The sequence below is a fragment of the Zea mays genome, chromosome 8 (assembly GCF_902167145.1).
Source record: "Zea mays cultivar B73 chromosome 8, Zm-B73-REFERENCE-NAM-5.0, whole genome shotgun sequence".
NCBI lineage: Eukaryota > Viridiplantae > Streptophyta > Magnoliopsida > Poales > Poaceae > Zea > Zea mays.
This window is the reverse complement of record NC_050103.1, coordinates 123,322,012-123,394,100: the sequence shown is the minus strand read 5'-3', so window position 1 is coordinate 123,394,100 and position 72,089 is coordinate 123,322,012. Positions and strand designations below refer to the sequence as shown.

General features: G+C 47.3%; 1 protein-coding gene and 1 pseudogene across 2 annotated transcripts; both read left to right on the top strand.

The window, feature by feature from the left end:
- The first annotated feature begins 23,153 nt into the window (after nt 1-23,153).
- On the top strand, nt 23,154-34,586 carry LOC100191786 (uncharacterized). Of its 2 annotated transcripts, none has more exons than XM_020541848.1 (2): nt 23,154-26,588; nt 26,679-34,586. In XM_020541848.1, the coding sequence occupies exon 2, from the start codon at nt 33,568-33,570 to the stop codon at nt 34,273-34,275; it is 708 nt and encodes a 235-aa protein (XP_020397437.1). In that variant the 5' UTR covers nt 23,154-26,588; nt 26,679-33,567; the 3' UTR covers nt 34,276-34,586. The 2 variants fall into 2 exon arrangements, with proteins under 2 accessions (XP_020397437.1, NP_001130683.1); NM_001137211.1 differs by lacking the exon at nt 23,154-26,588 and having other exon boundaries at nt 32,850-34,195; nt 34,279-34,582.
- A 12,968-nt stretch (nt 34,587-47,554) lies between these two features.
- LOC109941860 (phosphatidylinositol 4-kinase beta 1-like) lies at nt 47,555-50,945 on the top strand (annotated as a pseudogene).
- Nucleotides 50,946-72,089: the final 21,144 nt, after the last annotated feature.

Sequence of the window (72,089 nt, the reverse complement as noted above, 5' to 3'; positions counted from 1 at the left end):
TCACTGACCTTGAAACGACATTCAAGTGTCTAAGAGCGAAGGGCGTGAAACTCAATCCCGAGAAGTGTGTCTTTGGAGTCCCTCGAGGCATGCTCCTGGGGTTCATCGTCTTCGAGCAGGGCATCGAGGCCAACCCGGAGAAAATCGCGGCCATCACCAACATGGGGCCTATCAAGGACTTGAAAGGAGTACAGATGGTCATGGGATGCCTTGCGGCTCTGAGCCGCTTCATCTCGCGCCTCGGCGAAAGAGGCCTACCCTTGTACCACCTCTTAAGGAAGACCGAACGCTTCACTTGGACCCCAAGGCCGAGGAAGCCCTCGGGAACTTAAAGGCGCTCCTTACAAGCGCGCCCATCTTGGTGCCCCCCGCTGCCGGAGAAGCCCTCTTGATCTACGTAGCCGCAACCACTCAGGTGGTCAGCGCCGCGATCGTGGTCGAGAGACGAGAAGAAGGGCATGCATTGCTCGTCCAGAGGCCGGTCTACTTCATCAGTGAAGTACTGTCCGAGACCAAAATCCGCTACCCGCAAATCCAGAAGCTACTGTACGCGGTAATTCTGACGCGGCGAAAGTTGTGACACTACTTCGAGTCTCATCCGGTGACTGTGGCGTCATCCTTCCCCCTAGGGGAGATCATCCAGTGCCGAGAGACCTCGGGTAGGATTGCAAAATGGGCGGTGGAGATCATGGGCGAGACGATCTCGTTCGCTCCTCAGAAGGCCATCAAGTCCCAAGTCTTGGCGGACTTTGTGGCTGAATGGGTCGACACCCAGCTTCCAGCAGCTCCGATCCAACCGGAACTCTGGACCATGTTTTTCGACGGGCCGCTGATGAAAACAGGAGCGGGTGCAGGCGTGCTCTTCATCTCACCCCTCGGGAAGCACCTCCGCTACGTGTTGCACCTCCATTTCCCGGTGTCAAACAACATGGCCGAGTACGAGGCTCTGGTTAACGGGTTGCGCATCGCCATCGAGCTAGGGGTTCGGCGCCTCGACGCTCGTGGCGACTCGCAGCTTGTCATCGACTAGGTCATGAAGAACTCCCACTGCCGCGATCCAAAGATGGAGGCCTACTGCGACGAGGTTCGGCGCCTAGAAGACAAGTTCTACGGGCTCGAGCTCAACCACGTCGCTTGACGCTACAACGAGACCGCGGACGAGCTAGCTAAGATAGCCTCGGGACGGACAACGGTTCCCCCGGATGTCTTCTCCTGAGACCTACATCAACCCTCCGTCAAGACCGACGACACGCCCGAGCCCGGGGAGGCCTCGGCCCCCGAGGGTGAGGCACTGCGCGTCGAGGAAGAGCGGAATGGGGTCACGCCTAATCGAAACTGGCAGACCCCGTACCTGCAATATCTCCACCGAGGAGAGCTACCCCTCGACAGAGCCGAAGCTCGGCGACTGGCGCGGCGCGCCAAGTCGTTCGTCTTGCTGGGTGACGAGAAGGAGCTCTACCACCGCAGCCCCTCAGGCATCCTTCAGCGATGCATATCCATCGCCGAAGGTCAGGAGCTATTGCAAGAAACACACTCGGGGGCTTGCGGTCATCACGCAGCACCTCGAGCCCTCATTGGAAACGCCTTCCGACAAGGTTTCTACTGGCCAACCGCAGTGACCGACGCTACTAGGATTGTATGCACCTGCCAAGGGTGTCAATTCTACGCAAGGCAGACGCACCTGCCCGCTCAGGCCCTACAAACAATACCCATCACCTGGCCATTCGCTGTGTGGGGTTTGGACCTCGTCAGTCCCTTGCAGAAGGCACCCGGGGGCTTCACGCACCTGCTGGTCGCCATCGACAAGTTCTCCAAGTGGATCGAGGTCCGACCCCTAAACAGCATCAGGTACGAGCAGGCGGTGGCGTTCTTCACCAACATCATCCATCGCTTTGGGGTCCCGAACTCCATCATCACCGACAACGGCACCCAGTTTACTGGCAAGAAGTTCCTGGACTTCTGCGAGGACCACCACATCCGGGTGGACTGGGCCGCCGTAGCTCACCCCATGACGAATGGGCAGGTAGAGCGTGCTAACGGCATGATTCTGCAGGAACTTAAGTCGAGGATCTACAACGACCTCAACAAGTTCGCCAGGCGATGGATGAAGGAACTCCCCTCGGTGGTCTGGAGTCTGAGGACGACGCCAAGCCGGGCCACGGGCTTCACGCTGTTCTTTCTAGTCTATGGGGCCGAGGCTATCTTGCCCACAGACTTAGAATACGGTTCCCCGAGGACAAGGGCGTACGACGACCAAAGCAACCAGACCAGCCGAGAGGACTCACTGGACCAACTAGAAGAGGCTCGAGACATGGCCTTACTACACTCGGCACGGTATCAGCAGTCTCTGCGACGCTACCACGCCCGAGGGGTTCGGTCCCGAGACCTCCGGGTGGGCGACTTGGTGCTTCGGCTACGACAAGACGCCCGGGGGCGCCACAAGCTCACACCTCCATGGGAAGGGCCATTCATCATCGCCAAGATTTTGAAGCCCGGAACATACAAGCTGGCCAATAGTCAAGGCGAGGTCTACAATAACGCTTGGAACATACGACAGCTACGTCGCTTTTACCTTTAAGATGTTTTCAAGTCGTTCATATACCTCGTTCTCTTTACATACACAAATAGAGTCTAACCTTCAAGGAAGGGTCAGCCTTGCCTCGGCAAAGCCCGACCCTCCCTCGGGGGCTAGAAGGGGGGAACTCCCTATGCGTTAAAATTTTCCTCGGAAAAAGTCTTTCTACCAGAACATCTTTCGCGCTTTTCGACTGCTTCGATAGCGGGATCCTAAAAACGACGGAGTACACGTAAGTGGCAAGAACGACCGAGCCGAGGGACTCCTACGCCTCCGGGATACGGATACCTCACTCATCACCTTCTGCGATAAGTAACTCACGCTCGGATAAGCGATTCCGCTGACCGAACGAGTCTTAACGCTCGAAAACTTTTCTGCCGAAACAATTTTTCGTGCCTTCTCGACTATATCGATAACAGAATCCTGTGGACGAGTAACAGTACACGTAAGCGGTGAGGCCGACCGAGCTGAGGGACTCCTACGCCTCCAGGATACAGATACCTCACTCATCACCTTCTGCGATAAGTAACTCTCGCTCGGATAAACGATTCTGCTACCGACAAACAAGTCCTGATACTCGAAACAAGAGGAAAAGAAACGCAGCTTTATAACGCGACAATGATATGTTTGGGCCTCGGCGGCCGCAAAAAACATACGCGTACTACAGACAAACTGTTCCTGCAGGTTCAGACATCAATAGGGGAAGCATCAGCACCCTCGGCATCGTCTCCACCTTCAGCGGAATCTGGCCCGGCCTCGGACGGCGACACGAGCGGAGGATCTCCACCTCGAAGGAAGATGTCAGCACCACGCCCGGGCCATCGCCGCCAGGGTCTCCTCCAGGAACCTGGCCCGAGCAGACGGCTTGACCGGCCGCCTCGTAGCCTCAGCCAGCTGCCCCTCGAGGACATCAGCCCGGCTCATGGCCTCGGCAGCCCGACTCCGGGTCGGTCCCGCCAGTAGACGACCTGGCTAGGTTCCAGCCGCCGCTGCTATGCCTCCTCGGCCTAGGAAGTCACCTGCTCCTGGGCCGACGAAGCTTCTTCTCGAGCCGACTCCGCCTCTGTCCATGCTGACACCGCTGCCTCTGGCTCTGGCTCATCGCAGAGCAGCCGGGGGTTCCTTAACTGAGCAAGAGAAGCCTTGAGTGGCAAGGCCGACCGAGCCGAGGGACTCCTACGCCTCCGGGATACGGATACCTCACTCGTCACCTTCCGCACAGGGCAACTCACGCTCGGTTAAGCGGTTCAGCTAGCCGACAGGCGAGTCCTGGTGCTCAAAATGAGGAAGAAACATGGTATTGCACTCAAATACCTAGATGTTCAGGCCCCGACAGCCACAATGAACAAACACCGGCACTCAAGGTGCCATTACAAACGGAACTCTGGTTCCACTCCCGCAGGTACGAACAACCCCCCACATCGGAGGTCCTACGGGACAACAAATTCTAGGTGGCTCGCCGCCGCCCGCTCCGTCAGCAGCGACAACGACCTCCGCTCTGGGCGGCTAAACAGCAGCAGCGATGACCTCAGGGCAGACGCTGCTGCGACAAGGCCCTCGCCCGCGTCCCCGCTCGAGGGGCGAGGACAAGCTATCAAAGCCAAAGAGCCAGAGGTCGGTCCGCGGGCGGCGCCGACGGTCTCGTCGGCAGAGAAGCCTTCTCCAGCTGCCACCACCTCAGCACATACCCCGGCGGCGGAGTCGGGGCGGCCCCACTCGGAAGGACCATCCACTCCGGCTGCGGGTCACCAGAGAGGGGATGGAGCAAGCCATCGGCGACAAGGGCTTTCAGATCGTCCTTCGTGACGGTGGAGAAAGGCCACGGGTCGCGCGGCGGAACAACGGTTACCCGTTCGGCCATCACCAAGCGAAGGGGGTGGCGGCGGAGCGGACAAGGTGCGCGGTTTTCTTTCTTTGGCTATTCCCTCAGGTTGCGGAAACCAAAGCAGGAGGCGAGCAGCAGAGTAAAGAACCACCACAGGTCCCTCTTCCAGATATATAAAGGCCCGGGCAAGACCCGTTCAACACTTCGCCCGAACCCGCCGCGAAATTCAAACTCAAAGGAGAAACGCCCATTCCTCGAACGACTCGCGCACGCACAACGGCTGCCCCACGAACCACCCGTCCTGTCGCATTAACTTCGCGGCAGGGCAAGCGACACCTTTGGCAGGCGAAGCGGGCGACGCTTCACCTCCGCCATAATGACCGCGTCAAAAAAAGGTGCGCCACATCGTTTAAATTCGTATCCTTTTCTCCTTCCCCTTTCTCTCTCTTGCTACAGGGACCGGGAAAGGGGATACTCCGAAAGGGATCCTCCTCCGCGAAGGAAGCGGGCCCTGAGCCCCCTACTGATCATGGGTTCAAAGGCTGGCCCCTCGGAAGGGTTCGACAGCCACCCCAGAGCACTCGGGCTCCGCGCCCACTACTGGTCAGAGGTTCAAAGGCTGACCCCTCGGAAGGGTTCGACAGCCGCCTCAGGCCACTCGGGCTCCGCGCCCACTAGTGATCAGGGGTTCGAAGGCTGGCCCCCCCCCGAAGGGTTCGACAGCCGCCCCAGAACACGCAGAGCGAGGGATGACTCTGGGTACGTCTGATACATGGCCGAGGCTCGGGCTACGCTCCCGAGGTACCCTATGACATTTCCGAGACCACCAGGAGCGATTCTGTAACGGAATCCCATCAGAGGGAGGCATCGAGCCCTCGGACCCTATCAAACGAGACCGGGTCCGGCAAATCACCTGCAGGTACTTTTGGAGTGCACCTCTGGGCCACTAGCCGACCCTTATCGAACGGGGCACGGGCGTCCACTCGGATCACCCGTTAGCAACTCACTGAAGACACCATGTTCGGCGCCCTCCGAGGGCAACATGGCGCTTTCCCCCTCCTCCTTGCGGAAAGGCGACGAAGGGGCGTATGATAAAATCCGAGTCAGTCCTTGACCGTCCTCTCGCTCTGTGTAGAGGCTCGGGGCTGCTCTCGCAAACCCGGCTCCGGCCAAACCGTTGACAGCGTCAACATACCAGCCCGAGGACTCGGAACCTGACCATGCACCCGGGCTACGATCAAATCGCATGAGGGAACTACCAGACCGGCCGAGGCGTCACGAAAGGCACTAAGACCTCGGAGGAGTCAAACCACTCCTCCGAGGCCTCGGGGCTACACCCGGCGGGTGCGCTCGCGCGCACCCACCGAAACAAAATGTAACCGAGAAAGGCCGGTCCCCTTGCAAAAAAGTGCGACAAAGCCTCCAAGCGAGTACCAACACTCCCTTTGAGGCTCGGGGGCTACTGTCGGGGACCATAATTAGGGGTACCCCCAAGAATCCTAAACTCGGCTAGTAACCACCATCAGCACAAGCTACAAAGGCCTAATGGGCGCAATACAGGTCAAAGCTCCGTCCACTCAAGGGACACGATCTCGCCTCGCCCGAGCCCAGCCTCGGGCAGGAACAGTAGACCCATGTGGATTCACGCCTCGCCCGAGGGCCTCCTCAAGCAATGGGCACACCTTCAACTCGCCCGAGGCCCAGCTCGGGCAGGCTTCATAGTGAAGCAACCTTGGCCAGATCGCCTCGCCAACCGATCATATCGTAGGAGCATTCAATGCAAGGATCGCCTGACACCTTATCCTGACGCGCATTCCTCAGTCGGCAGGGCCGAAACCGCAGTCACTTCGCCCCTCCACTGACTGACCTGACAGGAAAACAGCGCCGCCTGCCCTGCTCTGACTGCTGTGCCACCCGCCAGGGTGAGGCTGACAGCAGCCGAGTCCAGCCTCAGGCGCCATAGGAAGCTCCGCCTCGCTCGACCCTGGGGCTCGGCCCCCGCCTTGACCTCGGAAGACGGTCTCCGCCTCGCCCGACCCGAGGGCTTGGACTCAACCTCGACCTCGGAAGACGGTCTCCGCCTCGCCCGACCCCAGGGCTCAGACTCAACCTCGACCTCAGAAGACGGTCTCCGCCTCGCCCGACCCCAGGGCTCGGACTCAACCTCAACCTCAGAAGACGGTCTCCGCCTCGCCCGACCCCAGGGCTCGGACTCAGCCTCGACCTCGGAGGAGTCACCGCCTCGCCCGACCTTGGGCTCGGACCGACCACATTGCAGGGGGGCGCATCATAACCCTACCCCTAGCTAGCTCAGGCTACGGGAAACAAGACTGGCGTCCCATCTGGCTCGCCCCGGTAAACAAGTAATGATGGCACCCCGCGTGCTCCCATGACGACGGTGGTTCTCAGCCCCCTACGGAAGCAAGGAGACGTCAGCAAGGACCCAACAACCCCGACAACTGTGCTTCTACAGGGCTCAAGCGCTCCTCCGACGGCCACGACATCACTTGAACAGGGCACTAACACCTCTCCGACAGCCACGTCGGCATGTACATAGGGCTCTGGCTCCTCTCTGTCAGACACGTTAGCACGTTGCTACACCCCCTATTGTACACCTGGACCCTCTCCTTACATCTATAAAAGGAAGGTCCAAGGCCCTTGTACGAAGAGGTGGCCGCGCGGGAGGATGGGCTGACGGACAGTCTCTCTCTCTCTCCCTCTCCCTCGCGAGCGCTTGTAACCCCCTACTGCAAGCGCATCCGCCCTGGGCGCAGGATAACACGAGCCACGGTTCCCTCTTTATTTCCCCCTTGTGTTCCATCTCGCGCCGACCCATCTGGGCTGGGACACACAGCGACAATTTACTCATCGGTCCAGGGACCCCCCGGTGTCGAAACACCGACAAATAGTAACGATGAATAGTAACGATGGTGAATAGTCATAAGAATGAACGATGACTGATGAATAGGAACTATGAATGAACGATGAACAATGAATAGGAACTATGAATGAACGGACGAACGATCGAATAATCGGACGAACGAACGATGGAATTTCGGCATCATAACGGCAGGACAAAGATTATCTGGACGAACGATGAATAGGGACTATGAACAAACGATGAACGATGAATAGGAACTATGAACGAACGATGAACGATCGAACGAACGAACGATCGGAATTTCGGCAGCATAACGGCAGGACAAAGATTATCTGGAAGAACGATGAATATCGGAATTTCGGCAGCATAACGACAGGATAAAGATTATCTGGATGAACGATGAATAGGGACTATGAACGAACGATGAATGATGAATAAGAACTATGAACAAATGATGAACGATCGAATGATCGAACGAACGAACGATCGAAATTTCGACAGCATAACAATAGGAAAAAGATTATTTTGGACGAACGAACGGACGAACGATCGAACGATCGGACAAACGGACAAACGAACCATGAACGATCGAACGAACGGTCGAACGAGCGAACGAACGAACAAACTAAGAACAGGGGGACGAACGATCGAAGAATGACCGAACGATCCTTGTGCTAGTGTGTGCTTGTGTGGGAGGTGGAGTGCGCGTGTGTGGGGGGAGGAGAGTTGCCATGAAATGGCTTAGGGTGGGATGAGACGAGGCCCTTACCCACTATTTATAGACATGGTGGGGGGATTAGGGGAGGGATGAGAGGATTAGTGGGAGGATGAGAGGATTAGTGGGAGATTAGCATGTATTATCTTATATGAGTGTAATTAGCTTGTAGAGCTCACCGTATGACACCGGAGGCATACGTATACGTATGAGCATGAGAAAAGTTATGAAGAAAATATTTGTAGGGACTTGAAAATTGATTCTGAAGGTATTTCTTAGGAAGAAAATACTTGGAGATATATCGGTAGAATATTTGGGCAGTATTTCTGGAAAGAACTTGAAGGGGATTACTGGGGAAATATTTGGGCAGTATTTCTGGAAAGAATTTGAGGGGGATCAATGGGGAAATATTTGAAGGGTATTTTGAGGAGGATTTTGGAGAGAATATAGACCACTATATTTTATTTGCTGATATCAACTCGCAAACAAACATTTTGAAATGAAATTTAAAATTCATTTTGAATTTAGAGCGAGTTTGAGAAAATTTCAAGATTTGAATTTTTGGGATGCTACAAATCTACCCCACTTAAAAGGAATCTCGTCCTCGAGATTCGGCTTAGAAGGGTTATGGGTATAACTTTACTTCAGCTACATATCTTCACTTTGCAGACTCTTCGAGGAGATGGAACTTCAACAAAATCTGGCCTTTCAGGAGCATCCGGTTGCTGATTGCAAACGCTGATTCTGGCTACTCAAAGATCATCTTCAGACTTCTAGGTTTCGCTTGGCAGCTAGCTTATTAAGGAAGCATTGATGCCAACACGCAAACCTTTCTCTTGCGAACTCGCACATGTATTCCTTCCTTGATTGGTCTTCTAGTGCTTCATCAACGAAACTTGGGTGACCACTTCTCATCCAAAAACTTATAAGCTTCGATGATCTAGTCCTCCACAAGCTTGCTACAGGCCTTCTTCTTTTTCTCCATAGCAGGAACCTCACTGGAACACTACCCCACTTAAAAAGAATGAGGGTAGATCTCTTGAATCTTGGGGATTTGAACTCCTTGAAGTACCTCATAACAAGGGTGTTACGGGGCCTTCTTCTGATGTTGCTGCTTGAGCAGGCTGCGGAGAAATGACTGGCACAAGGTTGATTTTGGGAGAACCTTCTTATCATCTTCTCTTCACTATCTTCTTTTCTCTTCTCACTTTTCACTGTCTCTTTCTTTCTCTTTGCTCTTCCCACTCGAGGATTCTATCAAAGAGTATTACCATCATACAGAGGAGGAAACCAAAGACTATGAACCATGTACAACAGTCTTCAACCCAAGAATCACCAAGCATTGTGATCTTAGGGGCAAGGGAGTGGAAAATGGAGTTGCTTGCGATTTGGCAGAGGGGATTTTATCAGGTGTGTTTTGCTTGGGATGGGAACTGAGGGAGCCGGTGCGGAAGTTTTATAGGCGAGCAGTATGCAAGGTGGTGCTCGAGGTGCGGAATGGTGGTGATGGAGTAGGTGACACGAGGCAACAGGTGCGATGGGGGGGGTGTTGCTAGCGGTAATGGCAGTGGGTGCGCTGCAAAGGGGACATGGGGTGGTGGTAGTGCGCATGGAGGCAGGCACGCGTGCGGGGGCACGGATGAGTGGTGGGGTCGATGACCCTGATGTTTGTGGTCTCTGGTTCCAAGAATCTTTTCCTCTCTGTATGGTAATAACTTCTTTTGTCCTGTTTTTCTGTTTACTTTGACTCAGGGGCAGTGCTTTGATTCTCACGATCGGTCCTTTTGACTGAGCGTCTGGACTGGTTTCTTCTGTAGCTTATTCCAGGCTTCAAGGGTAAGCTTCCTGGACTCTTCTTGGGTAAGGTGCTTTTCTCTTGATATGGGTTAAGATGAGAATGGAAGCATAAGGTGAGGATTAGCTCTAATTTGCGATCTATGTTTTTAGAGAAAACCTTTCTTAAAAAGAAAGAAAACACACAAGCTCAGCAATGATAAGCACAAACAAATCAAATGTTTTGAATAGGGGAAGAATAGAGTTTTTCAAAGCACGGACTACTCAGATTCGGGGGCTAAGCATAACTACTGTTGCTTGGCTCCTGAATTGAGAACTATGCAACTTATGAGCACTAATGTTAAAGCATCACATATGCACTCAAAAGGGGAGAAAACATCAAGCGAAATTCATTTTGAAATGCCCTAGGGGGCCACACAAATAGAGTTTTTCAAAACACGGGCTACACGATTACCTCTCATACATGCAGGGCTCTGGTCAAAGTGAAGAAAAACTTCACTACCCAATGCATGCAGAGGACTGGGCATAACTAACTTCAGACCAGGCAGCTTCTCTTCTGGCTAAGCTGGCACACAACTTCAATCTGCGACATCTCCTGGATGGGTCAAGAGGGAGCTGATGTTGATGACTTCTCCTGGCGGCGACTGAGGTGGCAAGATGGGGTCAAACTCTTCTTCAAGCTGGACTGGCTCTTGTAGCTCCTCAGAGGGTGGTGGTGTTGGTGGGGTGCTTGCAGCTTCTTCTTTGATCTCACGGGACGGTGCTGGAATCTTCTTCATGGTGAGGGGCTCAAACAACTCTGGCGGGGGATCTTGGGAGGACTCAGGGTGCTCTTGCTTATTCATAGCCTGAGGGAAGACTGGAATTCCTTCCAAGACTATGGCTCCTTCCGAGAGTTCTCAAGCCTTCTTTTCTCCTCTAGTAGAGACTGGGTGACCTTCAAGAATCTGGGGATCTTCAGCTCTCCTGGGTTGAACTGGGTTGGATGGAGCGGGCTCTTGGATCCGCAGGGCTCTACATTGGTTATGGGTTACCAAGTAGGCCTCCATCAACTTCTGGACATTGCTCATCCTTGGCTTACTTCAGGGCTTCAATAGCGATGACTTCACGACCTTCCAAGGCAGCTACACGGGCTTGAGCTGTGGTGAGATCCACATGGAGCTGATGGTTGCGCTTCTCTGCATCTTCTGCTCGGGCAATCATCTGACGGTGGTGCCGAGCCAAGAAATCATACTGTGCATCTAGAGTGAGCAGGTATGCAGTGAGGTACACGACTGTGGGGTCATCCTCAAGCAGTTGTTGCCCTTCCAATGCACGCATCCTGGCCATCTAAATGGGACGGTCTCTCTGAAAGGGCAGAAAGAATCTGAGCAAGGTGTCGGCCACTTCTTCTTCATAGATCTGACACAGGGCCCTCAATGCCTTGCGAGCGACGACTTGGCAGGTGTCTTTGAATCTGTGCCCCGCAGCAGTGACACTCCATTCCACATGGTGCGGACTGGGTCCAATGTATACAGTCACGACACACTTCTCTGTGCCATGCTCGACGAATTCACGACCATCATACTCTGGCTGACTTTTGATTCTGAGGCGAACTGTGCATGCTCTCATCAACTTGGGGAAACCATCTTCATTCTGGCAAAAGCTGGTTTAACAACGAACCTCCATCTGACTTCTGAGAGAAGGAAAGAGGGAAAGCATTTTTGAAATGAAGGGATGAGAGCAAGATGTTTTTTAAGAAAATAGTTTTGACTCAAAAAACTTTTGGATCAGGCTAAGGGTTACGTCCTGCGACCAACCTAACAGCTCTGATACCACCTGAAGCGCCCCAGATCCTCTGGGACTCAAATGTGATACAATTACTAGTCCCAGGAGGCTAGTAAACACATTTATACATCAGATGATTACAGATCTGCTTAAACGAGACAAACCTATAAAGGTGGCGAACAACTTTAAGAGTTGGTCCACAACTCGGGACATATCATTAGAGTGGGGCTGAAGCAGCCCGATATACGCAGCGAAGCAAATCAGCGGTCCAACAGCCACATGCAAGGTTGGGAACAGTCGTAACTCTTACCCGATCTCCTTTTTCTGCAAAACAACAAATAAGCAAGGGTGAGTACAAACGTACTCAGCAGCCCACCTTCACCCGTGGAATGGGGAAATCAGATATAATGCATGGAGTATGTGGAGCTCAGGATATTTTGCAGAAACAACAATATTTTATACAGGGTTGTTTTGTAAAACATTTTGTATTTTTCAAAGCGCATCCTCTCCCAAAGGAGCAGGAAGTTTTTTTCAGTATATAGAACAAAATCCCCTGGACTAAACCATCCAGGTATCTCAGCAGTTCCCACTGGTTTTCATTTTCAAAAACAGCTACTGGACTTCCCGCCCACCATAGCTCACGGCTCAACCACCGGACCTTTTAAAAACCACTTTTCTCAAACACACCCTTTTTTGAAAACAAAACACTAATTGTCATACCACACCAGACTCGTCTATTCCTGTGGACACAGACTATTCGAATAGGTTTGAACTCTGCGCAGAGGGGTACACTTTACCGACATGTCCAAACCGGACAAAACATACCCCCTCCTTATCCTCCCGGTGCTTCCCAGCCTTCATAACCCTGGGGTTTGGACCGTACGAGTTCAGATTGAGTGACTGCCCATACAGTCTCGAGTGGTTGTACTTATCATGAGTACAGGTAGTGCAGGATGACAAACCGGTCCTTATGTGAGGGGACAATCCATCTGCTCACACCTAAACCAGCTGAGCCATCACCTTAGGCCCTCCCCTAAACTAGGGAGTCCCTGATCATCCCTACTCAAAGGTGATAAGGGTGAAAACCCTTCATCATACACATTTTGAAAAGCATTTTCTTTTGAAAACCCACACCTTTTCTCAAATCATTTGTAACAAATATATCAAGGATTGATTGTGGCAAGCGGCTAGGTGGCCATAATAACTTGTCTCAAAATCATATCATGCATAAAGTAATAGGCTAAGGGTTGTGGTTGAAAAATCATAGGTAATTTATGCATCAAAGGGATCCAGTGAGCTTGTCGTGCTTATGTGGCGAAGGGGGAAGGGGAGCTCGCGGAACTGGCTTCTAGCTCCACTGCCTGGCGTAGACTTGCAGATCTGGCCTCCACGAGACGGCACGAACGCTCCGATAACTATGCATCATGAACAAGCAATCATACAAACCAGCAAGTATATCAACAAATATTTAGTATAGTGGTCAGAATAGTGATATATGGATGGGTAGAGTCTTGAGTAGAATCTGTGTCATGTGGTGTTGAGATACTACTAGTGGTGGAGCGGAGGTGCTTACCAGGAGGGTGGACTGGAGGCGAAGCGACACTATGCGTGTAGCCGGCAGAGCAGAGTAACTGAGTGGGTGGGGTGTTTGCCTTGGCTGAGGGTGTTGAGTGTGTGTGGAGAGGGAGAGGGTAGCTGGGTGTATTTATAGCTGGGTGTATGTGGTGTAGCACAGTGAAGTTCACTGTTGGTGAGAATGGTGACTAACGAATCGTCTGACTTAGTATGAACATGAGAGTTATAGGCAGAATATGGGACAAAAGTATTTTGGGAGTTTTTTGGAACATGAACCATGCTTAAGGGATGACATGGTTGGATAGGGAATAATTCGATAAGAATTTAGAAACAAGAATTATTGGAATCAGAGTTTGGAAGCTTGGTTCGAAGGAATCTCAAAGTTAAGCGTGCTCAACTTGGAGAAACCTGGGATGGCTGACCAGATGGGAAGTTCCCTACTGGAAGAAAAATCACACTCACTGGAGTTCGTATGACTGGAATATGGGTCTGGCTGGTCTTAGGTGGACTGAACAGCATGATGGATGAGTAGTTGAAATTTGGGGTGATCGGATGATCGATGAATAGCAATGATGAATAGTAACGATGAATAGTAACGACGAAAAAGTTACCATAGATATCATCGATGATTAGTAACGATGATAAATAGTGTCGGTGAATAGTAACGATGGTGAATAGTCGTAAGAATGAACGATGACCGATGAATAGGAACTATGAACGAACGATGAACGATGAATAGGAACTATGAACGAACGGACGAACGATTGAATGATCAGACGAACGAACGATCGGAATTTCGGCAGCATAACGGCAGGACAAAGATTATCTGAATGAACGATGAATAGGGACTATGAACGAACGATGAACGATGAATAGGAACTATGAACGAACGATGAATGATCAAATGATCAAACGAACGAACGATCGGAATTTCGGCAGCATAACGGTAGGACAAAGATTATCTGGAAGAACGATGAATATCGGAATTTCGGCAGCATAACGGCAGGACAAAGATTATCTGGATGAACGATGAATAGGGACTATGAACGAACGATAAATAGGAACTATGAACGAATGATGAACGATCGAATAATCGAACGAATGAACGATCGGAATTTCGGCAGCATAATGATAGGAAAAAGATTATTTGGACGAACGAACGAACGAACGAACGATCGAACGATCGGACGAACGGACGAACCATGAACGATCGGACGAACGAACAAACAAACTAAGAACAGGGGGACGAACGATCGAAGAACGACCGAACGATCCTTGTGGTAGTGTGTGCTTGTGTGGGAGGTGGAGTGGGCGTGTGTGGGGGGGGGAGGAGAGTTGCCATGAAATGGCTTGGGGTGGGATGAGAGGAGGCCCTTGCCCCTCTATTTATAGCCATGGTGGGGGGATTAGGGGGAGGTATGAGAGGATTAGTGGGAGATTATCATGGATTGTCTTATATGAGTGTAATTAGCTTGTAGAGCTCACCGTATGACACTGGAGGCATACGTATACGTATGAGCATGAGAAAAGTTATGAAGAAAATATTTGTAGGGACTTGAAAATTGATTCTGAAGGTATTTCTTAGGAAGAAAATACTTGGAGATATATCGGTGGAATATTTGGACAGTATTTCTGGAAAGAACTTGAAGGAGATTACTGGGGAAATATTTGGGCAACATTTCTGGAAAGAATTTGAGGGGGGTCACTAGGGAAATATTTGAAGGATATTTTGAGGAGGATTTTGGAGAGAATATAGACCACTATATTTTATTTGCTGATATCAACTCGCAAACAAACATTTTGAAATGAAATTTAAAATTCATTTTGAATTTAGAGCGAGTTTGAGAAAATTTCAAGATTTGAATTTTTGGGACGCTACAGAGTGGGAGGTGTTTCTCAGGTTAGAAATGGAGGTCCAGTCGTGCTCTTATGTGGGGGAGAGAGGTAGGAGTGAGTATATATAGGTGGGGCTCCAAAACTAGCCATTTTTTTACTTTTCTGCACAAAAACCGGTTGAACCGGTCCCAAAACCGGCTGAGCCGGTTTTCAAAAAGCTGCGCACAACTTTTTGGCTGACACAACAGACTGGCAGAAAAAGTGAACAGAACAAAAAATGGTTGAACCGGTTTTAAAACCGGCTGAATCAGTTTCCACCAGACTGAAAACCGGTTGAGTGTCCGGCTGAACGAGTATTTGAATACCAGGTGAACCAGCCTAAAAACCAGCTGAACCAGTATTTTCCAGAGAGCAATTTTGGCCAAGATAGACTTAAAAAGGTTGTACTACATACTTTCACTAAGGATTAACAAGGGTAAAATAGAAGTTTAGGATCAAGGATTTTGAGCTTTAGTACCAACATCAACCTTCTTTTTGGATCCCCTTGATAGTATGACGATTCCTATACTCAAGTTAAATAAAATATAATTAAGTAAACTCCTTGAGTCATTAGTGTCTCATGAGTGATTTCTCCAAGGTGTTGCTTCATAAGGATCACAAACATCTTTGTCTCACCTTTTGAAGCAAACACAAATCGAGCCTGTGACTTGTACCATTTCGCCATATATGAGTTCAAATCATGGCTTCAAGTCACCTTACTGATGCATCAACATATTATAACTCTTCATAGTTGATTAGTTCATCGACTTAGTGCAAGTACTCTCTTCTTCACCTTAGCCATGGTACCTCGGTCCACAAGCCGTCGCTTGGCCTTCACCTTCGCTTAGTTTCTCGAAGCCCTTTCCTTGCTATCTTCACCCTATCAAGCCATTCTTGAGTCACATCACATTGAGCATCCATTGAGAGAATCATTTCTTCGATATTATGAACCTTGCTTGAATGCCATCTAGATATAAATGCTAAGATCAATCAAGCTCTAGTTTGATTCTCATAGATTCATATATGGACTAATAGTAATATGGTCAAGCCAATTCATGATTCCTCATATCTCATTCACTTTGGCTTGACCAATCCTCTTAATCACTTCAACCTCTATTCTGATCATATTTATGCATAGTAATTTCTCAGGTCTTGTCCATATATTCAAACCAATATAGAGACAACATTATACCCATTTGCATTGTCTCACTGGTTATTTAACCTTGTGTTGAACCTTTGTTCACTGATCATTATACACTATTCAAGTATGTTCATCATACTAAACTAGCTGAATGTCTGTGTGTTGCAACGGGAATATATAATACCAGTATACTACGATAACTTATATACAAAATGTCTGTTATATCGTTATGAGAAAATGTTTCATAATCAATTTGTGATTCTGGTCATACATAAATTTTGTTATTTTAATCTTTTTGTTTCACCACTACATCGCAACCATCAGTATCATGCAGACTTCGATATATGTCACGATTTGCATGGTCTCATCATTGGAGAGCACGTTCCACACATGCTAGAAGAAATTCCCTCGTACATCGTTAGTCATCAGACACGTACCACCATACGCTTTTGCTTAAACAAAAAGGCAAGTGTGTGTTTGCGAAGAGAATTAAAGGCAAGCCTGCACAAAACCTACCCCAACGGTGGTGAGGATGACGAACTGGTCATTATTGTCGGTCCTCCTCTGCATCACCTCTGGCGCCAAGATGATGCCACAGTCCTCGATATAGTAGTTGTCGAACGTGCGCGACATACCGAGTACTGATGTCTCTTGGCTGGGCTGTAAAACGAAGTGCACCCCGGGCTCATCAACAAGGTAGTACCCCTGGCCGTTGCACCACCGAATGCGCTACTCCTCTACATACATCGAGGACACTCACACAACGTCAGCAATGGCCATCGTCCTAGCGCACAAGAATTCATGGCCGCTAAGTAGCGACTTAAGTGGCAGGTTGGGCTTCAGGTGGACGATGAGCTGGACGACGTGATGGTGTCGTCGTCGAATGTGGTGCCTAGAACAACCCGAGAGTCGCCGACGTTGGCGACGACCATGAGGTCCCCCTGCTTGACGATGGACAGCGCGGAGCAGCCGCTCTGCACCGCGTCCAAGCGGTGGCTGCGCCAGAGCTTGTCGTACATAGCGGCACATGCGGCCACGTAGGACTGTTTCTATAGGTTTAACTGGCAGTCGCCAAGTTTCTTCTTGTCATTGATGAGCGACCCCAACGCGAGTGCCTCCTGCTAATGGTGTTTGTTCGGGGTTTTCAAGTAAGAAACATGGATTCATGTTTGGCGTTGGTTTATAAAAATGACTCACAAGTCAGATCTATGGAAAAAATATTACGAAGAATAAATGTCACACATGCAAAAAAGAAATTTAAGTCGAAAACATTATTCAAACAAAAGAAATTGCATGCAAGACTCTTCTTTAAATACTACTCCCTCCATCCAAAAATATAATTCAAGAATCTCGGTGATACTTATCTACTACTACGCATTGTGCAAGGGTAGCAGGTGGGCTTGGGGAGAGATGTAGTAGATGTGTTTTCTGTTATAGATGTAGACATAAACACACATGTGGTGTAGCGGTAGCTACTACTAGCATTTGCTTGAGAGGTTGTGGGTTCGAATCCTCTTGGGACCATGTGTATTTTTTTAATTTTAGCTAGACGTCGGTTGTACGGGGGGAATAGGAATATGAATGGGCTTTACGGGGAGGAGGAATGAGAATGATAGATATAGAATGGTGGCAGAATATGGGAATGGACTGTGCGCGGGGAGGAGGGAATCGAAAAGGCAAAACACGGAATGAGCAGAACACGGAATGGTGGCAGAACACGGAATGGCAGACTACTATTGCAGCCTTAATAAGTAGTAGAGATTTCCTGTTCAACACTTAGCAAACTTGTTAAGCCTTTAAATGTGTTGTTATCCAAATCACCAAAACTCACAAAAGGGATGAATGCACTTTCAGGACATCTAATCACCAAAACATTTATAGAAATGGCCCAGAGGCACATTTCCCTTTCACTTGGTAGCTCATGATGAACTGCGACGGGTCAGACTACCCATTGTATTTTGGACAGATTTCGGGCATGTAATTGTTTGGCCAAGGCGTTGCTTGCAGTCTGGCAGAGAGTGGGAACCTATTGTCGGTGAAGTTGAAGGTCTGGGAAGCATAATCCTGCAGGGGCTGTCTGACTTCGTCAAAGCTGCTCAACCTTACGCGACCTTGCGAAGGCTGAGCGAGGATGAGGAGACATACCCTGGCTTGGGCCTCGCTACGCTGCTGCTTGGTTGCGAGGACATCTCTTTGCTTTTTGAGGTTTGAGCTGTGCATGCATAGGCTTTTTATTAAAAGTTGTTCCTTGGTGTTTATGCCGAGGTCCTGGCTGTCTTGGAGGTATGTGATGCCTTCTGTAGGCATCCCTAATGGGGTGAACTTGGTTTCATGCCGCGACGTCAAAGCCTAGAGAGGTCGAGTGTAGATTCCTCATCAAGTTCGACCATATTTTTGCTTGATAGGGTAGACTTTTTGGGTTTGGCGAAGGGTCCTGCGAGTTCTCTGAGATTGTGGTGTGGACTTCGCCTTCTTCTTCAGTGTTTACTGCCTTTTGCTTTTGCTTTGCAGTAAGGGCTTCGCCATGCAGGTCGGTGGAGGCCTTCGGGTTAGGTGGTGGAGAGTGGTCAGAGGCAAGGGTGACCTGACCTTTCTTAGCGGCCTCGCCCTTGCCTTTCTTAGCGGCGAGGGCAACCCTGACGTCTTCGTCGTTTGATGGTGAGCTGAGGCGAGTGTTTTTCTTGGGAGGCATCGTGGGTGTTGTCTTCGTCACACGAATGGTGGACGCCAAATGTTAGGCACTGACGAGCTGTCAGGTGGACCCAAACACTCAGTGACAAGAAAGGGCAGAGCACGAGAGGGCGGCAAGACGATTGGTGTGAACTGTAGCTTCTCGTTATGTGTGTCACATCCGACTACAGGACAAGCATATTTATAGGCCCGTTCAGGGGTAGGTGGTCCAAAGTACAACCCTACCCCATCTACCAACTATATTAGAGAATATTCTATGTAATAGAGTAATCATAGCGACACCCGTACAATAGACAACGCACACTAATCTACACACCCGCGTGTTACTTTGACAGGTGGCCTGTGGAGCATAATTGCTAGCGATGTCGTCGTAAGACTTCGCGCCAGGTTCCCCTCAACCACCCGCTAGACGCGAGGGTAGGGAAAGTCGCCTCTAGAGTATGGTGAGGCCGACAGGTGCCCTTCGTCCGGTTAAGGCGCATGGAGGTTTGGCATGGGCTCTGCCTTCGGTGCGCTGTGAAGGGTGACAGAGAATTCACTCCCATTTAGTGCGGCCCCTCAATGCTGGGTCACTTGATCGGAGTCTCCACATCAGCGAACCTACAAAAACAATAAATGGGGAAGGATGATTTTCGTTAGTTTGCAAGCAGGGCGAGTTTAGACTCCGCTCAACATAGTCTCCGCTCTATGATCGAGGTTATGTTCGGTATCTTCCCTAATAGTGGCTTGGTTATGGGGAGGGAAGGGACGAGAGACGTTATGTCTTGGTATAATTTTTTTTGGTGGTTTTAGTGAAGGTTACGAGTGTGAGAGCGATTTAGTTGGATTTGTTTTGTTCTCTACTATACTTAAAGAACCAGTTTCAACGGTCGTCCTACGTCATATTTTTACAAATAACCCCTCACATCTATCTCAAATTAACCATGCATCCCTCCATGCACACAACCTCAACGTCCGGCCCGTTAGCTAGTCGGGTGTACTATACTTAAAATACCAGTTTCAACGGTTATCCTACGTCATATTTTTACAAATAACCCCTCACATCTATCTCAAATTAACCCTGCATCCCTCCATGCACACGACCTCAAGGTCTGGCCCGTTAGCCAGTCGGGTGTACTATACTTAAAGCATCAGTTTCAACGGTCGTCCTACGTCATATTTTTACAAATAACCACTCACATCTATCTCAAATTAACCCTGCATCCCTCCATGCACACAACCTCCACGTCCGGCCCGTTAGCCAGTCAGGTGGTTAACTTAGCGTAAAATATTTTTAAAAAAGTGGTACCTCCACGTCCGGCCCGTTAGCCAGTCAGGTGGTTAACTTAGCGTAAAATATTTTTAAAAAAGTGGTGCAGGACGTGAGGTTCGAACCTAAGCCCTAATGGAAGAAGGGCGAGAGATACTAAATGAAGTCGTCTAACCAGTAGAACTTCATGGTCAATTGTTTTTAATATTAAATATAAATTGTAATATGTATATACGAGTTTTGTAAAATAAAAAATATAATCATGTCGGGTCGGATGAGCACTATGGGTCGAGGCTACGGTCCAAACACGACACGTCGATCGTGTCGGGCTGGGCAAGGCACTATTAAATGGGCTGTGCCCCAGATCAGCCCGCCAGACATGACCCATTTGGCCATCTATACCTTCGCACGATAATAATGGTCCTCGTCTCAGTTACCGCCACCTCGTTTGTCATCCTGCTTATTTTCTCTCTCCCCTCATGCCTCCGCCTCCGCTCCACACATTCTCGGCAGAGGGCATGGGAGTAGGCGCATCCTCTCCATATTCGTCCGACATCAGCCCCGACACCGACCCGCGCAGTGGCTATTGTACGTCCACGAGGGTGTTTCACAACATGCACACACCATCGTTTTCGCCGTCGTCGGACGTCATATTCGTCTTCCTGACCTTCGCCCTGTTCTTCCTCCCCAACCTGCTGCCCCTGCCCACGGTCGCAGCCGCGAGCCGACCGACGCTCGTCGACGCGGGTACGGGTGAGTCGGTCTTGCTCCTGGTTTTTCTTCGTTCGTGTCGCCGAGGAGGACACGATGATGCCTGCCATGCTTAGGTTATCTTGGCGATGACAAGTCTAGATCAGAGATATTGGACAACCAAAGCCTGTAGCGCGTCAGCAGTCGACATATGTTACAGAGTTGGTGGTGGTGTTGTGTCGCCTCGGCGGGTCCAGTGCTGGAAGGCACTCACATTCTCTCGCCCTTTTCGGACTGACGCCTGGTGCGGGTGTCTCTCGGTTTGGAGCTGCTCTAGTTGGGCTTCTTTCTCCGCTTGCGTGCTCTCTCCTTATATGTATCTAGCGGTATACTACCTATGTCGCCTCCAGATGTCCATGTCTTCGTCTTGTCCTTCTTCGACAACGAACAAGTATGATTGCCTCTCCCCTTCCCTTCCTGGTCTACGAAACCTTGGAAGTATAGGTGTACATTCGGGCCACCGGGCCCGGCTCGGCCCAAGCCCGAAAAGGCCCATATTGTTTGAATTTCGGCCCGGACCATTTGAATTTCGGGCCGTGCCGGGCCGGCCCACGGGCCTAGACCTCGGCCCGGCCCGTAATTGCTTAAACGTGCCAGGCTTATTTCGGGCGGCCCAAAATTATAAAAGCCCGAAATTCACATTAGGGCCCGAAATTCAAATTTTGGCCCGAAATTCACATTAGGGCCCGAAATTCACATCAGAGCCCGAAATTCAAAACAAATTTAATAAAACAAATAGAAGATAAGACACATAAATTTGATCAAAAGCAAACTTAATATTTGTATTAAGTTACAAGAGCTATGCAATGACTACCTCGTTTACAAATCATTTTATTAGAAAGAAAAAAGTATAATCAGCTCTATATAAAGTTCGTAAGTTCAGTTCATTATCTAATGTTCATAACAAAAATAAAATTACATCACATACTCTAATTCAAAGCTACATAAAACATCTAACTAACATTATCTCTATCTTTGTGTTCTTTATCAAGTAAATGAAAGTGTCGAATGAAGTGTAATTTTAATAAATATATGAGCATTTTCGTGGCTCTATATGGGCCATTTCGTGCCTGCCTTAAACGGGCCGTACTCGTGCCCGCCCATGGGCCGCGACCTCGGCCCAAACCCGGCCCGATATATCGTGCCGTGCCGGTCCGGCACTAAAATATTTCGTGCGGTGTCGTGCCTGGACCGTGTTTTTTTTTCCGTGCTTCGGGCCGACCCATTAGGCCCGACCCAAATGTACACCTATACTTGGAAGTGGCGGAGACGAGAGATGGAGTCCCTGATTTGCTGACTATGGTACCCATTCGATGGCTCGGCATCGCCTGTCTATATGACCTTTCCTTTACCACGATGTCGACTCGCTTAGTCAAATTAAAAAAATTTATGCGGAGAATAAAGACAATCTTTAGATCTTTTTGGTAGATAGTTTATGTGGGTTGTTATGAACCGTCGTAAGTCGTAACGCACGGACAACCGACTAGTATAGTTTAAATTGGTAGATTGTATATATGTATATAGATACATATGTATAAAGAGATAGATAATAGGTAACAATATACCGAAACTAACAGACTCTTATTACGCTCAGGATTAGGCCAACGATCGGCAATCAGCGTTGTTGACATCGCAGATTCGCACACGTAAGAGCAACTCCAGTAGTTCTCTAAAAGACTTCCTAAATCAATAATTTAGGTAGTTAACATGAAAACTATTCTCCAACAGTTCTCTAAATGAACTTTCTAAATTTAACAACTTGTCATCTAACCTCATTTTCTCTCTACATTTGGCAACCATTTAATAACTCCCTAAACAAAAATGTTGACTGCATTATATAGTTTTTGTGACTTATTTTTTATGTGGATAAATACAAAACAAAATTACAACCTATATTTAGAGAACTATTGGAGAACTCACATTTTTTTACTCTAAAAGTCATTTAGCAACTTCTTAAATCTGTGATTTAGAGAGCTAAAATTTACATAACTATGGGAGTTGCTCTAAATACGTAATCCACCCACGGAACTCCCGAGGCGCCTGGAAATTTCCAGGTCCGTGCCGACCTCCCACCAGGCCACCACCACGTGAACGGTGAACCGCCCGAAAATATCGCCGCGTTGCCGAGACGCCAACCACGACCACGAACGAACTATCCGGAACCAACCGACCGATTCAACCCCTTTTGCTGCCATCCGCTCGTTCGTACGAGTGCGAGCGCGGCCTTTGCCCTTGCTTTGCCGGGCGGCCAACGTCCCCGCGCACGCCAGCGCAGCGCCAAAATAAACACCCGCCCGTCCCGTGTCCGCCAGGGATTCGACCTGCTCCTCCACCGCCTCTCCTCGCCCATAAATAGGGCCTACCCGACTACTCCTTCCCCTCGCGCTCTGCCCTTTGCGCCTTCGTCACCGCGACGCGCTTGCGTTTTCCAATCCTTGTCTTATACTCCGTTTCGACTTCGAGCTGGGTCGATTTCTTCTTCAGCTGATTCCTTGTTCTCGCAGATCTCCATCGGGCGTTCCGCTTTCGTGCGACGCGGGGAGCGAGCCTGTGTTCGGTGGCGGGGTTATTGAGTTTGCCGTTTATTTTTTTCCTGCAATTCGTCTAGTTATCGTGTGCAATTCGTCTAGTCATCGTGTCGATCTTGTTTCGTCTCGCCTCCTCAGCGTGTGGGTTGCAGGATTGGATCCGATCTGGTGTGGGGAGTTCGTCATGTTCGCCTGGACTCGGAGGCAGGTCAGTATTCTGTCAGATCCAACGGTTCATTGGTTGTCACTTGGACATGGATTCGGTGGTTTCAGGCCCAATCATCTCCCGGTGGGGTACCACCAGAAATTGTCACTTGGACATGGATTTGAAGATTTCAGGCTTAATCGTCTCCCGGTGCGGTAGCATCAGAAACCGATAATGCAGTTATAGCCTGCACACCAGGTGGATTTGGAGAACCTTCGGTCCGTTCTTATGTTAACGGCTGATCTCGCTTCTGGTCTTTTGGTTGTTTGTCCTCCTTAAACTTCAGATGCATGAAGGGTCCTTGCTGGTTATGGAGAGATCATTTGAAGGGTGGAGGTTTGCTATTATGGTTCATTCGCCGTTTCTCATTCCTATTCATCATATTGTCGGAAGATTAGCACCGAACTTACTCTAAGCTTCGTTGGAAATGCTGCCTCTAGATCTGCAGAGGCAACCTAATATTGGAAATAGATTGGGGCGTTGATTGGACTGCAATTCGTAGTATTGGCGAGAAGATCGTTTGGATATATTTACCTATCGCCCATCATATTATTAAATTTCTATCCGTTGCAGTTTTAATTTCTTACATTGGGGTGATGGTTTTCTCCAGCAACTCGATTAAATGGATGGATTGGTGGAGGCGAGTTTGATCCTGCTTCTGCTTGTGTAATCAGTAGTTCGGAATTGTTCAGAGTTCCTTGTGTTTGTTCACTAACCATCCTTCTGTCAATGTTCTTCGAAAACTAACTTCACACATAGGCTCCCTTTAATGTTTCGTTAGTGTATCTGCAGTTTTGGGAGACATCACTACAGAGTTCATCCCCCTAAATGCATAATGGAAGTCCTTGCTGGTATTGTCCTCCTAGATGCAAAAGGAAAGATCCCTTGGTTATGAATAGATCGGTTGAAGGGTGGAGGTTTGCTTATGTTCCTTGGTTTTGATCTGCTATATGGCTATTTTTATGTTAGCAAGTTTGATCCAGCTTCTGCTTGTGCAATCAGAACTTCTGAATTGTTTAGAGTTCCTTGTGTTTGTTCACTAACCATCCTCCTGTCGATGTTCTTTGAAAATTAACTTCACACATAGGCTCCCTTAATGCTTCGTTAGTGTCTGCAGTTTTGGGAGATGCCACTCCAGAGTTGGTCCCCCTAGATGCAAAATGGAAGGTCCTTGCTGGTTTGTCCTAGATGCAAAAGGAAGATCCCTTGGTTATGGATAGATCGGTTGAAGGGTGGAGGTTTGCTTACGTTCCTTGGTTTTGGTCTGATATATGGCTATTTTTATGTCAATCACGGTGGCGTGAAGATCGCCACCGGACTAATTAGAAGCTTGGTTGTCCTTAATTGGAATAATGTAGAGGCAACTGAGGTGATGTTTTGGACGTAGATTGAAGCTTTGACCGGACTAAGTTCATGTCATGCAGATAACATCGTTGGGATATATGTATCTCTCACTCTTCTATTGGCACTCTTAAATTTCTTATTTCTTATATTTCGGCTGATGTTTTTCTCCAGCAACTGGATTACAACATCTGGATTGTATATGGATGGATTGGAGCCTGAGTTTGGTTCTGCTTCTGCATGAGCAATAATAAGTTCTGAACTATTCAGGGGTCCCTTTTTGTTCAAAGAACAATTCTATCCTGTCAAATGTTAGTTCACTCAGGCTACCTAATGATCGGACTTTATCCTATCCCACATTATTTGATGAACGTTCATGCTGTTTGAGTGTTCTAAGTTCTCACTACCAAATAGATAGTTACCAGAGGGTGGTCCTGCTGATTGCAGATCTCTAGGTGGGATATTTGCATGGGCACAGAAGGAACCAGATCTATTCAAACCTACAACGAACTTTAACTCTCATTGTGTTTGTTCAGTGGTTCTACCTTGAAGTAGATAAACTTATCCAATTTACAAAATGCTAGTATATGAACCATGATGAAAATTTGGATACTTCTATTTTAATCTGCACTTCTGCAGTGGTAGAAGGCACTGGATATGTTTGGGACGTAGGAGATTCAAGCTGATATGGGTAGAACTACAACTTCGATTTAATCGAACTTGTTTCTGCTTTATCATGCTATATGCATTAACTGAAGCTTTAATTCTTGTGCTGCTGTCATTTCTGTGTTCTGCAGATCATTTAGCTCAAGTAATTGGTAGTCCAACGGTCATGATACTTGTTTTGGTTTGGGATTAGCTTTATCTACATTTTTGTCCTCGCTTTTACATGTGTTTGCAGGGTAAGTTTGGCAATTGGAAATCCCTGTAGCGAAGAACTGATATTTAAAACTGGGGCAGGTTAGAAATCATTCCGGTTGTGTTGGTTCCATCACTTGTTTTCAGTGATTTCATATCTGAATGATTGGCTAACATTCTGACTCTCCAATGATATCGCTGGAACAGTAGTAGTAGTATTAGCAGCAAGGTTCGAGATGCGGACATTGGAGGTGGATTTTCCTTGCACTCTGGTTTTTCTTCTCTTCGTGTCGGTGTTGCTATTCAAGCACCTTGCCTGTCCCGTCTTGCCCTTTGTCACTTCGTCACTGGCGTGTTTGCGTTTTCCATTTCTTCCTTCTCTGTACTCTCTGTTTCGACTTCGAGCTGGGATGGTTTCTTCTCCGGCTGATCTGTTCTGCTGCTGTTGCGGTTACGTGCTCTTGCAGATCCCCTTGGGGCATTCTGCTTTCGTGCCACGCGGGAGTGGGCCTGTGTTTGGTGGCGGGATTGTTGGATTTGCGGTTTATTTTTAAGGCAAATCGTCTAGTTATCGTCGATCTTGTTTCGTCTTCGCCTTCTCAGCATGTCGGTTGCAGGATTGGATCTGATCTGAGTTCGTCATGACGTTGTGTGGCGATCTGTTTGTCTGAGTTCGGAGATAGGTTAGTATTCTGTCAGATCCAATGGTTCATTGGTTTTGTCACTTGGACATGGATTCGGTGGTTTCAGGCTCAATTGTTCATCTCCTGTTGTGGTACCATCAGAAACCGATAGTGCAGTTGTAGCCTGCATACCAGGTGAATTGTGTGGAGACCTTCAGTCCATTCTTATGTTAACTGCTGATCTCGCTTGTGGCCTTCTGGTTGTTTGTCCTTCTTAAACTTCAGATGCAAGGAGGGTCCTTGCTGGTTATGGAAAGATCAGTTGAATGGTGGAGGTTTGCTTATGGTTCATTCGTCGTTTCTCATTCTGATATCATCATATTGGTGCAAAGATTAGCACCAGACTTGCTCTAAGCTTGATTGGAAATGCTGCTGGCTAGATCTGCAGAGGCAACATAATTTTGGAGGTAGATTGAGGCGTTGACTGGAGTGGAGTTTGTAGCATCGGCGAGGATATCAGTTGGATATATTTACCTATCGCTCTTCATATTATTAAATTTCTATCTGCTGCAATTTTAATTTCTTACATTGGGGTGATGGTTTTCTCCAGCAACTCGATTATATGGATGGATGGGTTGGAGGCGAGTTTTGATCCTGCTTGTGCAATCAGAAGTTCGGAATTGTTCAGAGTTCCTTATGTTTGTTCACTAACCATCCTGCTGTCGATGTTCTTTGAAAATCAACTTCACACACAGGCTCCCTTAATGCTTTGTTAGTGAATCTGCGGTTTTGGGAGAGGTTGAAGGGTGGAGGTTTGCTTACATCCGTTGGTTTTGAAATGTTTTATGGCTATTTTTATGTCAATCATGGTGCCGTGAAGATTGCCACGGACTAATTAGAAGCTTGATTGTCCTTAATTGAAAAAATGCTGTAGAGGGCTAAAGGTAACAGAGGTGATGTTTTGGACGTAGATTGAAGCTTTGACTGGACTAAGTTCATGGCATGCCGATAACATCATTTGGATATATGTATCTCACTTTTTATTGGTACTCAAATTTCTTGTTTCTTATATTCGGGCTGGTGTTTTTTTCCAGCAACTGCATTGTATATGGATAGAAGTCTTCTCATATTCTTGGATGGGCTTGTCACTCGGAATGTGTTGAGTAAACTTATCCAATTTATAAAATGCTAGTATATGAACCATGATAAAATTTAGATAATTCTTATTTAATCTGCAGTGATAGAAGGCACTGTGCAAGTTTGGGATGTGGTGGGAGATTTAAGCAGATATGGGTAGAATTACAGCACTAACTTTCATTTAATCAAACTTGTTTCTGCTTTATCATTCTATATGCTTCAACTGAAGCTTTAACTCTTGTGCTGCTGGAATTTCTGTGTTCTGCAGATCATTTAGCTCAAATAATTGGTAGTGGGTCACGATACTTGTTTTGGTTTGGGATTTCTATGGATGCTTTTGTCTAGCTTATCTATGTTGTTGTGGTTGCTTTTACATGTGGTTGTAGGGTAAGTTTGGCAATTAAAAATCCTGTATTTAAAACTGGGGACAGGTCAGAATGTCATTCCGGTTGTGTTGATGCAAAATGAAAGGTGGGCTGGTTTTGTCCTCCTAGATGCGGAAGGAAAGGTCTGCTGGTTATGGAGAGATCGGTTGAAGGGTGGAGATTTGTTTACGTTCGTTGGTTTTGATTTGTTACATGGATATTCTTATGTCAATCATGGGGGTGTGAAGATAGCCACCTGATTAATTAGAAGCTTGATGATTGTCCTTGATTGGAAAAATGATGTAGAGGCAACATAGGTGATGTTTTGGACGTAGATTGAAGCTTTGACTGAACTAACTTCATGGCATGCTCTCTTTTATTGGTACTCTTAAATTTCTTGTTTCTTATTTCTGGGCGGGTGTTCTTCTCCAGCAACTGGATTACAGCAACTGGATTGCATATGGATGGATTTGGGGCCTGATTTGGATTCTGCTTCTGCGTCAGCAATAATAATTCTGAACTATTCAGGGTTCCCTGTGTTTGTTCAATAACTAACCTACCCTGTCAAATGTTCTTTGAAAATTTAGTTCCCTCATAAACTATCTACTCTTCTTGTTTTTTATATTTGGGCTGGTGTTTCTCTCCAACAACTGGAGTTACAACATCTGGATTGTATATGAATGGATTGGAGCCTGAGCTCGATTCTGCTTTTGCATGAGCAATAATAATAAGTTCTAAACTATTCAGGGTTCAAAAAAAATCATCCTATCCTGTCAAATGTTCTTTGAAATTTAGTTCACTCGTAGGCTACCTTCAAAGATATGATTGTAATCTGCAGTTTTGGAGGCATCGCAATGGAGATAGGACTTTGCAGTTGAACTTGGCGGCAAATGATCGGACTTCGTATCCCACATTATTTGATGAATGTTCATGTTGTTTAAGTGTTCTCGGTTCTCACTATCAAATTGATAGTTACCAGAGGGGGTGGTCTTGCTGATTGCAGATCTCTAGGTGGGATACTTGCATGGGCACCGAAAGATCCAGATCTATTCAAACCTACAACAACCTTTAGCTCATTGTGTTTGTTCAGTGTCTTCTACCTGGAAGTAGATAATGATTGGGGTCATTGTTGCAGGTCTTCTCATATTTTTGCATGGGCTTGTTACACGGAATATGTGTTGGGAGTACTAAACTTATCTAATTTACAAAATGCAATGCTAGTATATGAACCATGATGAAAATTCGGTTACTTCTAATTTAATCTGTAGTGGTAGAAGGCACTGGACATGTTTGGGACTTGGGAGATTCAAGCAGAGATGGGTAGAACTACAACACTACAACTTCCATTCAATCAAACTGTTTCTGCTTTATCATGCTATATGCTTCTGTGGAAGCTTTAAATTCTTGTGCTGCAGGTCATTTAGCTCAAGTAATTGATAGTCCAACGGTCATGATATTTGGTTTGGGATTCCTGTGGATGCTTTCGTCTGGCTTTAGCTATGTTTTTCTGGTTGCTTTTACATGTGGTTGCAGAATAATTTTGGCAATTGGAAATCCATGTATCAAACAACTGATATTCGAAACTGGGGGCAGGTCAGAGATAATTCCGGTTGTGTTGGTTTCGTCACTTGTGTTATCAGTGATTTAAGATCTGACTGGTTGGCTAACATTCTGGCTCTCCATGGATATTGCTGATGTAGTGATGTAGTAAAGCAAGGTTTTTGATACCTGGGTTTATTCGTATATCAAATGATCGTAGTGTGTGTTTTGTGTCATTTAGGGATGCAGGCTGACATTGGAGGCGGATTTTCCTCAATTGGAGATATAACAATTTGGAAATAAATTGTGACACTTGACCTCTCACTTATAACTTCTGTCTTTGGCCTGTAATCACTTGTTATGTTTCCAGCCACTTTAACTATAGCATACGGCATTGACGCCTAGGAGTTCTTTTGTGCTACAACAATCTAAATTACAAGGATGCTTCTAATTCTTCATTTCTGTCAACAGTCCTATCCAGTTACTTTCTTCAACCAGTAACTCTCTGTGCTGCAACAATCTAAATTACAAGGATTCTTCTAATTCTTCATTTCTGCTGCCAACAGTCGTATCCAGTTACTTCCTTCAACCTGTTACTCTTCAAGTTTGTGCAGATGTGACACACAGAAGCTGAGATAGAATTTCCAACCATCTATGCCGTCTTCAAAGCCCATCACTGTTCCACTGGCCATTTATTTGATTTGCCTTGGATTTGAAGGTTTTTTAAGGCTATCACTGAACCAAAATAGACAAACCATAGATGGTCTCTTTGGAAAATGTAGATTTAGCACTTGAAATTTTAAAGTTCAGTCTGATCCTGATCATAATATGTGCCTATCTTCCGAATTCTACTACCTCCAATTTTGCTAGCCAGAGAACTTTCAGATAGTGTGCATTGAAGTTCAAGCTTGATTACTTGTACTGATCTGCTGTTTCGGATGCTTTGGATGCTCCATGCTAGTTATATAATCCACATGATCACAACCAAGACGATACATTGTTCAGAGATTGCACTAACTACTGTTCCTGAATATTGACTGCATATCACTTTCCATTTCACTTGTGATTTGGATTGTTGGTGGTTTGCTTGGTTTCCAGTTATTTGAAAGCATTAATGCTTGGATGTTAGGAGTGATGAGGCACTCATTACGATACTCTTCAATCTAACCATTTATATTGGATCCACTTGGAGCTAAGGTTAGGTTACTCCTTTGCACTACCTTTATTTTGAAGCTGTCCTTGTTAATCTGCATGCCTCATCTGATGGCTCAGGTCCACTATTTGCGCCGATATCCAGCAAGAACTCTTTCTTGACAATACATAACTTCATTGTGCAAAATTGGTTTGTTACTGAAATTGTAGGTTCTTTACTTGAGCATATGTGGTCATCGTATACTTTTTGGTCCAATTACCCAAATTTTCTGTTAGGACCCCTACTAATGTTTAATCTAGTTTCTGGTTCGCTTCTAATTTTACTTCCATCTGTTATGTATTGTTTATGTCTTGACTTTCATCTGGTGCATCTTATCTGTTGTGGATCAAAACTAAGAAAAAGGATGTTGCTGCTTCTGTGCATGCCAAAAGAAAATCTCTCTGAACAAACTTGTCTTCTATGTGCTTATTGTTTGACCATTTCTATCGTGGACTAGCAGTAGTGCCTTATGATGTCCATGTTGGCGCTAAGAAATGTATTGCGGTCAGTTTTTTGTGATATGCTGGATGTCTTAACTGTACATAAGATTGCACGAGTGTACACTGGCTGTTTTTTAGCTGTCCACTTGCTTATCTTTTTTTTCAAATTATGTCTGGGAGCACGATCTTCTTTGTGTGTAATTGTTTGTGTTTCCTGATTTGTTGTTTGTTTGCGGTTTAACACTGCCTTTGCCGGTCCCAAGCCCGGATGAGAAAATGTGGAGGGAACTGCAGGGTTTCTTCTTAGTCCCATGAATGGTATCAGGGTACTGGGAAGAAATGTTGTTTGGTCAAAACAGCTGGACTCTGAGAGCTCAGACGGGCGTAACCTAACCATCAAGCGCAAGCGGCAGTACGGTCACGTCTCCAGACGGGCGTTACCTAACCATCAACTGCAAGCTGGTAGCCTGGTAGTAATACTGGTTCACGGCTGCCTGCATGCAAGTTCTTTTTTCCCCTGTTGAACAAGTTTATTTATCTCATTACCCGCTGAAGAACTCAACGCACAGCAAGCTACAGCTACCTGAAGCCGTTTGGTTAATCATCGAAACAATGGATACCTCTAATCTTCTTCAAAGTAAGCCATGTACAAAAGGGACTTAGGTCCTTCCCTGGGAGATGTCTGTACCGATGGACTAGCTTGACTTTAGTGATGTAGCTGTTACCTGGTCTTAATTTGTTCTTGTCCTTCCGTTCTTGTTTCCATGTTGATTTCTGTTCCCCACTCGCTCCTCGCAGCCCATTTGAAGTTCGTCAGACTTACGCACAGCAGAGAGCAGACACAAACTTGGACGAGAATCGGCCACTGCTTGCCATGCGACCCTGAGCGCAGCATGCCCAATTCGGGGATTCTAACCGAGGTCGAGCTAGTAAACACCACCTGGATGCTGAAAGTTTTATGCTTGTTTCTCCATAGCGCTTCTTTATAATTTGTTCTTAAAAAAACTTCTCTGCATGCGTGTTTTTTATGAACAATGATGTGCATAGTCAACTAGGCAATAAAAAAAACTTGCATGACATGGTATATATATATATATTAATTATATGAATAGATTTTATTAAGACATAAAAATGTGTTCTATTGATTAAGTGGATGTCAATGTGAAGCTAACTACTAAAGTTTAAACTCATATTTTTACATATATTTTTTATTTTATTTTTACATTAAACGGGAATGGTAACGCAGGACAATGTTGAAATTAGTGCTTTAGGGTATTTAATGTACTAAACCTAATAATTAGCTACTAAAATTAGTTGAAGATATCAAACACTCTAGCTAATAGTTCTATTAGCTATTTTTGGTAAATTAACTAATAATTGGCTATCTATTTGTTAGTTAGCTAATTTTACCAGTAATTTTTTAGCAACTAATTATTAGCTCTATTATATTTAAACACTTAATATAGTACTCTTTGTCTCAAATTAAAATTCGTTTCAGGTATTTAGTGGATTCATTTAACATTAATGGATGTGTTTTGCATATATGACTTCGTCGTCTATTTGAATATAGATATAAAAATATATTTGAATATAGATATAAAAAGTAGTTGATGAGCGAATACTGATTTCGAACGGAGGGAGTGGAAAAGGTTTAAAGCGCGAAAAAGTCCAACTGAACAGGCCAGTTGTAGGCCACCACAAGCGAAAAGGTTCATCATTGCGAGCGATCGATAAACCTCCCAGCACTGGCAAGGTCCGGGGATCGTCGCCCCTCCCTCCGTCTCCACGACTCCACCCCCGCCCCTAAACCAACCACGTCGGCGTCCATCTCCTCCACAACACAACACCCCTCCCTTTCCAGGATTCTCCTCTCCTCCAAAAGATCGGTGGCGGGTGAGACGAGAAAGAAAGAAGCTGACAAAGGCGAGAAGGGATAGAGAGAGGAGAGAAAGGGAAGGTAGAAACTGGACAGAAAGTTTCTCCCCGCTAGAAGTAGCTCGGCGGTGAGGGAGCGAGAGACCTGCCGCCTACCCTTGCCCCACCGTTTTTTTCATACCGTCTCGCCGGAATCCTGCTTTATTTTCCCGGCCAGTCCACCGCCTTCTCGGGCTACCACGCTGATCCGGCGTCGTCTGCGGTCCTTCCGACCAACTCTTCAATCTTGTGAATTGCTTTTCGCCCAGTTAGGGCAGATCACCATTCCTTGCAGGAGTTCGTTGCCGTCTCTCCAATCCTCCCTGGCTCGACTGCTCAGTGGTGACTGATGTGGTCCACTGCCCTGCCCTGCACCTGCAAGTTAGTTTCACTCGTGATCCGTCAGCTTGCCACCCAGCAACCGCTGATTATCAGAAATCCACTTCTCAAAGCTTCAAGGAGCATCCTTCGAACAAGTTCCTGATTCCTTCGCCTCCCGCCCTCCCCGTTTCTTCTCTGGCATCCTTGTCCGTTGACCACAGAGGGAAGAAATCTGTTCCGGGCAGGCAGGCGCATTCTCCGCCACAATGGACGATGGAGCTGACCTCCCCTGCCAGTTGCTCTTCTCCCACCCGGAGATGCCTCACAGCTTCGACGAGTTCTTCAGCAGCGCCACGACCACGACCACCTGCACCCACACGCACAGCTGCGACCCTCCGGGCCCCTCGGCCGCCATGCATACCCACACGTGCCTGCACACGCACACCCAGGTCCTGGGCAGCGGCGGGGAGGACGACGGCTCAGCGAAGCCGCGGAGGCCCCTGGGAAACAGGGAAGCCGTGCGCAAGTACCGCGAGAAGAAGAAGGCGCGCGCGGCCTTCCTGGAAGGGGAGGTCAAGAAGCTGCGCGCCGCCAACCAGCAGCTCGTGCGGCGGCTGCAAGACCACGCGGCTCTGGAGGCGGAGGTGGCGAGGCTCAGGGGCCTCCTGCTCGACGTCCGGGGCAGGATCGACGCCGAGGTCGGCGTGTCCCCGTTTCAGAGGCCATGCAGCGCGGGCTCTGTGGAGTGCGGCGCTGATCCAGCTCTGCGCTTCGATGGCAGCTCGGAGGTAGTAGGAGGTGGTGGCTGGGAGAAGAGCTCAAGCCCTCAAGTTGCGGACTGCAGGATCGATGAAGGGGGAGGAGGGATGTCACGGGAACTTGATGTTCTAGAAGGTTTGCGTCACTCCATTGATGCTGGGGCAACCTTTGTGAGTTCTGATTCTCTTGCTGAACGATCGTGTTTGCCTGGTTGACAGTTTCGGGGCCTCTGCCAGCTTCTTTGGGCTTTGCTTTAAAGATAAATTAAATTATTCATGGATTTAGGAGAATGAGGAACCGACAGTGAGTAGAACTATCTTCGCATCGCTGTGGTTTATGTTTCTTATGCTGGTGTTCAGTGTGTATATATAGGGTACAGAATACTTTCATATGAGCACTGAAGAAATCGAAATTGACAATGTTTCATGCGAAATTGTACTGCGGGTATGTAAATGAAGTGCGCCTGACTTCTGACTTGTAGCCTGTTTGTGCTTAGCTGAAATATTATTAAGCTATTAATATAAAATGCACATGGTACCGTTTGAGTCTGAAAACTCATTTACATGGGCACACTATTTTTTATTTTATGCAATTATAAGACAACAGCCACTGAATTACCAAATTATTTGTTCATTTTGTGGAGCATAGAGGATATTTTTCGCCCTTTCGTTCATTTTGTTCATGGTGTGGGATTATTTGGCAAGGTTGTGGTCTGCATACTGTGTTGAGCTTTCACTGCTGTCTGAACCAACTTGAATTTAGTAGTTGACCAGCTGTCAGGATTCCGCTGCCAAGAGACAAATATATGGTTTCAGCTTTTTTTTAGCTTTTGGCCACAAAAAACCGCTGCGGACCGAAAAACGCTCAGTTTTTCAGCACACTTCTATAAAAATCGATTTGGTAAAACCATCCAAAATCAACACGGCCGCCGAGTCGTTGCAATAGTAGGAATTCATCACTTTCTAGATATTGAACCATATGGACACCTTCATATTCCTCTGCACATAATCCCCACGATACACAGATTCTTCGCACAACTAGATTCTCTCTACAACCAGATTATCAGAAAAGTTGGTCAGAAAAAAGCTAAACCAAACAGGCCAATATTCTCCTCAAGTCAAGGTTCATTGTCATTTTGCGTTGGTCTGCTCTCAAGTCAAAGAATGCTTTTGCTCGGATAGTATACAACAGTTCACTGACACTACTGCAGTACTACCTCATGCCTACTTTCAGACTCTACAACCTTGTTTCTCTGGAATCTGGATTCTATGTGCAGCACTGCACTGCAGCTCACCTGATGTATCATGTATGCAGTCTGATCTACAGATCTTTGCGGAGATGTGTAGATTTTGGTTACTGGTTGATAAACCCTTCAGTTAGTGAGAAAGGAAGAAACTATGTATTGTCAAGCCCATGTGATCCTTGGAACTGAATTGTCAAGGGCGTCGAGACCTAGGGTACCTGGCCTTTGGCTACGGAGTTCGTAGCCACGATCCATCGTCGCCGACGAGGTTTTGCCCCTCAGTCGTCGGCTTGTTGAGAGAAGAGGCAGAGAGAGTTTAGGAAATAGGGTTCTTACTTAATCCGTTAATGCATCTGGTTACAAGCATATATGGCCTCTGGCCCAACTAAATGGAGCTAATCTCTCCTTAATTCTAGGGGTTACAAAAAGATAGTAATCCTATCTTTCCTATCAGCCACTGAAAGCTGGCTCCTCGTGTGCGCGCGGACGTCGTGGGCGCGTCTGTGCCTGGTGTACGTGCGTCCGCACATGACATCTCTCCCCCCTCTAGGTCCAGCTCGTCCTCGAGCTGAAAGTCCGGGAACCGGGCATAGAAGTCGTCGAGGTCTTCCCATGTTGCTGATGCGGCCTACAGTCTACTCGCTGTGCCAATGCACGAGCACCTGGCGAACTCCACTCGCCAGGCGAGCCCGCTCGACCCGAAGGGGCTCTGGAACCACTGCGCCATGGTGGACTATGGGTAGGTCAGGAGGCGTGTCCGGTGGAGTCCTGATGAATTTCTTGAGTACTCCACCATGGAACCCATCATGAAGACGTGCGCCCGGTGGCAGTTCCAAGCGGACAACGACATCGTTGATTAGTTTGGCGACACGGTAGGGCCGACGCAGCGAGGCTTGAGCTTCCCCGTGGCCGAGCATGGAAGGGAGGTGGCCTCGTGCTGACGGAGGCGCAGGAACGTGCAATCGCCGACCTGGTAAGACACCAGCCGATGGAGCCAGTCATAGTGGCTCTTCTGCACCGCATGCGCTTGCTCCAGGCGATAGCGGACTTCAACGATGAAAGCCTCACGATCTTCCATCTTCTAGGCCACAACTGCAACACAAGTCTCACCGGGCTCATAGGATTAGATGGAGGGCGGGTTGCGGCCGTAGACCACCCGGAACGACGTCTCGTGTAGCGACAACTGGTAGGCTGTGTTGTAGACGTACTCAGCCCATGGCTGCCAATGAAGCCACTGTCGGGGGCGATCGCCCGTGAAGCAGCGTAGGTACATGACGATGACGCGGTTAGCCGCTTCCATGTGGCTGTCCGTCTAAGGTCGGCCCATGAGGCGCATGAGCTCGCGCCAGATGGCCAAAGTGAACATTGGGTCACGATTGGATACGATGGACTGCGAAATCTCGTGGAGACGAACGATGTTGGTGAAGAAGGCCTAGCCACAGACTCAGCGGTGTACAGGTGCGCCAAGGGGATGAGGTGGCAGTACTTGCTGAAGCGGTCCACGACAGAAAGGATGACTGTCTTCCCTTGCACCCGGGACAGCGCCTCCACGAAGTCGAGACCGATATCTGCCTAGACGATGGAGGGAACTAGCAACAATTGCAGCAAGCCAGTCGGGTGCAGGTGTTCAGACTAGTAGCGCTGACATGTCGCGCAGGCCCGCACAAAGTCCAGCACCAAACAACGCATGTTGGGAAAATGGAAGTCTCGGCAGAGGCGGTGCAGCGTGCGGTGGACGCCCTCATCTCCTACAGGAGTGGTGAGGCGGGCGGGACGCCCGTCGTAGGAGACCATGTCGTCTACCACTGCCCATGGCGCCGCGCGCGTGCCGGCGTGGACTTTGTCATGGATGGCTACCAGGGCCGAATCAGTGGCCTGGGCGTGACGGAGGTGCGCGATGAAGTCGAAGCGGGGTGCCGAGATTGCTAGCAACTCGCCCTCGTCGGTGTCGCGGTGAAGAGGTCGGCAGGGAAGGCGGCACCGTCATTGGTTAGTGGCGCATCGCGAATGTCGCCGACACACGAGACGCGCTCACCGTTGACGACCATAGTCGTGAGGCGTGAATGCTGCTGAAGAGGAAGGTCGGAGCGCGAGGCAGCCGCCTCGGAGATGAAGTTATGCATACTGCCGGAGTCGAGGAGGGCGACGAGCGCCATCGAGACGAGCGCGACGGTGACCTACATGGTGTCGGCGAAGGAGACCCTGGCAAGGGCCTGTAGGGAGAAGACAAGGACGTCCTCGGCCGCCGCGGCCTCTTCAGACTCCTCGGTGGGGTTGTTAGCATCAGACTGACCGCAGCGGTAGCCGCGCGGCCGCCCCCTCCCCTTGCATGGCGGCTACAGGAACGCCCCTGCGCGCGCAGCGTAGCCCCCTGCAAGCCCCTCCAAGCAGCGGAAGAGAACAGAAACACGCTGCAGACAGCGTGAGTCCGCGACTCCCCCTCTCACTGTTTATTTGTACGGTGGGTTTTTAATAGGTGAAGAAAAAACGGTAAAAAATGACAAATAGGGTTGGATAGTGATATTTTATAGTTGTAGTGAGGTATATGAGGAGAATATAGGGGGAACCGCTGCGGGAGATGAAAAAAATATGATATGAAATGTTAATAATGTGACGCAAAAAATGAAATAGGAGGAAAAATTTAGAGATAACCAGTGCGAACAGTCTAATGCTCCTCGATGCCTTTCAAGAGGAACAGACGCTGGACACGGTTGTGGCCCGGGTGTACTTCTTGTCGCAGTTATAGCAATGTCTTTTCGGCGGACCTCGATGGTGTCGTGGGGAGGGCGGGAGGCCGCTCTGTGACCCGGCGACCAGGGACGCCTGGAGGAACGTCGATCATCTTGGCAGCAAGATCGGCAGTGGTCAGGTCAGCAATACCGACGCACATGACAGAATTATGGTAGCGTTCAGAGGATTTATGCAAACACCGGAGCTAAAACTTTTTATTGAGAAGAAAGTTAGTTGGATATTTTCTTTTTCGTCTTTGAAATGAACAGAAGAGTTAGGCTGTCCGCAGTGACATGGTGTAAACCAAACTCTACCCGACATACAGTCAAAAAACATCCGCAGCGGGGCACTGCACACGGGACTGTAAACTTAGAGAGGCCCTGAGGAACTCTATTTACAGCGTACCTACTCTTCTCACTCCAAACATCCTTCTCTCGGTTCGGCTGTACGGGAAGCATGCGAGCAAGTAGCCAGCGCAGCAGATTTTTGCAGCAAGAGAATATAAAGTGGAAAAAAATAATATAATATATGATAGTTGATATAGAGTTGGAATATAGAGTAAATATGACCGCGAAGAATTGTGGTATAGAGTAGAGAATCTTGCTGAGTAGGATAGAATATTTCTTTTAGAGTACGAATTTAGCACCTGCAAGTTTGTAGCTTGGCATGCTACTGATGGCTGATGTGATGTAATCTGGCCATCTGGGAGGCACCTCCACGGCTCCACACTATTAATATTCTGGTTTACTCCGAACAGGTTGTTCCTCCTAAGCTAGCCAAACATGACACAGGGGAAAGATTTTTATTGGACTGTTTCTGCAACATAATTATGCCCTTATGGGAGACCCTGGCACCATCTTCGTACAGCAGCACTTCTTCAGGCATTATTGGTCTGTCTCTTTGATATGTCGCCTGGGAAGCTTTTGCTGTCAGTTACCGATTATTGTTTTCTCGGATTCGTGTGAACCACAAATCTAGACTACTTATTAAGAACGTAAGGGTAGCCTGCCCCCATCCGTTCTGCCGTCAATCTCGACCGTTGTTCTGCTTTGATCTGGATCGTCCGTCGTCTCCCGCTGCCCACACCCGCGTGGTGCGCCCCAGTCCCTCCGCAACCGTCGCCCTGCCTCCCGTCCCCCATCCCCCATCCGCACGAGCCGCCGCCGGCCCCTCACCGCTCGTGCCTCCCCCACCATTCCTCCATTCGCAGCGCCGCGGATCCACCGTACCCCGCCCTGGCGCCGCGGTTCCCCGCCATGGACTCCCTGGATCCGCCCTGCCGCCTACCCCCGCCGCACAACTCCACCGCGCCCTCGTCCCCGTCTCCGGCGTCGGTTGCGGGGCCTAGGCCGGCGGCAGTGAGGTCCGGGAGCGAGACCCCCACGACGGCAGTGAGGTCTGGGAGCGAGACCCCCACGGCGTCCCCGTCCCCGTCTGCGTCCCCGTCCCCATCCACGCCCGGGACGCCCACGGCCGCGGTCGCGTCTCCCCCGCCGCACAACTCCACCGCGGCGAGCCAGAGCGATGTTCCTCACCAGCAGCCGGGGCAACGTCGTCCCATGTGCGCCGTATGCACGAAGCCCCTCCGCCTCTGCCTCTGCGGCCGCCTCCGCTCCCCGCCTGTGGACAACGCCGTCGGAGTCACCGTTCTGCAGCACGCGATGGAGGCCCACCACCCGCTCAACTCCACGCGCGTGGCACGCCTCGGCCTCCGAAACCTCGTCGTCGCTCAGGTCACCGACGTCAACCACCGTGCCTGCTTCATCCTCACCATGCTTGATGCTGGCGGCGGCGCGGCGGCTTCGGGTCCTGCAGGCGGTCCTGTAGTTGGTGAAGACTTGAATTCGTCCATCTGCAGCACACGCCCAACCACAGCTGTTAGTTGGAGTTCGGACATTCGGACGCGACGCAGAGCACGGGAATGGCGTGGTCGGTGGTGGAACTGGAACGGAAGCGGCTACCCAGCTGGGCGCGGTGATGGAGGCGTTGTCCCAGCCGATGTGCGCCACGTGCTTCATGTCGGTCGGCTTCCTGATCTGCATCTCCGGCTCCTTCACATCAGCTACACCCGCGCAACACACAAGGTAAACCATATTTCGTTTGCATTGATTGATTTCACTTGTGCTTTAGAACGCATCTGAGGTGTCTGGCTCAATCACAACATCTTGTTTTACCATCAGATTGTTAGTTACGAATTACGACTGATAACGTCAACAGATTGTTAAATTACTTATGAATTTTGATTCTGGTCAGTCCCACAATCCATGGTGTGATTTGAGATTCTCAATGCACCAAGATGATCTTAACTTGCTCACAGAGGCCCTCTGCCCCTCCTGTTGAAGGAAAACGGGTAGATCATCCATTATACTGCACAGTTTCCTATTTACATAGGAAATACAGTATTTGCAGGACTAGAGGGTTCTTCATATCCCCCCCATTTTCTCGTTTGATTTTAGACCACAAAGGCCTCGCTCAGATTCCATTCACCTGTAATTTCACTTAAGTTTCTACTTTACTTGTCCAAACCATGGGAGAGAGAGAGAGAGGACCTTGACAAAATCGTCTAGAACTTTTGCCTCACCCATAACTTCTTGTATCTAGCGTCAAGAACGCTAACAATGACAGAGACAGAGAGAGGGGTCTAGACATCTTTCTTATTTGCTTGCATTTTTTTCGCTCAAACCTTCCACACTGTACTAGAACACTCTCAACCTGTGTTTGAGCTGGATGTGCCAGTGTCACTCTCCAACATTGAAAAGAGAATAGTAGTGTTTCATGCAGTGGCTTAGCTAGGGGGTATGTCAGGAATGCCCTGGCATACCCACGTATCCAGCGTATACGGTATATATATACAAATATATTCATAGAAAGAACAAAAATAATATCTAAAACTGTTCAACATGAAAAAAGTATTGTGCTAATTATCTTGTAACTTAATTTTTTTTGCGTTTAAGTCTATAGCCTCAGGACCTATCGAAGTCTTGAAATGGCCTGCTAAACAGACAATGCAATTATAAAATCAACAATCCAACATTCAGTCGCTTAGATTTGTCGACCGATGCGACCCAGTGAGTCACGATGCTACTAATGCTAGACTGTTGTACATGTAAATTGTAAATTTTAGTTGGTATACCCCATAATAAAATTCTGGATATCCACTGATTTCATGTATAAATCAATAGTACATATTTTCTATCGCCTCCAGTCGCGGCTGACCTCTCTCTCTCTCTCTCTCTCTGCCTAAGTCACGCTCACGCGGATCGGGAGTCGGAATGGGCTGTATGAGATGAATCTTGTATTTATGCTGCTGCCTACTCATGGATGTGCATTCCTCCCTTTTCAGAGCTCTGTAGAACAGCTTGCATGACCCAATCCCTGTAAAGATCAAGAACTGCATCGAGCTTAGGGCAATGTAAGATTCCATGTTCATCTATCTCTTGTTTTCTTCTTACTATCAGTACGCCATGTAGTGTTAAAAAAATTCAGTATGTGTGTAGATCTGCCCGTGCTTCTTATATGCATTTGGTTACTCCATTTTATCAATGTAAGATTCCATTTTCATCTGTCCACTGTTTTTCTTCTTACTATCTGGAGCATTAGTTTCTTCAAACAAAAAGAATACACTATGATTTGGTCACATCTGGCATTAGTTTCTTCATAGGTACACATGTTTATTTCATTTTCTATACAAACAGAACCATGCAATTTGTTGTACCATATTTTTTTTCAAAAAGTACAATATTTGTAGTTAAGCAAACAAAAAAGAAAATAATAATACTTAAATAACCTCAAATCATAGTGTATTCTTTTTGTTTGAAGAGAAGATGCAGATCATTGACATAAATCATTTGTCGCCCACTTGTTTACTTTAGTTGTGCTATGTGTGTCCTATAAGCAGCATAACTGCTACCTCTTTTACATTGTGTTTGTTGCGCCTGTATTTATGGTTCACATCTGGCATTAGTTTCTTCATAGGCTACAGATGGTGGTTTATTTTCTTTGCTTCTCATCAACTCCAAACTTGCTTCCTTGATTTCTGAAATGGTTGGGTTATCACCATCTGATGAGCAGCGGATTTCTGCAATCCATAATGTGCAAGGAAGGAATGGAGTCCTGGTCGACGAGGATTGGTCACCCATCCACAGCCTGTATGAAAACCTTTTAGCGTCACTGATTTTGATGACCAGATTGTGGATTATGATGTGACGGTAATCTGTTGCTTTTTTTGTACTGGACCAAATTAAACAGGATTGGTTACCCACCACAGCCTAAATCCATTTTACCTTTTGCTTAAATGACAACCAGTTTGCAAATTGGTCGCATCTTCCTCCTGTCCCTGGTCAGTATATATAAATTTTTCTACCCTTATGTTTGAAATTAAGGAGCCCATTTTATCTCTTGCCATCTAGATACGGACTCCATTTTTTCTGTTGATGCACCTAGATACCAAGCTCACCTATTTTGGTTGGAGTTGGGAGTTTTAGATATGAGGAGCAGAGGGTGATCGAGGTGCAAATTAGGATGTGGCAACAAGGGGTACATGGGGTATAGGACAATGTAGAGCAGATGAAGAACAAGCAGATTGCAACTTTGGGTGACATACTAGCATCAGCACAAGTTGATTCATGCAATACTGATGGTGCATCAACAATAGGCGTGTAGAACTACATATTTTCCATGTCTTCCTTTTCTCGTGTATTGTGTTGTTTGATGTTCAATCGTTGACCATATTTGTTCTTTTGACAGTTGCAAGTAGTTCGCGAGGCAGCTATGCTCAGCACAAGTGAAAGATGAACAAGCACAAGCTCCGGAAGCGACTTTGCCGCTAGACATGAGAGCTCTCTCCTCTCCAGTTTGAGGTCATAACATTGTGTTTAGTTTCTCTGATAGCGTCTTACCATTAGATGTTCTGTTGTTTTGAAAGCACGTCTTCTTGAGAAACCTTACAAATAATATTAATTGATGGATTTCAGGACCCTAACTTTTGGACAATTAGGCCCTTGTCTGATATGATGGTTCGAGCTGCCACACATGATGTCTGCTTCCTTCTCAATATCTATGAGAAAACGATGGAAAAGTTAAGCAAAGTAAAAACCATACTCATAGTTTGCAACTGTACAGATAAATGAAACAGTGAGCCTCCATGACCGCCTTACTTCTGCTAAACCAGTTCTCTAGTCTTGGTGTTTCCAAAGGATCCCATGATCCTCCTCATGCAAACAAACACAGTTCTCAATTGTCTCCACACCACCAGTGAAGTTTGTGAAATGTGCATCAAAATATTTTATGTAGCCCAAGCACCCTCTTATAGAAATCCTTGCATTGTAAAGAAATATAGCTTTTCAATGACCATTTCACCCTTTTTGTATCCACCATTTCTACATTTCACAAGTTCCAGTGAATAGGTGATAGTTGTGATTTTAAGGTGGTTGAAAATGAAGGTAGGAGAAGGGGCACATGAATCTAAATGATGCATACTTAAGTGGCACTTTTGCCTCTATCAGATTTTCTCCATGTTTATTTGATGCTTGCCTTTGTTTCAATGTTTTATATTTGGGTTGTGATTCTTTTAGTGCAAAACTTGCTTTTTTAATCATCTATATTTGGTGGTGATATCTGCAGGATAGGTTTTAGGAGAGGCTAAGAAAGCGTTTAGGACTTGAAGAGGCTACAAAGAACAAAGGTTTTGACCTTGGTAACGGTGAGTTATTTTATTAATGTTTTTATGCCAACAACTTTAGCTTTTGTACACTAGCACTGTTTTCTTAAGGCAAAACAATTGAATTCGGGAGTGGTTTATCCGCATTAGAATGATGATGATAAAAACCAGGAGATAAATATCTTCTAAGATGGGAGTTTTTCTTCTCTCAAAACCAGGAGTTAAAAACCTTTATTTTAACACCCCTGTCCAAATCTGAGAGGATACAAGAATCTAAATCTGACTCCAATTCTTATCTGCCATCCCTAAACCTTAATGGCGTAATGTGAACACAAATTTGATGGGGATGGTCAAGCTCGTTCTGTCATTCACTGGGGCCATTGGCAACCTGACAATTCAATACATTCAGTCGTGAGCAAGTAAAAGTGTGTTGTCGTGCATTTTATGTCATTGTTGTTTGGAGGCCAAAACCATGCTATCAGTTTGGCTTAATTGTGAAATATAGGAAATGGATCAAGCCAAAAGGTTTAGGGATGGCAGTGAAGCAATAAATGGTGAGACTGAATGGCTAACTAGCTCGAGGAGCACCATATCCACATAGGCTCTGAATGGCTAATTAGCTTGAGATGCAACATTTCTGTGCAGGCTCAAGGATTTTTACTCATATCTGACTAAAATCATACTTGTTCCCTTGTTCTACCCAAGATCCATTAACTAATTGCACACCCATATCTATGTCATACTTAGATGGAGAAATATCTTGTGCACATCCATATTTGAGGTGATATCTTGATACCTCAGTACATCAGACTTTGGATGAGGTTTATTTAGAGTAGTACAGGGAGGGGAGGCTTCAAGTGATTGGTTTATAATAGATGCTTCCCAAACTATAATGTATCAGAGGGCATGAGTTTGCTTACCAAGCTGTGATGGGAAAACATGTATTAGTTGAGCACTTGAGCTAAGCACACAAATTGTGACCATATTGTATTATTCAGAGAGATGGGCATGATTTACATAGTGTGCATAGGCGCATAGCTAGCACATTCCTTTATCCATGAGGCTGAACATTGTTTTATTTCTATCAATGTCAAGTGCATTGCGACCTCTTATACTGACAGTTTGCATTTTGTTGCACAGTATACATTGGTTGAAAACCTTTTGCATACTATAATTTCTGGTCCATGATGAGCAATAGCTTTCTTTCTAACAATGAGAGATTTTAAGTTATTTTTAGATTTTGATTGACATTTATTAGATTTTGTAACCTTGTTGCTTAAATCCCACTTTGGTCTTTGACTGTAGATCATTCTCTTTTGTGTCATCACAGGAGGAAAGACACAAAATGTTTCAGTACCGACTGTTGAAGGTGTAGCTAGAGGAACTAGCTATGGATGGGTGGATGGAGGTTTGCGGGGTACAAATCTTGGTGCTGGTGTGATTGATCCTACAAACGTACACTCAGATAATCTTTTGCACGTCTGGTCTATGCCCAGCACAGCAAATGTTAGCCAGCAAGAAGCGCCTCGGCCTCTAGAGAAAGTAAGTTGGGTTACATTTTGTTTCCACTGGTTTCTTGCTTCAGCATGTCACTAAAAGTATGTTATACTGTTCAATTGTTTCCCTGATACACGGAGTGTTTTTTTTTCTCATTTCTCAAACACTCAAGAGAATTGTGCATCATTCCATTAAGAAAGAAGGGAATACAATGGGGAGTAAAAGAACCTCCCCACAACACACCGACACACACATGTTCTTGTTCTTTTGAATGTGGCATTGCATTTTTCAATTGTGATCAGATTCATTGTGCTTTCAGCCATGATTTGACTTATTACTATCTCATTATGTTACTTACCAAAATGTCCAAACTTTATATTTTCCTTCAGGTCAACCTTTTGGCAGCAAGAAATGAAAGGGAAAGTTTTCAAATTGCTTTACGCCCAAAGGTTTCATGGGCAACTTCAGGTATTGCAGGGTCTGTGCTGATACAATGCACCGATCTCTGCTCCTCCTCAGGAGACAGGTTTGTTTGTTTAAAATTTAAAACATCTTTATTAGGGAAGCTCAGTGGCTATTTCAATAGCTACCTTCAAGGAATGGATGAAACCGGATCAGATAGGTACCAGTGATCTTGCATTTTGTCCTACACCTCATGTTATATTCTATATTTTCTTGTGCCTGAACATTCTGATGTGGTGTTGTGATACAGGTCTTTCAAAGTGCTGCATTTTTTTATTCTCTCACAGTTCGTGAAAATGTTGGATTCCTTTTGTAAGGGAACATGCCTGCCAGAAGGTCATTTTTTCAGTAATTGCTTCTGTTCAGCTTTCATCTCTGATACATCCATCCTTTGCTTTAGATATGAAAATTCAAGCTTACCCGAGGATCGCATTGGTGAATTGGTGAAAGAAACTTTGGCTGCAGTAGGACTAAAGGTAAGTCAAGCTTCCATATTCGTTTAGATAGAGCACTTCTCACCATAAGTTTAGCATTCAATTGTTAAAGTATCTGTGTTTTTTTGTCACAATGAGTACTTTGCATGATGGTAAACTTTTCTGATAAATTGCCAACTGTTATCTACAGATGCTATATAATACTCTAGTTGTTCCAAATTTTAAGTTGATTTGAGTTTTGTAATAGCTTGTGAGAAAGCTCTCTACTTTTTGTCCAATTGATATAGAGGTTGTTCCGACTGAGTACAAATATCTGTCAAAGAAAATATTGCCAACAAATCAGGGTTCTGTCACGGAGTATTTTCTTTCCATTCGCCCAACTGAGAGGGCCTGGCCAGGTAGCTACCCCCTCCCTTCCTTTTCAACCATGCTATCTTCATCTATTCTAAAAGCTGAAGCGTTTTTTTCATGTAGCGGTGTACTTTCTGTATGATCTCTCACCAATTACATTCACCATCAAAGAGGAAAGAAGGAACTTCCTTCATTTTATAACTCGTCTTTGTGCAGTTCTTGGTGGCACATTTGCCATGACAGGTTAGCTTGCACCCAATAGTTTTCTGATCTATCTTTCTGCATTTTGCTTTTTTTTCCTGACTCAGATTCACTGGTAGCGTCAGTTGCAATGCATGCAACGTGGTACTGACAAGCAGGCTTAGAAAATAAATCCATTGTTATAATTAACTGCTTGTTAGCTTGCTATGTACCTAAGGCATATGTTACATCTAGAGACATAGTAAAAACTATCTATCTTGAGACACTTACAATTTGGAACGGAGGGAGAAGTAGACTAATAGCAGGCAGAGTGATCCTACATGCAAACGATGACAAGATGACCACTATATTATACACCTGTTTCATTATTGGAGTAATGCGGTGATACATGTATGGTTCTCTTATTAAAGCTGTAAGACTAAGGATCACCTTTTCCCCCTTCGAACAAGGTGACAAGTCATTATGAGTTTATCACAGTGATTTGCTTGTTTTCTGCACAACACATGTCCATACATATGTTATAGTTGCACTATTTTTACCCCGTTGCAACACACGGATATTTACCTATCTCTACTACTTATTAAGTTAGCAATAGTAGCCTGCCTTTTTGTGTTCTGCCTTCGGTGAATCTGCACCGTCCGTTCGCTTCCGTGAATCCACACCGTTCGCCCGCCCACGCCCGCGATCGTTCCCCCACCTCCCCTTCCCCACCCTGCCGCCGCCCCATCCCCATCCGCACCCCCACCTCCGCGAATTGTGCGACCTCCGCGCGACCCGGCCTGCACCCTGTCGCGCCCTACGACACCGCCTCCTCGCACCCAAGCCCATACTCAAAAAATCAGCCAAACCCCTCGCATCTTCCCTCCCACGGATGCAATCGCGCCGCCGCCCCATCCCTTCCCCCACCCTCATCGGCGATGTGCCTGCTCCAGCGAGCGGCGCTCTACTTTCTGGGTGGCGCTGACGACCGCGAGGCGCTGGCGTACGCGGCGCGGATGCCGGAGACCGGGACCATGTCGCTGACGGTGGTGCGGTTCAAGCTCCGGAACTGGGTTGGGATGGGCGGGCGCGACGAGGCGAGGCGAGGGACGAGGAGTTGCTGCAGGAGTTCTGGAGCAGGCACAGGGACAACGAGCGGGGTGGTGTACGTGGAGAAGACGGTGGAGGACGCGGAGGGCACAGCGTCCGTGGTGCGCGCCATGAGCGAGGAGTTCTGCATCCACGGCGGGGGAGGCGGCGTCGAGGCCTCGTCGCCTTCCATGGCGAAATCGAGTGGGGAATAGGGCGGTTTAGGGTTTATGGGAGAGGAAAGAGGAGGGGTCGAGGGCATGCCTGGCCGCGACGGCATGCCTGCGGTCGCTGCCATGGGCCGCTTGCTACCAGACCTGGTGGAAGGTTCGCTGCCACCGAGGAGGGCTATAAGAGCGTGAGATCCATTTATGCGTAGGACCGCATCTTAGCAGGGAGAAGGATAATGAGGAGGAAGAAAGTGATAGAGATGGTTTCTTCCGCAGATTACTCAGGGATAGCAAAGAGGAGGACATGGAACTGACACCAAGCTCAGATGGTTTGTTGAAGCGACTTTTTCGTGATAAGGAGGACAGGCAAGGTGAGGATGATGAGAAGGATTTTTTCGCAGGATGTTCAAGGATAAGAACGAGGAGAGGAGAGATAGTAATCATGCAAGACATGGGAATGAGGAAAGACTGGGCAAGAGTGTGGAAGATGATGACAGAGAAGGTTTCTTCCGCAAAATTTTCAAAGATAAGAATGAGGAGAGGAAAGATGAAGGGCATCAAAAGCCAGATGAGAGAGAAAAGGTTGGTGCGAACATAGAAGATGATAAGAGAGATGGTTTTTTCAGGCAACTCTTTAAGGAGAAAAACGATGAGAAAAAGGAAGGCAGCACACCAAGCAAGAAAGAGGAAGATGATAAAGGCCATAAAAATGCAGATGATGATAATTTCTTTCGCAGGCTTTTCAAGGATAAGAATGAAGAAAAGAAAGGGATTGTTCATGACAGGAATGAAGATGACAAGTGTGAGGAAGGTGATAAAGAAAACTTCTTCCGCAAATTATTTAAGGATAAACTTGAGGAGAGGAGAACTGAGGGACCTGATAAAAATGATGATTATGGTAAGGGAAGTAGTGGTATCGAAGAGGAAGATAATCCAGAGTTTTTGTCATTCCGTAGGTTGTTTAGAGTGCACCCAGAAGATCCTAAGAGTGGGCACATAGAAAGCAGTCAATCTAACAATCTTTCTGAGGGGAGCCTAGGATCAGAAAGCTTTTTTAAGAGGCTATTCCGTGATAGAGACCGCTCACTTGAAGATTCTGAGATTTTTGGGTCAAAAATGGCAAAAGAGGCAAGGATCTGGTCTCATGTTATTTTTCTGCTTGATACGATATCTCGTGTTCATGTTATAGTACTATATTATGCCAGTTTTTATATGTTGTTTTTTACAGTGATTTCTTTTTGCATCTGTCCTCATCATCCTAATTGTGGTGATATGCATTGCAGAAACACCCTGGTACTACAGGAATCAATGAGAAGCAAAGTGGGAAACCACCATTACCAATTAATGCAGTAGCAGAGCTTCGAAAAGGTTCTTACTATGCTTCGTTGGAACTTGTTCAGGCTTTATGTGATACATCTTATGGCCTGGTAGACATATTTCCTATTGAGGATCGTAAGATTGCCCTCCGGGAGGTAGATCAAACACATTACCATGTAACTACATGGCTATTCATTTCACAACCCTTCAGTCATCCTGTGCTAATCATTGCACTCTCTTTGTTCTTTTCACATTTTAACTTGTACCCTGCACTGCAATGATATCTTCTTTTGTGTGGCAGTCTCTTATAGAGATCAATAGCCAGATTGCTTCTGCTGAAAAAAATGGAGATGATTTCTGCTGTCATATTCAGGATAGCTCCTGAACTTTTGTTCTATATATAGTTTTGTTAAGCCTTTTGTTATTTGCATTGCTGGTAGTATTACATTAGCATCTTCCATTGGTAGTTAGAGGATGTACATTTATATTTTTTGCCTTGTCCATTTGTGTCTGAGGTTTGTATTATGGAAAATGTTTTTGATGAACAATCTTTAAAAATCAGTTTCAGTCATCTGCATAGATTACTTGAATAGCTTTTTGATAGAACTTGTTCTGTCATATTTTTCGTTCATCAGTTGCCATCACCATTGTAAGGACTGGAGTTAGTTTCTTTGTTTCTGCTGAACTGAGCACCTAGGTAATTTACAGACTGTGGTGTACTGAATTAAATGCATAAGGCATCAGAGCAATATGCCTAGCCAGTGTTTGTGTTAAAGAAGAGCACTCTCTTCTTGACTTGAAGCTCTGAACCAATGTGTTTTTAAGTTTATTTACATACCATATTACCATAGTTAGAATAACATCATAATATTTTCTTTATTCTTCTATGGCTAGGAGTATGCTTTCCGATGGGAAAGGGCATATATCGAGTGGTTCATATACCTGAAGACGAGTCTGTTCTTCTGAATTCTAGGGAGAAAGCTCCTTACCTTATATGTGTTGAAGTTTTAAAAGCAGAAGCTCCTAGGTATGCTGGTTTTCTGTATGTTCAATGAAAGTTAATGTTGAGTCTTTCATAAACCTGGTCAGGCTTGTTTTTGTACTAATTTTTATTTGTATATATGAGACTAGAGACGCATAGCTCACAACTGGAGTTTCTATTGATTTTTTTTGATAAACAATGAAATGGTGGCCTTTGTCACTTTGTTACTGGAAGGAATCCTCTGATGCACCTGCATCCTGACGTGGTGACATGCGGACCAGCTGGGTGTGGGACCCACCTGCCATTGACCATGTCACGATGTGGAGTTATGTCAGGGGTACCATTTCCCCAAACAGATGTCATTCTGGTAATGACTTTTTTTCTTCTTTCCAGCCACTCTAAAGGATCATCAGATGGGCACAAATTATCAAAAGATGGGATACCATTGGCTAATGGAGATGTGCAACTACCAAAACCACCTCCATGGGCCTATCCTTTGTGGAGCAGACACGAAACACAAAACTATGAAACAGACATAATGTTGAAGTCTACTTCTCAGGTTATTGACCAAGCAATGGCTCAACTCTGGGAGACTAAAGTAAAATTTGTAAATGTTAGTTTCTCTATTGAGAAACTTGGTCGCGCAAAGAGCATTGTACTTTCTGAAACGGGTCGTAGGCTGCGACATGATGCTACGGATTCAAATATGATTGTGTGCAAAGCACGAACATTTTACTATAACAATGAAACCCACATTTGTACATAATTCATCATGGTATTATATGTTGCCGTTGCAACGCACGGGCACTCACCTACCTTATATAATACACTAGGTGAGTGACCGTGCGTCATAGGCCCGAGTTTCTCTTCGATGCCATCTCGGACAGCTCTCATATGTCATCCTCTATCTTATAATTATATAACACATATGTGCATATATAATTTATCGAGATATTATATGTTCCCGTTGCAACGCACGGGCACTGACCTAGTTAAATATTACGTATTTGCATCTTCCATGACATATAGTTCCAGAAAATTTAACCTGTTCATAATTGGCTATAAAGCACTCCTCTACGGTTGCAAAATCTCACACGCACACAAAATCAAACATGTCGTGATCTCTCGTACTAATTCTGTCTTTCGTTTTAAAGGTGTTTCTCTACTTCAAGTGTCATATGTCGCAGCTAGTTACCGATCAGTGAAAGGAACGTGTACGGTGTACGTGCGTCTATCAAACATCGCACAAAAAAAACCATGAGAGCAACAGCGGTCCCAATACATACGTACGGTAAGCAGATGACAAACCTGACAAGAAACACGAACGCTTTCGACCTTGTTTTCCTGCATCACAGTTTCGTTACTCATATTCTATTTCAAACTCCACTATAGAAAAACAGCAGCGTAAGACTAAGACTGTTTTACATGTCCATATACACGATCCGGTAACAACCTCATTTATTACCAATTTCTGTAATATAGTGGCCTTGACAGCTTATCGGTTACCATTTGCCATTTCTCAAATGCGCCTAGCTAGAGGTGAGCATGAGACGTCAGACGGCGCGTTCCCAACTGACAAACCAAAGTCGCGTTTTGGCTCAACACCTTCTCATCTCTCTTTGTTGCGTGTGTGTATGAGCAGCCAAACGGCCAACCAGCAACCTGCCACTAAGTTAACTTCATACTTCTTTCTAGAATAAAATATGGATGTAGAAGGCGTGGAAAACTTATAGGTGCAAGTACATGTACAACTCTATTTAATATTAGAGTTTTTTGAGGAGTTTTTATTAAGCTATCTGGAAAAAAAGTACCAAAGTTCATCTCTATAGAACTCTCTGTATATATTATCTCTTAACTATATTTATAATTTAAAGACTCAATAATCTTGTCGGCGCCCAAAAAAGGCCATATCCCTAGATATTGACAAAATATCCTACAGAACACCATCAACGAAAAACAAACTCACAACAAATCTAGTTTGATGACAGTCTGGCATCCTCGGGGCCTTGTGCCCTGTCATGTTCGGGCGCACGTACACCAGGCGCCGCCGAGCCAGGGACATGCGCCGTGCGCAGGAGCGCGCCAAACAACTGGCCGACACTGAGAAGGAAAGAGTATCAACGCGTGGCTAAGAAGGAAAGAAAAGGAAGGAAAGAGTAGCAGCGCAAGAAGGAAACAAAGAATAAGGAAACAAAGATTAGGGAAGGAAAGAGTAGCAGCGCAAGAAGGAAACAAAGAATAAGGAAACAAAGATTAGCTTACTATTTTAGTTCTAAATTAGAGGAGCCTGCTGCTTTGGTCAATTGGGCCTGAGGCTATTTATATCTTGTAACCGTACTCAGTCGGTAAGCACAAGTTAAACCAATCTCACCTCCCTCTCCTCTCAAACCGTGAGCCAGGGGGCATAACCCGGTGAGCGTGTCAGCGGCACAGGGGCATAACCCTACCGGAGTAATCACGGAGCGAGAATACGAGCTCCGGAGTCGAGGTCCGGCATCCCTGCCGAACACTGCTCTTGACAACCTGGTATCAACGTCACGTCGATCCTTCCGATCCACCGCCACTGCATCCCAATCCACAACGCCACCAACATCCCCTCCACCGTCACCACCACCCTCGGCTGCGTCCCCCTCTGTGCATCCGGCCATGGCTGACGAAGAGCCAAGCCTCGCTGACGTTGTCAAGATGTTGAAGACCCTGTCTACCGATGTGGTGGGCCTCAAGGCGAAGGCGGCCTCGTCGTCAGACGCTGACAGCTGTCCCGACGGCCAGCACCACACCGATCGGCCGCCCAGGTTCCAGAAGCTGGATTTTCCCTGATATGACGGTAAGACGGATCCGCTGTTGTTCATCAACCGGTGCGAATCCTATTTCCGCCAGCAGCGCACCATGCCGGAGGACATTGCCCAATTCTGGTTTATCCAGCTCCAAGAAGATGAAGGCACGCCTCCTTGGGGGCGATTCAAGGAGCTTCTCAGCCTGCGGTTCGGGCCGGCCATGCGTTCGGCGCCGCTGTTCGAGCTCTCCGAATGCCGCCGTACTGGGACCGTCAAGGAGTACTCCAACAGGTTCCAAGCGCTCCTTCCGCGTGTAGGCCGCCTTGATCAGGAGCAAAGGGCACAACTCTACACCGGCGGTCTACTGCCCCCGCTCAGCCACGAGGTGCGCGTCCACGCACCGGCATCACTCGTGGTGGCCATGAGTTTGGCTCACCAACTGGAGCTGGTGGAGCTGGATCGCCTCAACCAGGCGGCCCCCAGGGCGGCGGCCCGGGCGTTTCTACCGGTTATCGTTCCACGGCAGGCGGCACTCGCGGTGGCCGTACTTCCAGTGCCCGTGCAGCCAGCGCTGCCCGCTCCAAAGGCGCCTCTGGCCCTTCCAGTGCCGCTGACCAGAGAGGGGGACATGCCACCAAGCGCCTCTCGGTGGAGGAGCAGGCGGAACGGCGCCGTCTCGGCCTTTGCTATAATTGCAATGAGCCATATTCGCGTGGCAACAACAGGGTGTGTCACCGCATCTTCTTCATCGACGGCTTCGAACTCGCTGAGGCCGAGGTGGGCGAGGAGGCACCCGTGTTCTCTCTACACGTCGTTGCCGGGGTGGCTGTCGCCAGCACCATCCAACTCCGCGTGCACGTGGGGTCGGCGACCTTTACCGCGTGAAAGGGAAATAGGGTTTAACCTTTTCCTATAAATAATTTTGGTGGTTGAATGACCAACACAAATAATTGGACTAACTAGTTTGCTCTAGATTATATATTCTACAGATGCATAAAGGTTCAACACAAACCAATAAAAAATTGAAGAAAGAGTTCAAATTCAAAGGAGCAAAGAAACCAAGTGTACCCTGGTCTGGCGCACCGGACTGTCCGGTGTGCCACCGGACAGTGTCCGGTGCACCAGGACCATACAACGTCCAACTCTCCACTCTCGGGTTTCTCAGGCCGCGCTCCACTATAATTCACCGGACTGTCCCGTGTGCCACCGGACTGTCCGGTGCACCTCCGGAGCAACGGCTACTTCGTGCAACGATCGTCTGCAAAAGCTGAAGAATCAGAGAACAGTGCGCAACAGTGCGTGGCAGAGCAGAGCCACTCCTCAGAGGCGCACCGGACAGTGAACAGTGCCTGTCTGGTGCCACTAGAAGACAGAGCCTCCAACGGTCAGATGCTCCCGAACCTAACAGTTGGGTGACGTGGCTGGCGCACCGGACTGTCCGGTGCGCCCATCGAAAGCAGCCACCCCAACAGCTATGTGGTGGTTGAGGGCTATAAATACCCCCAACCACCACCACTCCAAGCATCCAAGCATTCCACACATTGCATTCAATACAAGAGCAATAGACTTCACTCCAAGACACAAATCAAAGCGATTGATCCACTCAAAGCCCCAAATTCAACTCTAGCGCATTAGGGCTTGTGAGAGGACCACTTGTGTTTCTTGTTGCTCTTGTTTGCTTGGTTGGCTTTATTTTCTTTTCCTTGTTACTCTCAAGTTCTTTGTAAGCAAGGCAAGAGACACCAATTGTGTGGTGGTCCTTGCGGGGTCTAAGTGACCCGTGAGAAGTAAAGTAGAAAGCTCACTCGGTCTAGGTGACCATTTGAGAGAGGGAAAGAGTTGAAAGAGACCCGGTCTTTGTGACCACCACAACGGGGACTAAGTTCTTTAGAACCGAACCTTAGTAAAACAAATCACCGCGTTCATCCGCATTATTTCTTGGTTGATTTGTTTTCCCTTCTCTTTTCAGACTCGGATTCATTTCTAACGCTAACCCTGGCGTGTAGTGTGTGCTTAAGTTTATAATTTTCAGATTCCGTCTATCCACCCCCCTCTAGGCGACTTTCAATTGGTATCAAAGCTCGGTACTTCATTTAGAGTCTAACCACTCGAAGTGATGTCGAGAGGATCCGCCAAGAGGGAGATGGAAACCGGCGAGAAGGCCACAAGCCACGGGAAGGCTCCATCAAGGGAGTCCGGCGCCAAAGGAAGGGAGGAATAACCTCCCCGCGTCAAGTCGCATCGGAGTGGCGACAAGAAGAAGAAGATGAAGAAAGTGGTCTACTACGAGACCGACTCTTCGTCGCCCCCCACATCCGGATCCGACGTGGCATCCGTCACTTCTAAGCGCCATGAGCGGAAGAAGTATAGTAAGATGCCACTTCGTTACTCCCGTATTTCTAAGCGCACTCCATTACTTTCAATTCCATTAGGCATCACCTAATGTGGGGGACAAAGTATAGTAATATGCCACTTCGTTACTTCGTTACTCCCGTATTTCTATGTTTTGATGGTGAAGATTATTCTATGTGGAGTGATAAAATGGGGCATCACCTAACCTCACTCCACGCAAGCATAAGGGACATTGTTGAGTTTGGAGCGTAGGTACCAAATGTGGGGGACAAAGATTATGATTCAGATGAGGTCGCCCAAATATGGCACTTTTACTCCCAAGCAACTACTATACTCCTCGCATCCTTGTGTCGAGAGGATTATAATAAGGTGCAAGGGCTAAAGAGTGCCAAGGAGATTTGGGACGTCCTAAAACCACACACGAAGGAGATGAAGTAACCAAGATCACCAAGCGGGAGACGATCGAGGGGGAGCTCGGTCGATTCGTCCTCAACCAAGGAGAGGAGCCACAAGCTATGTACAACCGGCTCAAGACCTTGGTCAACCAAGTGCGCAACCTCGGGAGCACCAAATGGGATAACCATGAAATGGTCAAGGTTATTCTAAGATCCCTTGTATTTCGTAACCCTACTCAAGTTCAATTAGTTCGTGGGGATCCTAGATACAAACTAATGTCTCCCGAGGAAGTGATAGGAAAGTTTGTGAGCCTTGAACTAATGATCAAAGGCTCCAAACACATCGTCGACTTGGAGCAAGGTGACACCTCCACACCCAAGGTGCAACCCGTTGCATTCAAAGCGACGAAAGAGAAGAAAGAAGTCTACATCAAGTAGGCTCCCCATCGACGCCTCCAAGCTCGACAATGAGGAGATGGCGCTCATCATCAAGAGCTTCCGTCAAATCCTCAAGCAAAGGAGGGGGAAGGACTACAAACCCCGCTCCAAGAGGGTGTGCTACAAGTTTATTTATCTCATTACCCGCTGAAGAACTCAACGCACAGCAAGCTACCTGAAGCCGTTTGGTTAATCATCGAACCAATGGATACCTCTAATCTTTTGCAAAGTAAGCCATGTACAAAAGGGGCTTAGGTCCTTCCCTGGGAGATGTCTGTGTTAGACTATGTGTGTGAGTGTGTGTGGGTCGGCACCACTGTTGAGCTGTCGGTCCATTAGGGTTAGGGTTGAGTTCCTATAAATATGTGTACCCCATCTCCTATCAATACATCCACTTTACACTTCTACATGAGATCAGACTAGGTTAGCTTAGGGTTTCTCCAGATGTCTGTGTTAGACTATGTGTGTGAGTGTGTGTGGGTCGGCACCACTGTTGAGCTGTCGGTCCATTAGGGTTAGGGTTGAGTTCCTATAAATATGTATACCCCATCTCCTATCAATACATCCACTTTACACTTCTACATGAGATCAGACTAGGTTAGCTTAGGGTTTCTCCTCCAAGCCGCCACTCCTCCCTCCTCCTAGCCGCCACCTCCCTCCTCCGGTCGCCGCCTGCCCCACGTCTAGCCGCCGCCCTGGGAGGCTCATCCCTCCCTCCTGGGGCGGCCCGCCTCACAGCCGCTGCCTCGCCCCTCCCAAGATCTGGCCCCGGCGTGGCCATGGCGGCTTCGAGCTTTGGCCCTCCCCAACGGCGACGCCGACGCGACCTAAATGGACTCCCTGCGCTCCCTCACCAGATCCGCGGCCGCTACGTCGACCTGCACGCTGCCGCCGCCAAGGGAGCGCGAGCGCGCAGACGACGGCGTCGCCTCGCAGCTCGGCGCGGGGGTGGCTGCCCAGCCTCGGCGCGGCAGCCCCCGGCTCCGACGGCGCGCGACGCGGGTCCGCGTGCCCCCTTGCGCGGCCCTGGCGGCTGGCTCCTCCGGCGAGGTGCCGCGCCGGCGTGACCTAGGTGCGGGAGCAGGCTCGTGGGCCTCCTCCATCCGCGCCGCCGGGCTGCCTCGTCCATGGATTCGCGTCGCCGGTCCTCCTCGGCCACGGCACCGACCGTCGCCGGCCTCTCTCGTCGGCGCTCTCCTCTCTCACTCCTCTTCTCTCTCTCCCTGCCTTCCCTTGCTCCTGCGCGCAGCCGCCAGGGACTGAGCCCGACGCGGCCAGGACTCGGCCGCGCCAGGACGCCGCCCCTTCCCTGCAGCCCGGCGTCGTGGCCGCCCCTCCCTTCTTGTCGGTCAGGCCCTCCCCTTTTGGCCAGCCCCTCCCCTTCCCCGGCCTCCCAAGCCGCCGGCCACCGACGCCCAGGACCGGCTCACCTTCCCCTCTCCCCGGCCTTCCTGCACGCCCTACTCGTCACTGCCTGCCGCTGCGCTGGGCCTCTGCCCACCACTGCCTACTCCCTCTCCGCTGCGGCCTCCGCCGGCACCCTCGCACGTGACGCCTCTCATCTCGCGGCCTCCTCCTAACTTCTCGTGCTGATGCCCAGCAGCGCCTCACCCTTCAAGCTTCTCCCGGCGCCAGCGCCATCATCATCCCTTGCCAGGTCCGGCGCAGGCCCCTGCCTGGCTGGAACCGCCCCGTCGCCTCCCCTTCCTTGCCTTCGTTGGATCCATCGCTGTCACGGCCTTCCCGGCCGGATCCACGTTGCTGCGTCCTTCTCGGCTCGATCCGCCGTCCCTTTGGCTAGATCGCGTCTCCCCGTCCGGATCCGTCGCTGTCGTGGCCTGCCCGGCCGGATCCGACATTCCCCTTCCTTTCTGCCGCGGGCGCGGACACCTTGACCAGCGCAGTCGCGTGCGCTGCCGTCGGCCTCCCCCTGGCGGGGCTCCTTGACGCCTGGACGATCGAAGCAGCAGAAAGGTCGGCCTGCCGGTGCTCTTTTGTTGTGTCGCCCTGCCGATCATTGACGCTCGAACGTCGACCCCTCCCGAAGATCAGGCTTTTGTTGCGCGTCTTCCGACCGCGACCACCTCGACTTCGGCTACCTCGATATCTAGGGGCTATCGTCTTCTTGGAGCACACAACGGTCTCTACTCCAGCCGCAACATTCGCACCATCACGACGCTGTGACTGCGGGGGGGATTTTAACCCGTCGGCTCCTACATTCGGCCTCTACTCCAGTCTCATCGTGTGTGGTGCCCTCGTTGCGACTGCGGGGGGATGTTAGACTATGTGTGTGAGTGTGTGTGGGCCGACACCACTGTTGGGCTACCGGCCCATTAGGGTTAGGGTTGAGTTCCTACAAATATGTGTACCCCATCTCCTATTAATACATTCACTTTACACTTCTACAGTCTGTACCGATGGACTAGCTTGACTTTAGTGATGTAGCTGGTACCTGGTCTTAATTTGTTCTTGTCCTTCCGTTCTTGTTTCCATGTTGATTTCTGTTCCCCACGCTCCTCGCAGCCCATTTGAAGTTCGTCAGACCTACGCACAGCAGAGAGCAGACACAAACTTGACGAGAATCGGCCACTGCTTGCCATGGGACCCTGAGCGCAGCATGCCCAATTCGGTGATTTTAACCGAGGTCGAGCTAGTAAACACCACCTGGATGCTGAAAGTTTTATGCTTGTTTCTCCATAGCGCTCTTTATAATTTGTTCTCAAAAAACTTCTCTGCATGCGTGTTTTTTATGAACAATGATGTGCATAGTCAACTAGGCAATAAAAAAACTTGCATGACATGGTTTATATATATATAAATTATATGAATAAATTTTATTAAGACATAAAAATGTGTTCTATTGATTAAGTGGATGTCAATGTGAAGCTAACGACTAAAGTTTAAACTCATATTTTTTTATTTTATTTTTACATTAAACGGGAATGTCCACGCAGGACACTATTGAAATTAGTGCTTTAGGGGTATTTGAATGTACTAAAGCCAATAATTAGCTACTAAGGGCCTGTTTGGTAGAGCTCCGACTCTTTTAAAAATAGCTCCAACTCTGACTCGTGTGTAAGAGCAACTCCTTCACAGGAGCCAATGTTTTGTTTTCAAAACATTTGGCAAAATGGCTCTTTTAATACGTTCTATTTATAAGTGCGTTAGACATTTGCACAAATACCTTGCGGGCGTGCTGTGTGAATCGAACGAGAAATCAAATAGTTGGGAAACGAGCAAAGCGAGATGAGCGAGGGGATGGGGAGGACTAGGCAAGTGAGGAGATGAGTGAAGCAGCTAGTGAAGTCACCGAGTAAGTACGCGAGAATGAGACCACCTCGACCTCCATGCACGTCGCTGCCTGAGAACAGCGAGAAGCAGAGAGGTTAGCAACCAAATCAATCGCGCAAGCAGATGATTGCTGGGCGTGTGTCGCCCTTGACCTCCATGCACGTCGTTGCCTGAGAACAGCGAGAAGCAGAGAGAGGTTAGCAACCAAATCAATCGCGCAAGCAGATGATTGCTGGTCGTGTGTCGCCTGTGCGCCTTTCGTCCTTGTCGTCCGACGAGCGCCAAAACACGCTAGAGAATGCGTCGCGGAGCCGCTTGGAGCCATTTTCTGTGCTCTATACGTAATCCCCACGATACCCAGATTCTTCGCGCAATTAGATTCTCTCCACAGCCATATTCTCAGAAAAACTGGTCAAAAAAGAAAAAAGCTAAAACAAACATGCCAATATTCTCCTCAAGTCAAGGTTCATTGTCATTCTGCGCTGGTATGCTCTCAAGTCAAAGAATGCTTTTGCTCGAATAGTATACAACAGTTCACTGACACTAATGCAGTACTACCTCATGCCTACTTTCAGACTCTACAACCTTGTTCCTCTGGAATCTGGATTCTATGTGCAACACTGCACTGCGGCTCACCTGATGTATCATGTATGCAGTCTGATCTACATATCTTTGCGGAGATGTGTAGGTTTTGGTTACTGGTTGATAAACCCTTCAGTTAGTGAGAAAGAAAGAAACTATGTATTGTCAAGCCCATGTGATCCTTGGAACTGAATTGTCAAGGGCGTCGAGACCTAGGGTATATGACCCTTGGCTACGGAGTTCGTAGTCACGATCCATCGTCCCCAGCTTGTTGAGAGAAGAGGCAGAGATAGTTTAGGAAATAGGGTTCTTACTTAATCCGTTAATGCATCTGGTTACAAGCATATATGGCCTCTGGCCCAACTAAATGGAGCTAATCTCTCCTTAATTCTAGGGGTTACAAAAAGATAGTAATCCTATCTTTCCTATCAGCCACTGAAAGCAGGCTCCTCGTGTGTGCGCGGACGTCATGGGCGCGTCTGTGCCTGGCGTACATGCGGCCGCACATGACATCTCTCCCCCCTCTAGGTCCAGCTCGTCCTCGAGCTGAAAGTCCGGGAACCGGGCATAGAAGTCGTCGAGGTATTCCCATGTTGCTGATGCGGCCTACTCGCCGTGCCAATGCACGAGCACCTGGCGAACTCCACCCGCCAGGCGAGCCCGCTCGATCCGAAGGGGCTCTGGAACCACTGCGCCATGGTGGACTATGGGCAGGTCAGGAGGTGTGGCCGATGGAGTCCCGATGAATTTCTTCCTCGCAAGACCTTTTCTCATTTCTTTCCAATCATGGTAAGTTCATTATCGCATGTGATATTCTATGCATATTTACTTTATTTGTTCTCTTGTATGGTGTACTGTTTGTTTCCTAATTTGAATGGATGGATGGATGTATGCTTGCAATAGCATAGAGAACGATCCGATTGAAGAGCCCGAGGAACTCGCAGGAGAAGCCCCTGAGCAGCAGTCGGTTGGTGGAGGCAATTGTCCCTTGACCTATCTCTGTCTTATTCATTCTTTAATTCACCTCCCGCTTTACACATTTATGCCTAAGGATTGACTAGCTTTGTTATCCATGTCCTTGTTTACCTATTTGGGTTGGATTATTATTGTCTAACTTTATGCCATTGCTCAAACTCTAATCAATGAACATGATGAGATTATCTATGATACGTTGTTTTCCCTTCTCTTATTATGATGTTGTACTTGTGGTCTTCAAGGGGGCTCGAGCGGTTTCTCGAGTGCCTCTCCGTAAGTGAAAGGGAAATGTGCCTTGGGCTATTTCTAAGTATTTTGGTGATTGAGTGCCAACACAAGTGCTTAAATGTAAATCTATGCCCATGAATGGACAAAGTGCAAATCAAGAGCAAAGGTATGTTTCCATGTCTTAGTACATTGGTTTTGTGTACTAATATACTTGTCTAAGTATCAGAAACAGGAAGAAGAAGAAAAGAGGGGAGTTGGCTGTGTTCAGCCAAGAGGCTGTTTCGGTCTGGAGCACCGGACTGTCCGGTGGTGCACCGGACAGTGTCCGGTGGTGCACCGGACAGTGTCCGGTGCGCCAGGCTGCCTCGGGCAAAGTGGTCGCTCTCGGGAATTCACCGACGGCGTACGGCTAAAATTCACCGGACTGTCCGGTGTGCACCGGACTGTCCGGTGAGCCAACGGTCGGCCGGGCCAACGGTCGGCCGCGCGATCTGCGCGGGACACGTGGCCGAGCCAACGGTCGGAAGGGGCACCGGACTGTCCGGTGTGCACCGGACTGTCCGGTGCGCCAACGGCTCCTAGATCTGCAACGGTCGACTGCGCCGTTTAAGGAAAGAAATCGGGCACCGGACAGTGTCCACTGTGCACCGGACAGTGTCCGGTGTGCACCGGACTGTCCGGTGCGCCCGATGACAGAAGGCAAGATCAGCCTTCCAGAATTGCTCTCAACGGCTCCTAGCCGCCTTGGGGCTATAAAAGGGACCCCTAGGCGCATGGAGGAGCACACCAAGCATTCCTACAACATTCCTAAGCACCAAGACATCGATCTCACGCATTCGTTTCATTGTGATAGCATCTAGAGCTCTTGTTGAGTTGCGAACTCTTTGAGTTGTGTTGCGAGCTCTTGTTGCGACTTGTGTGCGTGTTGTTGCTCTGATCTTTTGAAGTCTTGTGTGCGTTGCTCATTCCCCCTTTGCTCTGTGTTCTTTGTGAACTTCAATTGTAAGGGCGAGAGGCTCCAAGTTGTGGAGATTCCTCGCAAACGAGATTGAGAAAAAGCAAGCAAAACACCGTGGTATTCAAGTGGGTCTTTGGACCGCTTGAGAGGGGTTGATTGCAACCCTCGTCCGTTGGGACGCCACAACGTGGAGTAGGCAAGCGTTGGTCTTGGCCGAACCACGGGATAAACCACTGTGTCGTCTCTGTGATTGATCTCTTGTGGTATTGTGTTTTGTTGAGACTCCTTTCTAGCCACTTGGCATTTATTGTGCTAACACTTAACAAGTTTTTGTGGCTATAAGTTTAAGTTTTACAGGATCACCTATTCACCCCCCCTCTAGGTGTTCTCAATTGGTATCAGAGGCGTTCTCTTCAAGAAAGGGACTAACTGCCCGAAGAGATGGATCCTAAGGGGAAGGGAATCGTGATCAACGACAAGGAAAAGGAGTCCTTCGTCAACGAGCCAAAAGATGACAAATCCAACGACTCTGGCTCGGGCCACAGACGTAAAGATGGGAAGAAGAAGAAGACAAGACGTATCAAGGAGATCGTCTACTACGACAGCGACGAGTCTACTTCTTCCCACAAGGACGACGACTACGACAAACAAAAGACGGTTAACTCAAACTTTTCTTTTGATTATTCGCGCATTCCGCACAGCTCAAATGCTCATTTGCTCCCCATTCCACTTGGCAAGCCTCCTCACTTTGATGGAGAGGACTACGGATTTTGGAGTCACAAAATGCGTACACACCTATTTTCTCTCCATCCAAGCATTTGGGAGATTGTGGAAAGTGGAATGAAATTTGATAGCTCGGATAGTCCTTCGTTTATTAATGAACAGATCCATAAAAATGCACAAGCTACTACTGTGTTGCTAGCCTCTTTGTGCAGGGACGAGTATCACAAGGTGAGCGGCTTGGACAATGCCAAGCAAATTTGGGACACCCTCAAGATCTCTCATGAGGGGAATGATGTCACCTTACTCACCAAGATGGAGTTGGTGGAGGGCGAGCTCGGACGATTCGCGATGATAAGGGGCGAGGAGCCGACGCAAACATACAACCGGCTCAAGATCCTTATCAACAAAATAAGGAGCTACGGAAGCACTCGATGGACGGATCACGACGTCGTCCGCCTAATGCTAAGGTCATTTACCGTTCTTGATCCTCATCTCGTGAACAATATTCGTGAGAATCCCAGGTACACGAAGATGACGCCCGAGGAGGTACTCGGAAAATTCGTAAGCGGGCGGATGATGATCAAGGAAGCAAGATACGTGGACGACGCCTTGAATGGACCGATCAACGAGCCTCAACCCCTTGCTCTCAAGGCAACAAGAAGCAAGGAGGCGCTACCTAGCAGGGTGGCACAAATTGAGGCGGCCGGACTTAATGATGAAGAGATGGCCCTCATCATCAAAAGATTCAAGACGACGCTTAAAGGTCGCAAGGGACAGCCAAGCAAGACCAAAGCCAAGGGGAAGCGTTCGTGCTTCAAATGTGGTAAGCTTGGTCATTTTATTGCTAACTGTCCCGACAATGATAGTGATCAGGACCAAGGGAACAAGAGGGAGAAGAAGAAGAATTATAAGAAGGCAAAGGGCGAGGCTCATCTTGGCAAGGAGTGGGATTCGGACTGCTCCTCGTCTGACTCCGACAATGAGGGACTCGCCGCCACTGCATTCAACAAGTCATCCCTCTTCCCCAACGAGCGTCACACTTGCCTCATGGCAAGAGAGAAGAAGGTAATCACTCGTAATGATGTCACTTATGATTCTTCTAGTGACGATGAGTCTAGTGATGATGAAATAGATTACTCTAGTTTGTTCAAGGGATTGGATAGAAATAAAATTGATAAAATCAATGAATTGATTGATGCCTTGAATGAAAAGGATAGGCTTTTAGAAAAGCAAGAAGATTTGTTGTATGATGAACATGATAAGTTTATAGAGGCACAAAAATCCTATGCTTTAGAAGTTAAAAGAAATGAAGTGCTTTCTAGTGAATTATCTTCTTGTCATGAAAACATTGCTACTTTAAAGAGTGTTAATGATGACTTAAATGCTAAACTAGAAGTAGCTAGTAAATCAACATCTTGTGTAGAAATTGTTGAAACGTGCACTAGGTGTAAAGATCTTAATGTTGATGCTTGTAATAAACATCTAGTTTAAATTTCTAAATTGAATGATGAAGTGGCTAGTCTTAATGCTCAACTTAAGGCTAGCAAAAGCGAATTTGATAAGCTAAAATTTGCAAGGGATGCCTACACGATTGGTAGACACCCCTCAATTAAGGATGGACTTGGCTTCAAAAGGGAAGCCAAGAACTTAACAAGCCATAAGGCTCCCATTCCCGCTAAGGAGAAAGGGAAGGCCCCTATGGCTACTAGTGCTAAAAAGAACCATGCCTTTTTGTATCATGATAGGAAAAATTCTAGAAATGCTTCTAGAAGTTATGATGCTTTTGATTCACATGCTTATGATTCTTATGCTATGACTGCTTCTAGTTCTCATGTTGTGCATGATAGAAAGGTTGGTAGAAGAAATGTTATTCACAATATGCCTAGAAGAAATGTTGTTAATGTTCCTAGGAAAGTAAATGAACCTTCTACAATATATCATGCTTTGAATGTTTCCTTTGCAATTTGTAGAAAGGATAGAAAGGTGATTGCTAGGAAATTAGGGGCAAAATGCAAGGGTGATAAAACTTGCATTTGGGTCCCTAAGACAATTGTGACTAACCTTGTAGGACCCAACAAGAGTTGGGTACCTAAGTCCCAAGCCTAAATTTACCTTGCAGGTTTATGCATCCGGGGGTTCAAGCTGGATTATCGACAGCGGATGCACAAACCATATGACGGGGGAGAAGAAGATGTTCACCTCCTATGTCAAGAATAAGGATTCCCAAGATTCAATTATATTCGGTGATGGGAATCAAGGCAAGGTAAAAGGGTTAGGTAAAATTGCAATTTCTAATGAGCATTCTATCTCTAATGTGTTTTTAGTGGAGAGTCTTGGATATAATTTGCTATCTGTTAGTCAATTATGTCATATGGGATATAACTGTCTATTTACAAATGTAGATGTGTCTGTCTTTAGAAGAAGTGATGGTTCACTAGCTTTTAAGGGTGTATTAGACGGCAAACTTTATTTAGTTGATTTTGCAAAAGAAGAGGCCGGTCTAGATGCATGCTTAATAGCTAAGACTAGCATGGGCTGGCTGTGGCATCGCCGCTTAGCACATGTGGGGATGAAGAACCTTCACAAGCTTCTAAAAGGAGAACACGTGATAGGTTTAACTAACGTGCAATTCGAAAAAGATAGACCTTGTGCAGCTTGTCAAGCAGGTAAACAAGTGGGAGGAGCGCATCACAGCAAGAATGTGATGACCACCTCAAGACCCCTGGAGCTGCTGCATATGGACCTCTTCGGACCCGTCGCCTATCTGAGCATAGGAGGAAGTAAGTATGGTCTAGTTATTGTTGATGACTTTTCCCGCTTCACTTGGGTGTTCTTTTTGCAGGATAAGTCTGAAACCCAAGGGACCCTCAAGCGCTTCCTCAGGAGAGCTCAAAATGAGTTTGAGCTCAAGGTGAAGAAGATAAGGAGCGACAACGGGTCCGAGTTCAAGAACCTTCAAGTGGAGGAGTTCCTTGAGGAGGAAGGGATCAAGCACGAGTTCTCCGCTCCCTACACACCACAGCAAAATGGTGTGGTAGAGAGGAAGAACAGGACGCTAATCGATATGGCGAGAACGATGCTTGGAGAATTCAAGACCCCCGAGTGTTTCTGGTCGGAAGCCGTGAACACGACTTGCCACGCCATCAACAGGGTCTACCTTCACCGCCTCCTCAAGAAGACGTCGTATGAGCTTCTAACCGGTAACAAACCCAATGTATCTTACTTTCGTGTATTTGGGAGCAAATGCTACATTCTAGTGAAGAAGGGTAGAAATTCTAAGTTTGCTCCCAAAGCTGTAGAAGGGTTTTTGTTAGGTTATGACTCAAATACAAAGGCGTATAGAGTCTTCAACAAATCATCGGGTTTGGTTGAAGTCTCTAGCGACGTTGTATTTGATGAGACTAATGGCTCTCCAAGAGAGCAAGTTGTTGATTGTGATGATGTAGATGAAGAAGATGTTCCGACGGCTGCTATACGAACCATGGCGATTGGAGAAGTGCGGCCACAGGAACAAGATGAACGAGATCAACCTTCTTCCTCAACAACGGTGCATCCCCCAACTCAAGACGATGAACAGGTTCATCAACAGGAGCCATGTGATCAAGGGGGAGCACAAGATGATCATGTGATGGAGGAAGAAGCGCAACCGGCACCTCCAATCCAAGTTCGAGCGATGATTCAAAGGGATCATCCCGTCGATCAAATTCTGGGTGATATTAGCAAGGGAGTAACTACTCGATCTCGATTAGTTAATTTTTGTGAGCATTACTCTTTTGTCTCTTCTATTGAGCCTTTCAGGGTAGAAGAGGCCTTGCTAGATCCGGACTGGGTGTTGGCCATGCAGGAGGAACTCAACAATTTCAAGCGCAATGAAGTTTGGACATTGGTGCCTCGTCCTAAGCAAAATGTTGTGGGAACCAAGTGGGTGTTCTGAAAGTTGCCTAGAGGGGGGGGTGAATAGGGCGAAACTGAAAAATATAAACACAACTACAAGCCGGGTTAGCGTTAGAAATGTAAACGAGTCCGCGAGAGAGGGCGCAAAACAAATCGCAAGCAAATAAGTAAGTGAGACACGCGGATTTGTTTTACCGAGGTTCGGTTCTCGCAAACCTACTCCCCGTTGAGGAGGCCACAAAGGCCGGGTCTCTTTCAACCCTTCCCTCTCTCAAATGGTCCCTCGGACCGAGTGAGCTTTCTTTTCACAATCACTTGGAACACAAAGTTTCTACAAGGATCACCACAAGATTGGTGTCTCTTGTCTCAATTACAAGTGAGTTTGATCGCAATGAAAGAATCAAGAAAGCACGATTGAAAAAGCCAAGCGACAAGAGCGACAAATAACACACGGATCACTTTCTCTCTCAAGTCACTAATCACTAATGATCTCTTTTCTCAATTGTGAAACTTGGAGAGCTGGAGGCTTTGAATGTGTCTTGGAATGGATTGCTAGCTCTTGTATTGAATGTTGAAGGTTGGAATGCTTGGATGGATTGAATGGAGGTGGTTGGGGTTGTATTTATAGCCACCAACCATCTCCTAGCCGTTGGGCCATTCTGCTGAGCGCGGACGGTCCGCCCTCCTGGTGCGGACGGTCCGCCCCTGTAGATCAACGGCTGAAAGTGCAATGGTCAGCAGTAACGGCTATATCAACGGCTATATTGCATTTAATGCGTCGTCAGATGTCAGACAGAGCCAGTCGCGGACGGTCCGCCCACCTGGTCCGGACGGTCCGCGAGGCCGCTATAATTCATTTCTCCAAACCCGTTACCTTCGGGTTTTTCGGTTTCTCACCTACCGGACGGTCCGCGCCAGAGGCCGGACGGTCCGCGCAAGGGCTCGGACGGTCTTTGCTTTTCCTCCGGACAGTCCATAGCACAGACTTGGATTTTTGCATTGGTTCTGGCCGAGTGACATCCTCGTGTCGCGGACGGTCCGCCGCAAGGGCCCGGACGGTCCGCGCTTGGCCTGTTTTTCCAAAAAGCTTCTCCTGTCCGGAATAATCTACGGTATTCCGGACAGTCGAATTAGTATAGTTGTAGATGAACCTTTGGCACCTGTAGAACATGTAATCTAGAGCAAACTAGTTAGTCCAATTTATTTGTGTTGGGCGATTCAACCACCAAAACTATTTAGGAACTAGGTGTAAGCCTAATTCCCTTTCAATCTCCCCCTTTTTGGTGATTGATGCCAACACAAACCAAAGCAAATATAAAGGTGCATAATTGAACTAGTTTGTATAATGTAGGTGTAAAGGTTGCTTGGAATTTAGCTAATATAAACACTTACAAGATATGCATGGATTGTTTCTTCATTTTTAATATTTTGGACCACGCTTGCACCATATGTTTTGTTTTTGCAAATTCTTTTTGTAAATCCATTTCAAAGATCTTTTGCAAATAGTCAAAGGTATATGAATAAGAGTTTGCAAAGCATTTTCAAGATTTGAAATTGTCTCCCCCTATTTCAAATGCTTTTCCTTTGACTAAACAAAACTCCCCCTAAAAGAGATCCACCTCTTAGTGTTCAAGAGGGTTTTTGATATACCTTTTTTGAAATACTGCTTTCTCCCCCTTTTGAACACAATAGGATATCAATTGAAAAATATTCAATACTTAAGTTTTTGAAATTGGTGGTGGTGCGGTCCTTTTGCTTTGGGCTCTTACTTTCTCCCCCTTTGGCATGAATCGCCAAAAACGGAAGCATTAGAGCCCTCGAAGTGTTTCCTTCCCCTTGGGTCATAAAAAAAATGAGTTAAGATTATACCAAAGACGAAGTCCTTTTGCTTGGTGCTCATGATTTCTTCCCCTAGAATGGAGAGTTGCTTGGAGCGACGGCGAAGGATGAGTTACGTAGTGGAAGCCTTTGTCTTCGCCGAAGACTCCGATTCCCTTTCAATACACCTATGACTTGGTTTGAGATAGACTTGAAGACACATTAGTCATAGCATATAAAGAGATATGATCAAAGGTATATAAATGTGCTATGTGTGCAATAAAAGAAATTGCGGGAATCAAGAATATTGAGCTCATGCCTAAGTTTGGTAAAAGATTGTTCATCAAGCGGCTTGGTAAAGATATCGGCTAATTGATCTTTAGTATTAATGTATGAAATCTCGATATCTCCCTTTTGTTGGTGATCCCTAAGAAAATGATACCGAATGGCTATGTGCTTAGTGCGGCTATGCTCGACGGGATTGTCGGCCATTTTGATTGCACTCTCATTATCACATAGCAAAGGGACTTTGGTTAATTTGTAACCGTAGTCCCGCAGGGTTTGCCTCATCCAAAGCAATTGCGCGCAACAATGGCCTGCGGCAATGTACTCGGCTTCGGCGGTGGAAAGAGCGACTGAATTTTGCTTCTTTGAAGCCCAAGACACCAAGGATCTTCCCAAGAACTGGCAAGTCCCCGATGTGCTCTTCCTATTGATTTTGCATCCCGCCCAATCGGCATCCGAATAACCAATCAAATCAAATGTGGATCCCCGAGGGTACCAAAGCCCAAACTTAGGTGTATAAGCCAAATATCTCAAGATTCGTTTTACGGCCGTAAGGTGTGATTCCTTAGGGTCGGATTGGAATCTTGCACACATGCAAACGGAAAGCATAATGTCCGGTCGAGATGCACATAAATAAAGCAATGAACCAATCATCGACCGGTATACCTTTTGATCCACGGACTTACCTCCCGTGTCGAGGTCGAGATGCCCATTAGTTCCCATGGGTGTCTTGATGGGTTTGGCATCCTTCATCCCAAACTTAGCAAGAATGTCTTGAGTGTACTTCGTTTGGCTAATGAAGGTGCCCTCTTGGAGTTGCTTGACTTGGAATCCTAGAAAATACTTCAACTCCCCCATCATCGACATCTCGAATTTCTGTGTCATGATCCTACTAAACTCTTCACATGTAGACTCGTTAGTAGACCCAAATATAATGTCATCAACATAAATTTGGCATACAAACAAGTCTTTTTCAAGAGTTTTAGTGAATAAAGTAGGATCGGCCTTGCCGACTTTGAAGCCATTTGCAATAAGGAAATCTCTTAGGCATTCATACCATGCTCTTGGGGCTTGCTTGAGCCCATAAAGCGCCTTAGAGAGCCTATAGACATGGTTAGGGTACTCACTGTCTTCAAAGCCGGGAGGTTGCTCAACATAGACCTCTTCCTTGATTGGTCCGTTGAGGAAGGCACTTTTCACGTCCATTTGATAAAGCTTAAAGCCATGGTAAGTAGCATAGGCTAATAATATGCGAATTGACTCAAGCCTAGCTACGGGTGCATAGGTTTCACCGAAATCCAAACCTTCGACTTGTGAATACCCTTTGGCCACGAGTCGAGCTTTGTTCCTTGTCACCACACCATGCTCATCTTGCTTGTTGCGGAAGACCCATTTGGTTCCTACAACATTTTGGTTAGGACGTGGAACTAAATGCCATACCTCGTTCCTCGTGAAATTGTTGAGCTCCTCTTGCATCGCCACCACCCAATCCGAATCTTGGAGAGCTTCCTCTACCCTGTGTGGCTAAATGGAGGAAACAAAAGAGTAATGTTCACAAAAATGAGCAACCCGAGATCGAGTAGTTACCCCCTTATGAATGTCGCCGAGGATGGTGTCGACGGGGTGATCTCGTTGGATTGCTCGGTGGACTCTTGGGTGTGGCGGCCTTGGTTCTTCCTCATCCTCCTTTTCTTGATTATTTTCATCTCCCCCTTGATCATTGCCATCATCTTGAGGTGGCTCATCTTCTTGATTTTGTTCTTCATCATCTTGAGCCTCATCCTCATTTTGAGTTGGTGGAGATGCTTGCATGGAGGAGGATGGTTGATCTTGGTTACTTGGAGGCTCTTCGGATTCCTTAGGACACACATCCCCGATGGACATGTTCCTTAGCGCGATGCATGGAGCCTGTTCTTCACCTGTCTCATCAAGATCAACTTGCTCTACTTGAGAGCCGTTAGTTTCATCAAACACAACGTCACAAGAAACTTCAACAAGTCCTGAGGACTTGTTAAAGACTCTATATGCCCTTGTGTTTGAGTCATATCCTAGTAAAAAGCCTTCTACAGTTTTGGGAGCAAATTTAGATTTTCTACCTCTCTTGACAAGAATAAAGCATTTGCTACCAAAAACTCTAAAATATGAAATGTTTGGCTTTTTACCGGTTAGGAGTTCATAAGATGTCTTCTTGAGGATTCGGTGAAGATATAACCGGTTGATGGCGTAGCAGGCTGTGTTGACCGCCTCGGCCCAAAACCGGTCCGGTGTCTTGTACTCATCAAGCATGGTTCTTGCCATGTCCAATAGAGTTCGATTCTTTCTCTCCACTACACCATTTTGTTGTGGAGTGTAGGGAGAAGAGAACTCATGCTTGATGCCCTCCTCCTCAAGGAAGCCTTCGATTTGTGAATTCTTGAACTCCGTCCCATTGTCGCTTCTTATTTTCTTAATCCTTAAGCCGAACTCATTTTGAGCCCGTCTCAAGAATCCTTTTAAAGTCTCTTGGGTTTGAGATTTTTCCTGTAAAAAGAATACCCAAGTAAAGCGAGAATAATCATCCACAATTACAAGGCAATACTTACTACCGCCGATGCTTATGTAAGCGATCGGGCCGAATAAGTCCATGTGTAGTAGCTCCAGCGGCCTGTCGGTAGTCATGACATTTTTGTGTGGATGATGAGTGCCAACTTGCTTCCCTGCTTGGCATGCGCTACAAATCCTGTCTTTCTCAAAATGAACATTGGTTAGTCCTGAAATGTGCTCTCCCTTTAGAAGCTTATGAAGATTCTTCATCCCAACATGGGCTAGTCGGCGGTGCCAAAGCCAACCCAAGTTAGTCTTAGCAACTAAGCAAGTGTCGAGTTCAGCTCTTTCAAAATCTACCAAGTATAGCTGACCCTCTAACACTCCCTTAAAAGCTATTGAATCGTCACTTCTTCTAAAGACAGTAACACCAGTATCAGTAAAAAGACAGTTGTAGCCCATTTTACATAATTGGGATACGGAAAGCAAATTGTAATCTAAAGAATCTACAAGAAAAACATTGGAGATAGTATGGTCAGGTGATATAGCAATTTTACCCAAACCTTTGACCAAACCTTGATTTCCATCCCCGAATGTGATAGCTCGTTGTGGATCTTGGTTTTTCTCATATGAGGAGAACATCTTTTTCTCCCCTGTCATATGGTTTGTGCACCCA

Bases quoted from the DNA above. Each gene is read 5' to 3' on its own strand.
- LOC100191786 (XM_020541848.1), top strand. From the start codon at position 33,568: ATGGACGATGGAGCTGACCTCCCCTGCCAGTTGCTCTTCTCCCACCCG.